A 60948-nucleotide genomic window follows, 5' to 3' on the forward strand; every position below is an offset into this window, starting at 1 on the left:
TTCTGGAGGCTGGGAAGCCCAAGGGCATGGTGCCAGCCTGAGCCCAGCATTTGGTGAGGGCCTTCTGGCTGCCTCATCCCATGGTGGAAATCAGGAGGGTGAGAGACCAAACTCACAGTCCCAAGGCCTTTTATAATCAGCATTAATCCATGCGTGACGGTGGGCACCTCATAACCTAAACACCTCCTATTAGGCCCCAGCTCCCAATACCATTGCACTGGGGATTAAGTGTTGAATACATGCCTTTTGGGGGGCACATTCAATCCACAGAAAAAGGACATCGAGGCTTCTGCTTAGGAGGTTTTGTTCTGCAAGATAAAGCTTGAAAATAGGAGGAAGCTCCAGAAAAATGGCCCTCCCCCACCCCCACTGTGGGATTATGTTCCAAAATCAGAAAGTGAGGCACGAACCACGTGTGGTCATTTACCTGTGACAGCCTGTGATTGGCCTATGAAGGTAGATAGCCTAGCTCAGGGCTAAAGGGCTGGAGCAGATGCTGAGTTCACTGGCTGAGAGCCAGGTAAAGCCATCCGTGTTCATTGAACGCTTATATTGGATGACAAACCTGGACAAAGAGCCCTCCAGGCCTTCCCTGTAACAAGCAGGAGCTGGGCAGAAGGGCAGAGGTGCAGCACAGCCGGGTCCAATGTGGGGGGCAATGTGGGGCAGGGCCAGGAAAGGGGCCTGCAGCTGTCGGTAGGCAAGCGGGTAAACAAACCCATTACAGTGGAGGTGTGCTGCTGACCGCCTTTCCTGCAAGCTCATGGGCCGCCTTCACAGCACTTTCCTGGCTGTTTTTTTCAGTGTCATCTTACAGCTATTCTGTCAAAACACCATGTTAAACACTAGCTGAAAAGTCACTGTGCAGAATTGCCATATAATCTAGTAATTCCACTTTTGGGTACATACCAAAAAATACGCAAAAAATAATTGAGATCAGGGTCTCCAACAGATATTTGTTCACCCATGTTTATAGCAGCATTCTTTACAACAACCAAAAGGTGGAAGGCACCGAAATGACCATCAATAAACAAAATGTGGTCTATGCGCACAATGAAATATTATTCAGTCTTACAAAGGAATGAAATTCTGGCAGGTGCTACAATACGGAAGAATGTGAGGACGTAATATTCTGGGAAAAAAGCCAGCCACGAAAAGACAAACTCTATATGATTCCACTTATATGAGCTAAGGGAACGGGGAATGAGGAGTTACTGTTCATTGGAGACAGAGTTTCAATTTGAGGAAGACAAAGAAGTTCTTGAGATGGACGGTGGTAATGGCTGCACAACAATGTGAATGTGTTTAATGCCACTAAACTGTACACTTCACAATAGTCAAGACGGTAAGTTTTATGTGGACAAAAAGAACATGCTGTGTTTGGCCAGGTGTGGTGGTTCTTTCTCCAGATTGTTGGCTCCACTCCCAGTTTCTGAGTCAGGAGGTCTAGGGGGCCCTGGAATTAGCATTTCTAACAAAACTGCACGCCAAGCTGAAGCTCTGGCCTAGGAACTGTGCTTTAGAAGAGACAGTAGAACGTGGTACTGGCTACAGCATGTACTGTGAGATCCCTCCAAACTGGGAAGGACCCAGGTAAGGATTACATGCCTGTAATCCCAGCACTTTGGGAGGCCAAGACGGGCAGATCACTTGAGGTCAGGAGTTCGAGAGCAGTCTGGCCACTGTGGTGAAACCTCGTCTCTACTAAAAATAAAAAAATTAGCTGGATGTGGTGGCGCACGTCTGTAGTCCCAGCTACTCGGGAGGCTGAGGTGGGAGAATTGCTTCAAACCAGGAGGAGGAGATTGCAGTGAGCCGAGATTGCGCCATTGCACTCCAGCCTGGGCGAAGAGTGAGGCTCTGCCTCAGGGGAAAAAAAAAAAAAAAAAGAACATGTTATGTTTGTATTTAGGATCTAGGCTTAGCTACGTCTAACAACAGTGGCTTTAACAAGACAGAAGTTCATTTCTCCAGCACATGGTCTAGGGGTGGCAGGGCAGGGCTGCAGTGGCAACTCTGCTCCATGCAGTCATTCAGGGATCCACCCTCCTCTCTCTCATCCCTAGGGTGTTTCTCTCGTCCATGTAGCTCAAGACAGTGCACCATCAAGTCCACATCCTAAACAACAGGGTTAAGAAAAAATGGAAAAGGGCTTACCTCCAGCTTAATAATTTTTTTTTTTTTTTTTTTTTAGAGACTGGGTCTCACTTTGTCACCTAGGTTGCAGTGCAGTGGCACCATCATAGCTCACTGCAGCCTAGCCTGGGCTCTAGGAATCCTTCCACCTCAGCTTCCTGAGTAGCTGGGACTATAGCCACATGCCACCATGTCCAGCTGAATTTTTTGGGGGGAGGGTATTTTTTGTAGAGATGGGGTCTCGTTATGTTGCCCAGGCAGGCCTTGAACTCCTGGCCTCAAGGGATTCTCCCACCTCGGCCTCCCATAGCTCTGGGATTACAGGCATGAGCCACCGTGAGCAGCCAGCTCCCACCTCCCTTGAAGCACTGTCATTTGGGGCCTCTGTTCTAGAAGGGGGTGCAGTTGCTGCTTGGTGTGTTGTCCATGCCCTCCACAGGATGGCAGCTGCACTTAATCTCTGGTGGCCGCCATGGAGGTGCTCTTCTCAGGTCAGCCTTCAAGAGAGAAGCCTCTCCAAGAAGTGCAGTCAGCTGACAGCCTCCAGCTACTTGGGGATCCTCTGCCACATTCAACTCATCCTGCCCAACCTGGGACCCCACTACTGGCCATCCTTGCTCCAGAGACCCCTGGGGCCGGCTGAGGCTCCCCCACCCAGCTCTTCAATGGCCCCTGTCCTTCACAAGCATTGTGCTTGGTGCGCTCCAGGCTCTCCCTGACGACTCTGCCCCTCGCCCCTTTCTCCTTTACAGTTCCTTCTCCTAACACAGTTCTTGCATTTCTAACTCCAATCTGTTGTCTACTTCCCAGGCGACCTGAACTGACATTTTTGCCCCAGGTCATACCCCCAGCACGCACACGAGTGCCTACCACATAGTAGGCCCTCAACAGAATTTCCAAGTGAGCACAAAAAACACAGTGGGCAGTCAATACGTGTATGTTGAACTCAGCAAATTGCAAAGCAGCTGGGAAATAGCTGTCGCCGGCTTCCCTGAGCGTGGCGCTCCCGCAGCCGTGTCAGCTGCGGTGCTTTGCCAATGCGAACAGGAGTGGAGAGTTAGACCCAGGCCCACTCCAGCTGCTGGGCCCCTTGCTCAATGCAGCCCCTTCCTGCCACCTGCAGAGTGGGGTCTTCCTGAGCCCACAGAGGGCACAGAAGGAAACATCTGCTCCCAGCCATGCAGGCCTCCCTGGCATGGGCACCCTGAGAGTCCTGGTCCCGGGAACCAGGAATAACAAAGAGGCTGCCAGGGCCAGGCCCCTGGGACTCTGGCTGAGGGCAGAGCATGCCTCTCCGATTTGCTGGGCAGGAGACTAATTGGGCTAAATGGGTTTTGTTGATGGTGACTCTTTGTTCCCCCATGGCGGCTCCATCTGAGGAGTGTTTTGGAGGCTGTTCATTCTCCCTGCTTCCCCTGCTGCTGCCCCAGAGGCAAGGAGAGCAGCCTCCCAGTGGCCTGCTGGTTTGTAAAAGAGTCAGGTGTGGGAGGTTGCATCACGTGCTCCTCTGGACTCATGGTCTGCAAGGACGTATGACAAGTGTGGCTGTAGTTCGATGAGCTGTGTGTGACTTAGTAACGGGCAGTTGATGAGCCAGCGGGAGCAGCAGGTGGCCCGGGCCCCAGGGATGAACATGGGGGAGCTGGGTCTGATGTAGGCAGGAAAGAGACGTCAGCAGCAGCAGCCCCAAGGCATCGGGCACAGGGTACGGGGGTGGGGGCAGAGACAAGCCAGAGATGCCTGGATGATCCATTCTGCTGAAATAACAACCTTGAATCCAGGACTGGGCCTGGCTGTGGCTTGGCCTGGCCAGGGCTGGTGAGCAGCAGGTGTGCTGACTGCAGTTGAGAAGCCATCGGTGTCAGACCAGAGTCCCCGGGCTCTGCACCTGAGGCTGCTGCGAGAGGAGAGCGATAGGGGCTCAGGCATGTCGAGGAGGTAGGTGGGCACGTGGAGGTGGGGCTCCAGGAAGGGACATGAACACAGCAAGTCTTGGAGCTTTCTCCTTCAGGGGCAGGGGCAGGAGGACGGCCACCTGGCTTCACCACGAAGGGCCTGAGAGCATGGCATGGAGGGAGAAGCAGATCTAGAGAGAACGCTGGCTGGTCTGCGTAGGGAGGCGGAGGAACGGGTTGAAGAGGGAAGAATTCCTGACGCAAACTCCAAAATGACGAAGGGAAAGAACGACAAATCCGATTACATAGACATGAGCAACTTCCAAAGACCAAACACAAAAACAATCACAAAGTCCCCACCAACACGGCTGAAAGTAAAACAATCAGCCGAGAAGAAATATTTGTCACCTGTAGACCATGGCAGACACAGGATTTTATTTTAAAGCACGCTACAAATCACTAAGAAAAAAGCCCCGAAGAAATAGCAATCTGGAAAAGGACACAAAGAGGGAACATGCAGAAGAAGTGCCAGCAGCTGCCAAACCCACGGTCCACAAAATCCTGGATCAAACAGGCAGGAGACGGCATGACAAGGTGCTACTCTCTGCCCATAGGTTTGGCACAGATTTAAAAACAAGGACCTGGTATTGCTGAGGATGTGAGGAAAGAGCCCTGTGGATGAGGGCATCAATTGGACAATGCCTGTCAACTTCTAGAATAATCATGTGTGCTTCCCTTTGATCCAAGAATCCCGCTGGGGTGGATTATTCCTGTAGAAATGTTTGCTCAGGTGTGCGAAGATACCTCCGTAAGACTTTTCATCTCAGCATTGTGTGTGATGCTGATGCCACAGCGTGGTGCCAAGATACCTTATGAAGAGGACCCGGAAGGCCTGGCCAAGGTTGGGGGCCGTGGTGCTATGGTCCCTGCCTAGAGGATGCCTGGCTGGTGCAGGGCAAGAGGGAGGTGGTCCTGGAGGCAGCATTGCCTTGATCTAACCATAGGAGCGCACTGGACAGGGGTCCTGTGCATGTGGGATCAGGGTCCCCCAGGCCCCATATGCCGCCTCGTGCTCAGCGGCATTAAGCAGGTGTCTTAACCACTCTGACCTCCATATCCGATATCCTCTGTGAAACGGGGTGTGATGGGACTCCCTCTTGGACTCCTGAGATCCTGGCTTGGGTAGCTCTATGTCAGATGTAGTTCTAGACCCTTTACCTTCACTGGGCTTAGGTAGCCTCCTACCAAAGGAGTATGAGAAGACACAGAGAGGCCGAGCAATTGCCTGAGGTCACACAGCTGCCCAGTGGCCACAGAGGACACAGCTGGTGTCCCATCCATCAGTCACCGACCCTCCCCATGCAGGATTCGCCTCTTCACGTCTAAGCCTGGGACACCTGAGCAGGATCCTTGGGCCGCTTCTCCCAGTTGCAAAGACGGGCAGGCTCCACAGCTGGAGGCCTGGAGAGTCCCTGTCCCAGGAGAGGGTCTCAGCCAACAGTGGCTGTGGGGGTGGTGGACAACTACTCCAGCCCTTGCTCCTCAGTGGGGCAACCTCTGGGGACTGCTCCATGCTGCCTCCCAGGGCTCCCCGCAGCACGGAGCCTGGCGCTTCACTGGTAACTGCCTTGATAACACATACTTTACTGACTTCTTCCCTTCCCTGCCTCTCGTGCCCTCCCCTGGGGCTTCCTGCATCTCCCAAACCAAGCACTTGCTCTGGAATCCTTGTCCTGGGGTCTGACTCTGAGCCCTCGCCCGAGACAGTGGCAAAGCCTGAGTTGGGCCAGAAAGTCGGGCTCCAAAACTTACTTTTTAAAAGTTTTTTGTTTTTGTTTTGATTTGTTTTGTTAAAGAGGCAATGGGATCTTGCTTCACTCTGCCATTCAGGCTGGGGCGCAGGGGGCAGGCAGCCTCGAATTCCTGGACTCAAGCCATCCTCCTGCCTCAGCCTCTCCAAGCACTGGGACTGCAGGTGTGACCCATTGCAGAATCTGTTCAGTGGGGCGGCTGGACTGGTTTCGACCCACTGGACTGGTTTGCAAAACTCCCCACCCCGCACAGTCTCTGGACATTTTCCTAGATTGTGACAAGGGGCCTCTGCCAGGGGAGAGTGAGGGACCCTTAACCCCCTGTACCCCTTTGTCCCTGGGTCAGAGCCTGAAATTTATTGCACCCACCAGCCCCAGGGACAAAGTCCTCTGCACAGGGCAGGCAGCCAGCCCCTGGACCAAGGCCTCAGGAAGGTAAAGAAGCTGGGTCCACCCGTGCTCACCACCTGACTTTGGTCCAGGGCAAGCGGTCCAGGGCTCCTCCTACCTAAACTGGTTCCTCCCAGCGCCATCCAGAACCCGGGATGCAGAGGAGCCTAGTGCTTAGGTCAGCGGCGCCACCTGCTGGTGACCATCAGGAGGTGCTGGCGCCTGGTTCTCTGCTGGATGCCAGGCATCCACTCTGGAGTATCCAGGGCTGTCACGCAGGAGGGCTGTCACCCAGGGAGGCTGTCACCCAGGAGGGCTGTTACTCAGAAGGGCTGTCACCTAGGGGGCTGTTTCAGGAAGGCTGTCATCCAGCTGGGCTTTCACCCAGGGCTGTCATCCAGGGGGTCTGTTACCCAGGACTGTCACCCAGGAGGATTGTCACCCAGGAGGCATGTCACCCAAGAGGGCTGTCTGCCATTTGGGTTGTCACCCAGCAAGGGCTGTTACCCAGGACTGTTAACCAGGAGGGTTGTCACCGAAGGCTGTCACCTCTGGCTGTCACTCAGGAGGGCTGTCACCCAGGAGAAGTGGCTGCCCACCCACAGGTGCCTAGGGGCCTTTAGATAAGGTCTGCTTCAAGCTGCTGGGGTGTCCTGCAGCAGTCATCACACAGTGTTACAAAGGGGGTTTAACACAACAGAAGTTTATCCTGTCAGGCCAGAGTCCAGGATCGAGGGGTCGGCAGGTTCCGCCCCTCCTGGCTCCTTCCCTGGCTTCTGCTGGTGGCCGGAAGCCCTCAGTGTTCCTGGGCTCTGGATGCAACCTCTGCCTCCGTCTTCACATGGCCTTCCTTCCTGTGTCTCTGTCCAAATGTCCCCTGCCTTATAATGATACCAGTCACTGGGTTAGAGCCCTCCCTAATCCAGCAAGATCTCATCTTTCCTTGATCACATCTGTGAAGACCCCATTTCCAAATCAGGTCACGTTCACAGGTGCTGGGTGGACATGACTTTTGGGGAGGTTGCTACTGAACTCAGCACAGAGGTCAGTTCAAACACAGCCCCCTCCCCTCAAAAAAAAAAAAAAAAAAAGGAAAATTTCCCACCAGAATGCAGATTTACAGCTTATGCTGGAAAATCAGAGCTGCCTAATCAATCAGTGTAATCCATTGCATTACAAGAATGAAGGGAGAAACATGATCTTTTTTTTTTTTTTTTTTTTTTTGAGACAGGGTCTCCTTCTGTCACCCAGGCTGAAGTGCAGTGGCGCGATCTCAGCTTGTTGCCACCTCCACCTCCTGAGCTCAAGATCCTCCCACCTCAGCCTCCTGAGTAGCTGGAACTACAAGCATACACCAGACCACCATGCCTGGCTACTTTTGTATTTTTTTGTAGAGACAGGGTCTCCATGTTGCCCAGGCTGGTCTCTAACTCCTGGGCTCAAGTTATCTGCCTATCTTGACCTCCCGAAGTGCTGGGATTACAGGTGTGAGCCACCACACCTAACTGATAAAGCACACTTATTAGTTTATAGTTTATACTTTAAAACAAAGATGATAACAGCCCTTTCCCATAACAAACCTCCTTCTCACCTAGGGACTAGACTGCCTTTGTAAGACTAACAAATGAGCCACAAGATTAGAAATTACGGTTTAGGACTCATGCAGCTGGAGGCTACAAGATTCTGCCCTTCCCCAAATTGCTCCTGGGAATTACGTCCCTATTGTAAAACCTAAGATCGGTGCTTGAGACATTTGCTCTTGATGGATCAACTGGCACCACCCAGATTGATAAACTGACTCATCTGATTTTGTGGCTCTTACCCAGGAACTGACTCAGCTCAAGAAGACAGCTTCGACTCCCTGTGATTTCATGTCTGACCCAAGCAATCAGCACTCCCGACTCACTGGCCTTCCCCGCCACCTACCAAATTATCCTTCCAAACTCTGATCCCCGAATGCTGATGGATCATGCAAATGGAGACTGATTGGAGTATAACTCTGGTCTCTCCTACAGCCAGCTCTGCATGAATTACTCTTTCTCTGTTGCAATTCCCCTGTCTCAATAAATCGGCTCTGTCTAGGCCGTGGACAAGGTGAACCTGTTTGGCAGTTACAAGGGCACCCCTGCTTTCCTGGGGTGTCCACCACAGAGTGCAGAATGCAGGTGTGTGGGCCTTTCTGGCAGCTGCCTGTGGTTTGGCCAAGCCCTGCCTCCCCCATGTCTCCGTGGGCTTCCATCCTGTCTCCACTTGCATTTAGAGGTGGCTGCTGCTCTGGGAACATTAGAATCTGGAAGAGAGATGCAGCCACATTAGTTTTCTTCAGGTATCATTCTAAATGTTTGTATCCAAGTGAATCCCCCTTACTCACTGTGGCATTGCCTTTCTAAGCAATTACCTCTGTGCCTGCTGCTAAAGAACTTCTCACCCAAGAGGGACAGCAGCCCTGGGCACTGCCGTGGGCATTAGGTCCTGTGTTTGATGTGCTCGTGTGATTTTACTTTGTTAGAACCAAATATTTACATGATGGGTTTGGGAATCTCTCTTCTTTTAGCTCCCGATCCAATATGAAATTCAGGAAACCAGTTTGTGACAAACTGCATCTGGCCACTAAGGGAGCCCCTGGGTGACCCCAACACATTCATACCAGTGTATGAAAAATTGCCTGCATTTTGGAGAAGATAAATGGACTTTCCCTCTTCAGATGCTTGAAGGGAGCGCTTTGAGCCTAGTGGTACGTGACCTCCCTCCAGCCCCGGGGCCCTCGGTGGACCTGGGCTGCCTGGCAGGAACTGGAACCTCCCTAAATGTTCCCTCCTGCACCAGCACCACTGCAACATAGAGACCCAAGTGTGACTTATTTTGGCTTGGTATGTATGCTTTTCATTGTATAAAACTGCTGTTCTTTTGACAATTCAGAAGACTGTTTTGTTTACTGTAACTTTGAAAACAAAAATTGTAACAAAAACATTCCCATGACTGTGCTGTGGTTGGAGACTTTATTACCAAGATATTTACACCTTTCTTTTCCCTCTCATTTTCAGGAGCTGTTTCAGGACTCCTCCTCCTCCCCTAATAACTTGAGTCTTTCCCATGTCATAATAAAGCTACATTTTCTTCTGAAAACTGTTAGGTTCTCCCTTCCTAACACAGACAGCCGAGGAGAGGGTGGCAGGAGGGAGAAGAACAACCAGGGCACACCAGCCTGCATAGGGGCGTCCCTGGTCAGAGTCAGTGGCCAGAGCTGCAGCCTGCCCTCATGCCCAAAGTCTTGTCTGGGTGTCAGGAAGGCCCCGCACTCACATTTCACCCCTTTCCGTGACCGGTTCGCTGTTTGTTGACGCTTGTTCCTTCTTTTTTGAGCAGGAAGGTGTCATCTAGGACTCTGTCCTTGGGTGTGCACAAAAGTCACCTGAGGCCCTTGACCTACAGGAATCCTTGCCAGCCTTGGATTGCAAGACCCAGGCTATGGTACAGCAATGTGCATTTTGTAGGAAGTTCCCTGCTTGATTGGAGAGTCACAAATGGAAAGAAATACTATAATCAGTGAAGAGAAGATGTGCACAGCTATTCAAGAGCATGGTTCTCTGACAGATCACAAGGTGAGGGTGGATCGCTATGACATCGTCTCCCAGCCACCCCCACATACTTTCCCTGCCCTCAGCAGGTCAGGAGTCTCCTGGTTGGCCTCATCTTCGATTCTGAAGCCTCTGAGATCTGAATAGTTCTGCCCCCTCCTTTTTCAGATGCCTCTGTGGCAAACCTTTGTTATTTGACTTTCTTTGCATGAAAACACCAAGAACACCAGAGAACACCCTGGGTTTCAGACTTAGTCCTGTCTTCTCATATTAAATAGAGCCATTGTTGTGTTCCCCTGGGGGAAACTTCACTCTGCCTGGGTCCTCAGACCTTCCAACCAGCAAAGCTCCTTTTCTCCAGGACAGGAATAGGAAAACTTTGTGACTGAGACATTCCATGCAATACTGAACATCGCCCACTTTCACACCTTCACTCTCAGAACTACACCTTCTGGGTGTTGGAGAGTCAGCACCCTATACTGGATTCCGGTAGAAAGCATAACATTTATCTTGTAAGACAAACCACCACTTCAGCGTAACTGAGCGATCCTAAGCCCAGTTGCTTCCAGGTGGCGGCTGACGTAGTGAGAACAGTTAGTTCCCTGATCAGGGGCCACGGCTGCATGTCCCTCAGTGTGAATAGGGTACCCTGGTCACAAGCAATGCCCTGTGGGCTGCTGTGATGGCAACAGGCAGGGCCAGCGAGTCTGTGTCCAAGTAGGGGCTCCCTGCAGTGAAGGCCGATCTCAGCCCTCTCCACAGTATGGGCAGCCTGTCCATAGGTGGCCAACCAGTCCTCCTGGGAAACAGTGCCAGCCCAGGGATCGACACCAAGTCTCTCAGCAGATGGGGCACTCAGCAGTGGTGTCGGCCTGGTCAGCCTGGTCAGGGCACGAGCAGGATGCTGAGCCTCTTGTGTCTCATTCCTGTCTGATGGCCACTTTGTCCATGGGTCCATCCAGCAGTCGTGGTGGCTGGGGAAAGGAGCTGACTCCATCCACCTGGCGTGCCGTGTTCCCCACCTCAGGATCAAGAGCATCCTCTGCAGCAATTCTCTTTGGTGGGAACATGGGAATGTGGATGAAACTATCTTCACAGTGTGAGCTGCTGAGGTGATGACTGCAGGGCGCCTCTGCCCTCTGGGAAGCCGGGCTGGAAGGCGCTTGGCAGTGGTGCCTGCTGTGGCTGCGACAGGGGCTAGGCTGCAGGACAAGGCTTCCAGGAGCGGGGTGGTGCGGCAGGCAGGGCTGCGAAGTCTCTGGGTGCCATGTTGGCATAGCGGACTAGGGCACTCGGGGCGCTGGTGGGCCAGTCTCCGGGGTGCAGACTGCCTGCCCTGCAGCAATGAGGCCGGGAAGAGGCAGCAGTGTTCACAGCTGTTGACCCCCTTGAGCCAGCCCCCCACATCCTCATCACTGCACAGGCTCAGCGTCTCTGGCCTGGCTTACCCAGGTTCTCTGATGTGAATCCTTACAACATCAGGGCTTGCAGTGCCCTGGTCCCCTGCGTGGTCACCTGGAGGCCTGCGATGCCTCTCTCCTCCTAGGACTCGGGTTGAAGCCAGGTCCCTCTGGGCCTGGGATTTGGGCCCTGGAGGAGGGACTCTGACCCACAGGTGGGGTCAGGGGCCCCAGGGCATGCTGCTGGCTGGCTGGGGCTACAGGAACCCCATGCTCAGCCTTCCCTCCTGAGACCTTGATGGGACCAAGTCCCCCATTGAATGGGATTTCTCAAGGCCCACAAGCCAAAAATATAAAATAAAAATAAAATAGCAGTAAAAACCAAGGTCCAGCAGCCATCTGGGGCTGTAAGGCAGCTGGGCGGGTACTGCCTGGGCTCCTTCCATTCCAAGTTCTTCTTCTACTGAGGGGAGTCACAGGCAGGTACCACCTTGCTGCTCGGGTGTCTCTTGACCGGCCTCTTCTCTGTTATAAGCCGGGGCAGGGCCTGGTGTTGGGGTCCCAGTGGACTTGCTGGGCAGGGTCCATCTTTTTGTTCCAGGGCTGTCCACAGAAGATGGAGAAGTGACAGAGTCCCAGGAGCTGTGTTCAAAATGGCAGCACAGGAAACACGGACCCCCGACATGCGGGTCTGTGTGGAGCTGTGGCATAGAGTTCCTGGACAAGTGTTAGTGTAATACAAAGCCTGACCTCACCGGGGGACAGACTGCCCTCATCTTGAGCTTCTGGGCCCCTCAAAGAGTGGCTTGCTGCCCTGGGTTCTGGGGAAGCCCCCTTGTGCTGCTGGGCCTCAGCCTCGGCCTTGGGGACAGTCCTGTCCAGCCAGGCTGGGGGAGGACAAGGCTTTTGTACCAGGGGGACTGATGGCACGAGCTCCTGGAGCTGAGCTGGTGGGGTGGGGAGGGCCAGTCTGTCCCCCTGACAGAGGGGCCCAATGCCAGGGGACACCCTCGAGGACCCTCGCTCCATCTTGGCTGAAAAAAAGAAACAACATCTTCACCAAGCCCATCAGGTCCCTTCAGGGCGGGCCCCACAGACCTGGGCCTCTGGAGTCCTCGGGGTCCCTGTGTGGCCCCCTGGCCTGACACTGAGGATGCCCTTGCAGGCTGCTGATCCCAGGGCGAGGGCTGTGTGCAGCCTGGGGTGGGGGAGCTTTCAGAGAACCTCAGGTCACTCCCAGAATGGCCCCCTGGGTTCAGGTTGGCTCAGGGCTTCCTGCCTCAAACCCTCACCTCAGGGCTGTTTGGCAGCCCTGACTCAGAACTCAGGTGGAAGAAACCTTCACTGTCACCCAGCACCTCGCATGGGGGCCTGTCTCCACAGCAGGTGAGAAGTGAATGGCCACAGCTTCCCCTCTGCCCTCCAGTCTGTCCACCCCATGCCAGGGCTGGACCAATCCCACGCCCGGCTGAACTCTTGGTTCTGGCTCTGGGTCAGGGCTTCCCCCATCCCCTCTGCCCAAATCCTCTCTGGGTCAGGGACACTGATTCTCTTGTCCCCCTGGCTTGTTGTCTTGACACCCTTGGAGGGGCACTCAGGAGTGAGGGGCCCTTGCTGCTCTCTGAGGTTGCTTGGAGGTGGGGGTAGGGGCTTCCACAGCTGGGTCTGACTGCCCCAGTGCCCTTCAGGGCCCTTTGAGGGTGTGAGGGGGACAATGTGGAAAGTCGGGGAGGGGTGTTGTGGGGTCCTGCCCATGGCCCCTGCCTGTCCGCACAGCATGTCCAGCACACACACGCATGCTCTCAGAGCCTGCCCTGAGGACTGGCAGACCCATCTGAGTTTCTTAGAGTAGAGGAGGAAGAGGAGGAAGAAGAGGTGCAGAAGGCCAGGTAGGAGGGCTGGTGGGGTCAGGGCACTCCCCACCACTGACTGTCCCAGAGGGTGACTCGGGATGGGACCTGGTGCTGGAGCTTACCTGGGGGTGGCAGGTCCCAGTGTTTCCTCGTGAGTTCCTTCATGGAGGTTTGAAGGTTCCTGAGGACTGCGTTGTCCTCCAGGGCCCAGCTCTGAGAGAGTCTCTCCTGAAACTCCCAGACGGTGCTCCAGGAAAGCTTCACGAGGTACTCTAGGGACAGGGCGGGCATCAGGTCAGGAGGATTCCTTGGGGGAGATCTGTGCCTGCACCCCATTTCCACCAGGCCCACCTCCCACTGGGTGGTGCCTGTTCCTTCTTGGCCACCCGGGGATCCAGCTGTGCACAGGAGGCGACAGCTGGGGAAGGCCAGGCAGGGAAGTGCTCACCACACTCCTGACTTTCATCTGGGTCATGTCAGGGGTGGACTCAGTATGATCACGCCTTGCCCAGCCCACCAGGCCAGACCCCCCTATCAGGATAGAGGAAAGAGTCATGGGGACAGTGTGAGGACACTTCCCTCAGGCCAGCTGGGATCTGTTCTGCGTGTTCCCTCCCCCGGGCACCCTTGGGCACACAGGACGAATTCCTGTGTATTTTGCATGATTCATGCTCCATGGCCGTCAGTACCCGCTCGCCCTCCAAGATAAACACATCCCACAGTTGCGGGGTGAGCCCGAAGGATTTCTGTGGGGACAGCAGGTGTGGGAGGACCTGGCCTTTCCAGGCTGGGGCTGATGACCTGAGCAGGGCCCACTGGGGTTTCAGTCCCCTGGAGTGCTGGGGACCCCCTCTCCATGGGATGAGATCCCCCATAACACTGAGTCAGACAAGGTTCTGTAGCTCCTCATGGGGGACTCATCTCAGCAACGCTGCGGCTTCCAGAAGGAGAGGTTTCCTGAGGACTTGGGGCTTCCCTGGGCCCTCCCAAGTCGGGTCCTGCCCCAGTCTTCCCGAGAGGCTGGGCCGAGCCCTGGCCTCTGCTATGGGATGCCCCTCTTGGGCAGGGCCTGGCTTATGAGCCCTGCAGGGACCTGCCTGTGCCTCCTGTGAGCTGGGGGTGAACCGGGTCCTCCTGGAGGAGCTGGACTCCTGGGCTGAGGGAGCTGGGCACTGCATCCCTGGGCTGGGGTCTCCCTGTGCCTCCTTACCCCACCAATGAAACACCGGAGGAGCCTCATCAACATGGAACCCTCAGTGCACAGCCCTTCCTTGCCCTGAAGGGAGGAGCAGAGGTGCTCAGGGCCCCCTGGGCTACCCTGAAGTCCTCCCACTTCCAGTCCCCTCTACAGACCCTCCTCCAAGGAGCAGAACCCAGGGCAGTGGCCAGGGGTCCCCCAACCCCTGCCCCATACCCAGATGCCCGATGGACACACTTCCCTCAGCCCTGCTCAGCCAGAGCTTGGCCCTGGTCCCAGTGCCTCTGCTTCCCCCAGGGCAAGAAAAGGAAACCCAACTCCGAACCCACGGAGAATCCCCATCCCAGGTCAGGCCATGGCTGGGACTTGGCCTCTTGTCAGCTCCATGAAGGACTTGAGCCGCCCCTGGCTCGTGGGACCCAGGGCCTCTGGGGAGGAGCTGAGGGTGTCGTCCACTCACCAGGCGTCTCATGATCTTTGGAAAGGACTTGGGCAACACCTGCTCCTGGTGTGATAGGAGCCTCCAGAGCCAGGCAGTATTTGGGCTGTAGAATACTGAGAAGCCCCCAACCCATCACCCCATCAGAGCCCACTCCCAAGAGCTGGGCAGTGGCAGAGGACCCTGGGCCCTGAGGCCTCCCTCCCTCCTATCTGGTGACCCCATCATGCGGCCTCAGCTCTGGGGAGGAGGGCCCTAGCTGGAGGTGCTGCCCAGCAGCATCATGGGTCGAGGTGCCAGGAGGGCAGGCCTGCCTTTGATGTTTTGAGGCAGGGCAGAGGCAGGCAGGTGCCAGTGGGGAGAACGGGGTGGGTGCTGGGGGCTGTGTGGCCATCTCCTGGATGTGATGTCAGGCTGGGGGACATGGGATGCATGGGGAACATTGCCCTCTGGGCTTCATTGGCCCATTCGTGGGCAGGGAGAGTGGCTGGGAGCGCAGCCAGCTGGGAGGCAGGAGGACACTCAGGGAGGTGAGCGGTGCCTGCAGAAAGTTGGGGCTGGCTTCGGGGGACAAGGGCCAGCCAGGGGGAGGTATCAATGACCTCTGCTGTTGGGGGTGAAAGGCATCTGACTTGAGGTAAGAGGGTCCCTGTCCAGACCCAGACTGCTGTGGGACCCTGGAGACTCCAAACAAGCTGGGATGCAAGGAAGGCGCCTTGCCTGGAAGTCAGGATCACCAGCCAGGGTGGCCGTCCCCTGGCATGGCTGTGTAAGGCCCTGGGGGCAGCTGTCCACCTACCCTGCAGGGAGTGCCCCTCACCGACCAGCAGCTGGGCCAGCACCCAGAAAGCATTTTCCTCCAGCAGATACAGGAGGAAGATGGCGGTGACGTGGCTCAGGTCCCTGTGGTAGCCCACCTCCTGCAAGAGCCAGAGTCACTGTGGAAGGATGTCATCTGGGAGGGCTGAGGCCACCTGGGAGCATTCATGTCACCAGAGATGACAGAGGTCCTCGGGGACACCTGCCACAGGCCTCCAGGCATTTGGGGTGGGCATGAGGACTGAGCAGGTCACGTATGACTCAGCTGACAAGGATCCTGGGGGGACTCCTGCAGCGAGCGTCTAAGCTCACATGGCCCTAAAGGGCACAGGCAGGGATTGTTCATGCTCCCTCCCATGGGCCAGGCTGAGGAGGCCACTATGCCAGGCCTGGAGCAGCACCTGTGAACTGCACCCACCATAAGGGCAGGCAGCGGGGTGCTGACCACCACACAAAGGGTCCTGCAACAGCTCAGGGGCTGCCTGCCAGGCACAGGAGGGCGGCTGGGTCCAGACCCCATGTGGGAAGCCCATGGAGTCAGCTCAGCATCTCTCCCTGCCTGGAATGGTCTGGAAAGTGGGAGTGGTGCAGGAGCAGCCACCTGGGTGACACCCTCCCTGTCTGTTGCACTCCTATGGCGTTCAGGGAAAGGGAAAATTGGATCTTTGCCTGGTTTCTGGTGAAGAAGAGGCTTCCTCAGGATACAAACTCATTTCATGACAAGAGCCTGGCCCATCAGGCACCTCAGCAACTTGTCAAACCTGTCTCCTGTGAGGACCATCTGCATGCGACCCTGCCAAGCTCCTGGGCTTCGGGGCAACACCAGGAGGGGAAGGTCATTTCTTCATCTGAGACGTGGGGATTGGGTCAAGATGACACCAAGAGTCTGGACCTCAACCATTTTCCATCTCAGTTTGACCCCCTCAGCCAACCCTTGCTTGGGTGTCCACGCCAGCAAGTGAGCTTGAGTCCTGCCTACTACGTGCTGGTGGGTCACGAACACTGAATTTTCAAGAAGTGCCGACACCCCCGAGAGACACCCATGCCTGTGAATATGGGCACAGGGCCCAGGAATATCGCTGCCCGGGAATACTCACAGGATTATATGCAGAATAGGCCACGAGGATGTCACATAATTCCTGCAGCCTAGAAAAGAGGGAAAAGAGGGTTTTTTTTTGTTTTGTGCAGATGCTGTCAGTTTCATTTTGTCTACAAACCCGGACAACACACACAATTCTGGGTTCAGATGTTCTCCCAAATAAGCAGTGAGCTCTTCAGGACACCTGAGTTTTTAGGAGTTTTTTCAGTAAAATCCACATTCCTTGCAATGCAAATATCGTAGGTGTACAGTTGGATCAGTAATCATTTTCACTCTGGTTGATTTTTTTTCTTCCCCTTTTGCTCGGGTTGCAGACACGAAGTCCAGTCTTTGGGATGTGCAGTTCTACGGTTCTGAACCAATGTGCAGAGCCTCCTGTCCACCACTGCAGCCCCTCCCAGAGCAGCTCCTTCATCCTCCAAGTCCCCAGCGTGTCCCCTTTACAGCTAAAGTCTCCCGACTCTGTCAGCCGCTGGCCATCCTGATGCGTTCTCTGTCTCTATGCTTTGCCCTTTCCCAGAATGGCCGATGAATTGGAATCCTGCGGTGGTAGCCTGTGGGGTCTGGCTTAATTCCCTCAGCAATATGCATCTAAGTTCCACCCATGTTCCTGCAGGCATCAGGGATTCGTTCCTTTTCCTCACTGAGTCGTCTTTGTCTGGAGTGGAACCTCCTTCCTCTTAAGTACCCATGTTGAAGATCATCTCGGTAGCCTCCGGGTGTGAGTGACAATCAATCAAGCGGTGAACGCAGCATGCAGCTTTTATTTGGACGTCAGTTTTCAAATCAGTGTGGTCAATATCTGTGACACTTTGGGGATGTGTGGTATAAGGCCACCGAACTTTGTGAGCCACAGCCCATCTGACCTCCAAAGTGGCTGTGCCCTGTCGTGTTCCCATCAGTCATGGGTGAGAGTTTCCGGGGCCCCACATCCTCCCTAGTATTCTGGGCTGTCAGTGTTGCCTGGGAAGGCTCCCAAGTCCCACCATCCTGCCACCTTCCTGGGTAGTTGTGGGTCATGGAGAGCACTTTTCACCATTTTGCATAACCTTTTTTTGCTGCCTTCCATTTCCTTGGAAGCCACCTGGGTTCTGGCCCCACGTGTCCCAGCCCGGCCCAGGGCTTAGAGCCCGGGGGGTGCTCAGTCCATAATGCTGGCTGTTGCCTGGGCCAGGAGAGCCCTTGGCAGCTCTGTCACTCCTCCTGGGTGGCCATGGCCTCTGCCCTGGGGAAGCCCTTATCCCTCTGGATCAACCCATATTTCCCGGGACCCCTGCAGCCCCCATAGGCCTTACTTGACTCTGAATCCTTCTCTGAAGATGGTGTGGTTCTGCAGGGTGCGGCTGGCATCTACCTTGATGCGGTGGGTGATCCTGGAGGACCTCTTGCCTTTCTCCTTCATGACCTGTAGGGTAGGGCCGAGAGGAGGAAGCAGCCTCAGAACAGACAAAAGACTTCCTGCCCCAAACGGCAGTCATCCCACAGTCAGCACTTCTGGAAGAAAGGGAGGAAGGTTTCCTTCTGCAGAAAGCTCCTTTTTTGCCTTGTTTCTGAAGCCAGGGAGGTCACAGGCACCTGTGGTGCCTGTGTCACCATCTGTGCCCAGCATGTGCATCTGACCACAGCCCCCACCCCCAACCCGGGCTCAACGTTCCCTCCAGCTAGAGTCCTGGGCTCCTGACACAGCCTGGCCTATTTGTCCTGCCCTGGCCGAGTGTGGGAGGGCCTTACCTTGTATTTCCCGGGTTCTGAGACTTGACTTTGTCAATGTCTAGCAGAAGTGACCACGCCCAGCCTCACACCGCCAGGGGAATGCCTTTGTACACGTTTTGAGACAGCTACAGACAGAAGAGCCCTCTAGTGAGACAGGACGTGTGGTGACTGGGGGAGGAAAGCCGGCAAACAGTCCTGCTGTCCTATGGTGAGGATTGGGTGCCACCCACCCGCTGAGAGGCAGATGGTGCCATGTCATGGCCATGGGCGTCTGTCTCCTGACTGCAGAGAGCAGTCACAGAGGCCACTCCCTCCCCACGTTACCTTCTTTTTCTTTTGAGATGAAGTCTCACTCTTGTCGCCCAGGCTGGAGTACAGTGGCGTGATCTTGGCTCACTGTAACCTCCACTTCCTGGGTTCAAGCAATTCTCGTGCTTCAGCCTCCTGAGTAGCTGGGATTACAGGCGCCCGCCACCATGCCCAGCTAATTTTTGCATTTTTAGTACAGACAGGGTTTCGCCATGTTGGCCAGGATGGTCTCAAACTCCTGACCTCAGGTGATCCTCCCACCTCGGCCTCCTGAAGTGCTGAGATTACAGGTCTGAGCCACCAGTCCCAGCTGTTATGTTACCTTCCTGCTGTTCTTATATTTTGTCCAGTCTCTGAGTATTTTCAGCCACTTGGCAGTGTGTTTTATTTCCTGACATCTTTGCTGTCAAATGAACCAGGATGGAGTTAGTGGAGCTGCCAGGCCTCCAGCAGCGGCCCATGGATGCTGCGTCCTGGGCTTCGGGGCCCTGAAGGAGCCAGGACAGAACAGACCCTGGGATCTGAGACTCTCTGAACTAACTGGAGCTGGTGATCTGGACTGGTGATCCCAGGACATGCAATCCTCAGGCCACAAACACCCCAAGTTTTGGTCGGGCCCCGGCCTTTAGCTGGGGACTTGGTGCAAACAGGCAATGACCTCTGAGCCAAGATTGTGGTTCTTGGTTTGGGTTTTGGTCAAATGCTCATGGGAACAGAGTCCATCAGGAAAGGCTGCCCATCCCAGGGACAGCCGTGGCCCACTCACCACTGCCTGGGCCCACGGGCCACCCCCTCTGTCTCACCGACCACTCCTGATTCCTGGTCCCTGGACCCGCCTCCCATGCAGCAGGCACTGGCTCTTACGTGCACCTTCAGGGCATTGACATGGGCAACTCTGTCTCACTGTAAGGCAACCCAGGCAGAGCTGAGGACCTGCCCGGGCCAGGAGCCATCCTCGTCCATGAAAGGGCCCCGGCCCTCCCCATCCACCCTAAGTCTCATCCCAGGACAAGGCACAGGGAAGGAAGGCAAGGGCCTCCCTGTAGAGCTGACGCCCACGAGACACAAGGACCCTGGAGAAGAGGGAGCTCGAGGCTGGCCTGGCAGGGGCCACTTGGGGCCCGTGGGGTACCTCAGCCCACACAGTGGGACTGCTCCTCCTGGGCTGGACGCAACACCCTCTGTGGGAGCTGAGAAAGTCCAGTTCTGAGATGGGATGGGTGCCGCCTAGGGTGGGTGGCCGAGCCCTGACTGACAGCAGTGCCTCGGGAGTGACCACATCACCCACCAGAGTCCAGGGAGACTGGCCTGAGAGCTGCCCAGCGCCCTGAGGATGCACCTGGAACCCATCCCACCCGACACTCCCCCCAGGCCTTGCAGGGTCTGACCCAGCATGCACCTGCCTCTGCCTACATCCTGGCCGCTGACCCTGCCTGTTCCCCATCGTCGCCCATCCTGCCTGACCCAGAGACTGTGACCCTATCTCCAGCCACCCTGGCCCTTCCCGGACTCTCTTCCTGTCAGAGCCTAGGCATGAGACCCCCAAGTCTCTAACTGGGCTGCTAAGCACTGCTGGGGAGAACCCTGGGGTGACAAGGGTGACCCTGCAGGCAGTGGAGGGCCCTGCAGGCAGTGGAGCTGGCCCCACCACCCTGCCTACAGCCTCAGTGAGCTCTCAGGGTCATTGACTTTCAGCCCTCAGCCTCCTCCCAGCCACTGCAAAAACCAGGACGTGGGATGCCTGCCTGTCCTCCCCCTACTGTCCTACCTACCCCAACTCAGCCCCCCATCCACCCTGCACAGTGCTGACTGAGCGAGCAGGAAGCAGAGTCTCTGGAGGGCCACGCAGAGCCTTGGGGACTGACCGAGTCGCCCCACTGAGGGGTCCCAAGTGAGCCACTGTTCCCTGCCCACCCCACCTGTTTTCCTCCCCAGACTATCAGCTCCACCCTAGGCCATCTTGGTTCAGGTGCCTTCCAGAAGTGGCAGGTCTCACCGGCTCACTCCGCCCCCCTGCCCCAGACTCCTCCCTCTCTCCTTCCTGTGAGTCCTGAGGGGTCGGCTCCAGGCTGGGCTCCCCTTACCAGGCCCAGGTCCTATCCCAGCACCACTCCCGGGGCCTTCAGCTGCACGCTGTGTTGTTCCCCTGGCCTCACTATGAGATGCCCAGGCCAGGTCCTACCCTTCTTCTCCCCCAGCCTCCCAGGGTCACAGCCCTTGCTGTCCCCATGCCCCTCCCTATAGGATGCCTCAACTGGGCCCCCTGAGCCCTTGGAGACCTGCTACACAACTGCCCACAGACCTGGCCAGGTGTCCCCTTGCCCGGTGGCCACCACCCCCAGATCTCACCAGGGCAGGCCCCAAGGGGACAGGGCCAGACCCTGAGGCTGCCCCCTCCTCTCCTGCTCATGTGGAGACCTCAGTGCTAAGAGCCCCGGGGCTGACCCAGCCCCTCTCTGACCCACTCACTCTCCCCAGCTCCCTAGATGGGCCTTGAGGCTCTGCCCTAACCCTGACCACGGGCTGGACCTGTAGGAGAGGCAGGGAGGAGTTCTGACCCTAGAGAGGAGATTGGCCTGAGCCGGGGAAACCTGCCCTAACTCAGAGAGACCTTTCTAAAAACAAAACCCGTCCCTGAGGTGAGACTGGTGGGTGGGGGGACAGAGGACTCCCTACATAACCCAGAGGCGACCGGTGAATTCCCAGATGTCAACATGCTCATGCTCCATGTCCACTGCTGCCCCAGCTCAGCGTCCCTGTGACCCAGCAAGGGCCAGGGAGACAAGGGCAAGGTGAGGGGCTTGGGGTCCTGAGGGCATGGACAGCCTATCTCCACCCTCTGATCCTGGGGAGCCCAGGACCCTCTGACCAGGCTCTGACCAGTAGAGTAACTGAGGCCCCACCTTCCTCAAGGGAGCGGCCTGACCTATACCTGCTCATACTTAGTAATGATGATGTTGCCTTGCCCCTGGGTGCGCAGGATATCCGGGTCCTCATCCATCTCCATCCTGCAAGACAAAGTCATCCAAAGGCTGTGCTGCACCCGAGAGCTCCAGAGCACACCCGAACGGCTCCCACCAGACCCCCAAATTCTGGCCAGACAGGTAAGCCCCATTCCACCGTTGCTCCCTGAGACAAGAGGCTAAGCCCAGTGGTCCCACCCCTGCCCTAGTCTCTACAGTCCCTGCCCTGGACCAGGAGTGGGCTCCTTCCTGAGGATTTGAACACAGGGAGACCTGGACAGAGAGGCCCATTGTTCCCAAATGCTCTGAGACAGGCACACACCTGCCCTGGCAGGACAAACAGCGTCCACCTGCTGAGAGTAAAGGGCCCACGACGGGCTGTTCCGGGCACCTGGAGGCAGTTGGGGTCAGGAACCAGACGTCTCTTTAGGATCAGCCTCCTGGGATCCTTCTGGGACCATGAAGATGCCCAGTTTTCTGTAGGAAGCAAGACATCTGGTGACTGCTCCGTTCTACTCCAGTTCTCACTCACTCTGGCCAGTGAAGCCGCTTCAGGAAAAATGCCAGCTAAGCAGGAGGGTGTTTAGTTTGGGGAAAAAATGACCTATTGAGTCCAAAGCAGCCTCTTTGCTCGTGGAAACCTCGTCTGAGGTGGAGCACGGCGGACTCCGCAATTCCCAGCTGTCAGTACAGGAGGGGGCTTCGTTTTCCTGGATCACCAAGAAAAAAACAACAGAACTCTGGGGCATTGGTCCTGGAGAACACCCAGAGGGACCATCCTCCTTGAGAATACCTGGGACAAAGGGAGGACAAGGTCTCCAGAGGATCAGACAGAGAAGGTTCCAGTCCCCAAGCCCCTTTGACCAGGAGAGACAATCGTCACCCTCCAGGCAGCCCTCTAGAGCTCCTTCATTTTCCACAACTGCCTGAGGGCAGAGGGCTCCCCACTCCACTCCTAGATGAAGGACCCCATGTGTCCAGTGGGGCTCATGGGGACCATCAGTGACCGCACCTGAAGTCTGAGTTGGTGAGACCTCTTCCTGTGGGGACCCAGCTTCGGACACAGACTTAGACTGAGAATCACCCCCTCCACCCCATGAAGGTCCAGAACCCCAGGGAAATCTAAAGGAGGGAGGCTGGGATCTAAGGGAGGGAGGCTGCAGAGGTCAGGGCTTGAGTCCAGCATGGCACAGGGCAGGGCTGAGAGCACAGCCCAGGGTCACATCTGGGTCTCTGGGCCAGTCATTACCTCTGTGACTCTAGATATCTCACCTGTGGAATGGCTACATTTGGGGACAGCATCCACCCACGGAGTTGCTGTGAGGATGTAGGAAAAGGCCATCTACAAGGTCAGTGCAGAACTTGCACCTGGCGAGTGCTCAGGGATGCCATGACTCATCCCCACTATGAATACAGGCAAAGAGGCTCCAAGGACAAACCCTCTGTCTGAGGTCATCCAGCGGCCAGCTGGCCAGGCCTCTGCTAGCCAGGCCCTGCTGAGCAGGCCCCTTGACTATTTCCCCACTGATCATACTTTCACTAAGCCCCAGCGTCCAAGTCTCTGCTGACCAGGCCCCCAATGACCGGACCCATGACGACCAAATCCCCCACTGACCATGTTCTCGATGACCAGGCACCCACTGACCACGCCTCCCTGGCCAGGATTCTGCTGACCAGGTCCCCACTGCCCAGGTCCCAGAGCAGCAGTGCTCAAAGTCCCCTACTCAACTGCCCAAGGGCAGAGGACTCTTCACCCCACTCCCAGACAAGGGACCCCATGTGTCCAGTGGTTCCCACAATGGCCATCAGTGACCGCACGTGAAGTCTGAGTTGGTGAGACCTCCTCCTGCGGGTTCCCAGCTTAGGGCACAGACTTGGACAGAGGACCACCCCCTCCACCCCACCCATAGGAGCTCTGTCCCAGTGGCTCTTCCAGGGCCAGACTGTGCGCCCTTCAGGGGCTGGAACCCCGGGCAGATTTGGAATCCAGGGCAGGGAGGCCACAGAGGTCAGGGCTTTAGTCAAGCACAGCACAGGGCAGGGCTAAGAGCACGGCCCAGGGTCACATCTGGGTCCCTGGGCCAGTCACTGCCTCTCTGACCCTAGATCTCACCTGTGGAATGAGTACATTGGGGGCAGCACCTACCCCCTGAGTTACTGTGATGACAAACGAGACAAACATCTATACCATCAGTGCAGAACAGGCACCTGGTGAGTGCTCAGGGATGACCCTCCTCGGCACCTGCCCCGAGGCCAGCACCGCCCACCAGGTAGCAACTGTCCCAGGTCAACAGGGAGGGAACACAGCAGGTCACACTCACCTGAGTCTGCTGATCCAGCTGTGCCTCTCACTCAGGAAAGCCTCCTCTGCGCAGAACCAGACACCGCTGTGTGTCTTGTCTCCAAGAGCTCCAGACACAGAAGGCAGCTGGGTAGGCAGTGGGGACTCAGCACCAGTGACATTGTGGGGTCACGGCACCCATCACAACGGGCCCTCGCCTGGGTCAGCAGGGCCCAGAGTCAGCGTCCTTCAGCCCCGAAGCATCAACATGTGTGCATGCAGTGTGTTTGTGAACGTGAGCATGCACACATATGTGGGTGAACACGTGTGCATATGGTGTGTTGCTTCTATGGCTGGGCCAGGTGGCCCCATTCATGTACACACTCAGGTCCTTGTCACTGTCATCCCCGACCCTGGGCCTGTGACCAGCATCAGAGTGTCCACAGGTGCTCCCCAACCTAAGCCCTCCCTAGGTGGGGCAGTCCTGTGGGTGGGGGGCAGAGAATTGAGGGTGGAGGGCAGAGGGCAGGCCCTCTCTTTAGCAGGGGACTCAGCTAGGGTGTAAAGTGCTAGGTCTGTGTGACAGGGCTGGATTCCACACATCTGCTCACCTCTTTCTCCCAGTAGCCCTCTGGGGTGACGTGACTCATCTCCACTACAGATGGCAGCAAGCTAGCTCCAAGGACAAACCACTGCATGAGGTCACCCAGAGGCCAGCTGGCCAGGACCCCACTAACTAGGCCCCCCGCTGACCAAGCCCTCCCAACAAGGCCCCTGCTGACCAATGCCCCCCACAAGACCTTCACTGACCAGATCCTGACTGATCAGGCTCTTGATGACCAAGCCCCCAGTAATCAGATCTCCACTGATCAGGTCCCCACTGACCAAGAAGACCCATTGACCAAGCACCCAATGACCAGGTCCTCACTGACAATCCCTCAATGACCAGGCCCCCTGACCAAGTGTCTGATGGCCATGTCCTTTCTGATCATATTTTTTTGTGACCAAGTCCTAAAGTCCAAGTCTCTGCTGACCAGGCCTCTCCTGCCCAGGTCTCTGAGCCATGGTGCTCAAAGTCTTCTTTCAATGACCCCCCTCCGTCCACAGAGCCACCCCTCCCCACATTGGCACCCATAGGCCAGGTACTGGGGGTCTTCTCAGGTCAGGGGCCCTCCTCTGGGACACAGGGAGGGACACTGGGCCCCAGGCTTTGGGTGCCCAGCTTCATGCTCACCCCACAAGACCCTCTGGGCCCATCTCAAAGGGAGTGGGGAGGTGGCCTGGCACCACCTGGACACACTGTCTGGGCCTATCACTGAGCCACACAGCCAGAGGAATGGGGGGACGTTTGTCAGACCAGGCATCCCGCTCTGTTGGGTCTCCCAGGGCCCTTCCCTCGGAGCCCAGATCTAGAGACACAGCCCAAAGGCTGCAGGGTGACCGGCCCAGAACCCTTGAGACTAGGCTGGGGACCACACAAGAACTGTCCCCAGACAGCCAGAAGACACTTTGCTAGTTTCTTGTTCCTCATTTCTCACCAGCTACCTTTCCCCCACCAGGAATCCTGCTCATGCAGAGTCAATGAGGAGAGGAAGATGGTCACAGAATCCGTGGAAAGAAAGAAAACAAAAGATGGGTGGGGAGAAGAGTTGGGAGTGTAGCGTTATAAGGGTCCTACACTATGCATGTTATTTGAGGGTTGACTGTGATTAATTAAAGGTGTATCTTGTAGACAACCATTACACACACAGTATTTACATACACACACACACACACACACACACACACACACACACACAGAGAGAGAGAGACAGAGAGAGTCTTGCTCCATTACCCAGGCTGAAGTGCAGTGACCCAAACACAGCTCACTACAGCCTTGACTTCCCAGGCTCAAGCGATCCTCCCACCTTAGCCTCCTGAGTAGCTGGGACTACATGTGTGGGCCCCCATGCCTGACTGCTTTTGAAATGGTTTCTAGTAGAGACGGGATCTTGCTGTATTAGCCAGGTTGGTCTGGACCTCCTGGCCCCAAGCAATCCTCCAGTCTCAGCTGGAAGTGTTGGGATTACAGGCATGAGCCATTGCACTTGGCTTACACATGTTTTTAAGAAGCATAAATACGGCCGGGCACGGTGGCTAAAGCCTGTAATCCCAGCACTTTGGGAGGCCGAGATGGGCAGATCACGAGGTCAGGAGATCGAGACCATCCTGGCTAACACGGTGAAACTCCGTCTCTACTAAAAACACAAAAAATGAGCCGGGCATGGTGGCGGGCACCTGTAATCCCAGCTACTCGGGAGGCTGAGGCAGGAGAATGGCGTGAACCCGGGAGGCGGAGCTTGCAGTGAGCTGAGATCCGGCCACTGCACTCTAGCCTGGGCGACAGAGCGAGACTCCGTCTCAAAAAAAAAAAAAAAAAAAAGAAGCATAAATATGAAGGTCAGTGTTGCCATGAAGTCAGGCAGGGGTTGGCAAACTATGGCCCACAATCCAGATGCAGCCCCACTCCTGTTGTGGTGAATAAAGGTTTATTGGAGCCACAGTTCCTCCCCTGTGTTCACTTCTTGTCTGTGACTGCTCTGGGGCTGCAGTGGCGGAGCTGAGTAATTGTTGAGTAGGTGCAACAAAGACCACAGGGTCCACGAAGCCCAAGATGCTTACTACCAGGACTTTGCAGAAAAATCTTCCTGAGCCCTGGGGAGGGAGCCAGGTGGCAGCGGGGAGGCCATCGGGGAGGCTGGTACAGTAATCCAGGCGAAAAATGATGGGAGCTCAGATTAAAGCAATCGTGACAAGTGGCTGGAATCATGACGTACTTTGGGGATAGGACCAACAATACATGGATAGAATGGACAGTATTTAGGTATTTAGAGTTGCAGATGTTCTTTCTACCAAAGGACCCGTTCTAAAAAAAAAAGTACAAAAGATCAATTTAAAAATCTGACCAAAGAAACACCACCACAAGATTATTTGTGTGATTGGAGCTGGGGTTGAGCCTGGGTACCTTGTGCTTTCAGCACCTGTAACACCCTGGCTGTTCCAGAGGCACCCTACAGAGCCCCTTGGGTTCAGACAAGCTGAACTTGAAACCACAGATCAGAAGGAATAGAAATCTGCGTATCTTTCACACAAGCTGTAACATTCTAAGCCGCATCTTTGCAGCACACTGACGTGGGGCTACTTCACGCGCAGCCAGTAAGTGTCTGCGCCAGTTCCGGGATTTGTGTCCACCCTGTTATAAGAAGGCAGCTGCTTGTGTGAGGCATGGCGGTGAGGAAACAATGCCACCCAGATCTCACCATTAGCTGTGTGGACTGGCTGTACCATGGGCCAGACGCATGTCTTGGGCAGACACTTTTTAGATGCCAACTTGCCTGTAGACAAAGATGACGCAGAGGTGGCCTCGGGGAGGGCCTGCGTGATAGGTTGAACTTGTCCCCTGAAATTCCTATGTTGATGTCCTTAGCCCCAGTGCCTGAGAATGTGATCTTATTTAGAGACAGTATCTTATAGAAATAAGTTAAAATGAAAAATGAGGTCAGTAGGGAGTACCCAATCTAACCACTGGTGTCCTTACTATAAGAAAAGGAAATGTGGGCCGGGCGCGGTGGCTCAAGCCTATAATCCCAGCACTTTGGGAGGCCGAGACGGGTGGATCACGAGGTCAGGAGATCGAGACCATCCTGGCTAACACGGTGAAATCCCGTCTCTACTAAAAAATACAAAAAACTAGCTGGGCGAGGTGGCGGGCGCCTGTAGTCCCAGCTACTTGGGAGGCTGAGGCAGGAGAATGGCGTGAACCTGGGAGGCGGAGCTTGCAGTGAGCTGAGATCCGGCCACTGCACTCCAGCCTGGGTGACAGAGCGAGACTCCATCTCAAAAAAAAAAAAAAAAAAGGAAATGTGGACAGAGACACACAGAGGGAAGACGAAGTGAGGAGACACAGGGAAGGCCACCTACATGACAGGAGAGAGGCCTGGAACAGAGCCTTCCTGGACCACCCTGGAAAAGGACCTTCCCTGCCAACACTTTGATCTTGGACCTACAGCCTGCAGGACTATGAGACAGTGAGATTCTGTTGCTGAAGCTGCCCAGTCTGTGATACTTTAAGGGAGCCCTAGCAAACCAATGCAGCCTGTTAGCCCACAGATGATGAAAAGATGGAAAGAGAGACGGAGCCCCAGGCTACCTGTCTACACTTCCCAAAGTGCGCTAAGGGATCCTTTGGTGGGTGCAGGTTTGCAAGATAATTTTGGGAGGTGCAGGGTGCATAATTTCAATGTACATTATCATGGATTTATCTTACCGTGAAAATACTTCTAAGAATAGTTTACTTAAGGTTTACATGCTACTCAAGATATAGCTTTAAATGCTAACAAAAAGTGGATGCAGATGAAAACATTCTCTTGCTGTGGTCCAGGGAATCTCGATGTATTTTTCAGAGACTCACAGCTTTCAGCTAGAGCTGCCCTCCCCTTTGTGTCCACTGCACACCCCCACAACACACATTACATGTACCTAAATACATGCACAGACACACACATGCACATACATATACATGCATGCACACACATACATGCACACCCGTATGCATGCACACACCTGCACATACACACACACTGTGCTTCATGCCCTCACTAAGGAGGCATGGAAGGGAATGTGTGTCTGTAAGGAAATGAAGACAGCTCAAGACCCTAGTTCCCTGGGTGTTTGCACAGGCGCCCTCCCTGCAGACCATCCTTTGGTCTCTTTCTCTCTCTTAATGAGAGAGAAGTAGAACCCGAGTGGGTACCCGGCTGCCTAGCGCTCAACCCAAGGTCACAAGCTTCCTCGGGAGCCTGGTGAGATAGGAGCATCACAGATCCTCCCAAACCAAGGGGGCAGTGTTCAGTGGAGCCTTGTGCCCAGGAAGGTGATAGACAGGACGTCTTGGTTCATCAAAGACACAACCACAATGCAGTGAGGAAGGGCAGCCACCAAAGGTTTTATTCTCCAGGAGGAGGGGCTCTTGGGGGTTGTGAGCAGGAGGCACGAGGACTTTATTGCACATGTGGTTAGGTGATGGCTGCACTGGGAACTGGGACTCAGAGTGTCCCGACCTCCTGCTCTGTCTCTCTCTCTCCCTTTCTGCCTCCTCTGTCTCTCTGCCTCTCTCCCTCTCTGCCTCTCTCCCTCTCTCCCTCTCTGCTTCTCTCCCTCTCTCCCTCTCTCCCTCTCTGCCTCTCTCCCTCTCTCCCTCTCTGCCTCTCTTCCTCTCTCTCCCTCTCTGTCTCTCTCTCTCCCTCTGTCTCTCTCTCTCTCTCTGCCTCCTCTGTCTCTCTCTCCCCATATCTCTCTCCCCATCTCTCTCCCCTCTCCCCACCTCTCTTTCTTTCTCCCCTTCTCTCCATCTCTCTCTCTCCTCCTTTCCCTCCCTGACCCCCATTTATGCACCTGGGCCCCCTTCCTGGGAAGGCACACACACAATGCCAAGACCATTGTTTGGGATGTGGGGGCAAGGCTGCAGGACTGTGGTCCTGGTGTGGCACCCCCACCTTCCAGCACAAGTGGGGTCGGGGGTCCCAGGCATGACTGCACTCTCCTGGGTGGGCGCCCTGCACTCGGGGAAGCAGAAGCTGCAGGTCTCCACTGGCTCAGGGGATGTGCCCACAGGGCTGCCAGCTTCCATCGCGTGATCTGCAGAGGCAAGAGTGGAGTGTGTGGGCCAGGCCTGGCCCTGCACCAGGGTAGGGGTGACGGTGTGGGCAGCTGCACTCTTCTCCGACCCAGGAGCTAAGGGCAATCACCCAGGCCAGTGTCAGTGTCCCCCAGTTGCCAACCAGAACCTGTGCCTGGGCAGGGGTGGGCAGGCAAATCTTGACTCTCACTTCAGTCCAGCACCAAGCCTGCCAAACCCCCCAAAGGGACACCTCCTCCCGGGCTTAGTCCTAAAGGCCCTGCATCCTGAGAATCCTGGGCCCAGGCAAATCTGAAGGCTGGCACCCCACACCCACCTTTCCTGGGTGCCACTCTCTTGGGTATCTGCCTGCCAGGATGTCTTAAATTGATTTTATCAAGCTACAGCGAATAACAGGGATGAGCCCTGGGCCTCTCCACTTAGAAGCAGGGGCAGTGACAGGATGGAGGGATGGCCCGAGGCTTGTCACCCAAGCATCGAGAAGGGCGAGGACCCCAGTTTCATGAACTCACCCTGGGAAGCCATGGCCGGATTTTGACAGGACCTTGAGCGGGGCTGGCAGGAGCAGGGATCCCCCCTCTTCTTGAGGAAGCAGGCCACTGTCACCAGGAAACAGCAGAGGACGGCACACAGGCAGAGCCCCAGCGTGCTGTAGACCAGGGCCAGCTGATCCGCACTCAGTTTCAGCCCTGGGAGAGCTGCAAGACAGCGTGAGACCCCTCTCTGCAGTGCCTTCTCCTCTTCCCACTCTTAGATTTAGGAATCTCATAAAGTGACAGAGCTGCCAGGACTCTTAGGGGTCATCAGTGTCACTCTGACATTTACGGGGGGAGATGGGAACTTGGGGTGAGCTGGTGTCACTCTACCAGTCAGTGGCTGTCCTTCCTGTCCAGTGCCCAGATCTCAAAGAGGCCTAACAGAGGAAAACAAGACCCCAGAACCTGCAAACTTGGTGCCACATATCCAAGGCTTACCTGCTCCTACTTGCCTCCAGAATCAAATGCAAACAGTGCCCTGGAGGCATGAGCAGGTGAGACCCTGCCAGCCCTCAGAGCACAGACAGAATGCCGGGCTACAAATTGTTACTAAGCGGAAATGAACTGCATTGATTCAAGGAGGAAAACAAAACATTTGTGCATATTTCAAACATTTCAACATGAGATTCTGAAACCCAACTGTTCAGAAACCATGCAAGTGTTCAGAGACCATGCCTACAGCATGGTCACCTGACATCGTGTGGACCATCTGGGCTGGGCTGGGCCTCATTCTATCAAGGAGAGTGCCATGGGGGCAAGGCTGTGCCACTCCGGGCCTCCGCCTCAAGAAAACCTGACAGCCTCAGTGTTTGCTCCCTTGGGCCTGAGCCACCACTCAAGAAGTCCAGCTGGAGAGTCCCAGTGGAGAGGGGCAGGCCCTGAGATCAGCTGGAGGAGAAGCAAGACCTGAATATCCCAGCATCAGAGTCCAGCCTCCAATAGCTCCATCCCCAGCACCATCTGCATGACAGACCCCAAGCAAGAGCAGCAGAAGACCCGCCCAGCTGAGCCCCGCCTCCCCACAGAGCCACACAAGGTCACGACATGAAGATAAGAATCTGGGGACGAGTGTCCAGATCCAGTGACAAGTGTCCTTATACAAGAAGAGAAGGGAGGAGACACAGGCACGGGAAAGAAGCCATGTGGAAGAGGCAGAGATGGGAGTGATGAGGCCACAAGCCCAGGAGACCTGGGTCAGCCACCAGAAGCCGGAGAAGGCAGGGAAGAATCCTACCCTGGAGCTTTCAAAGGGAGCAGGGCTCTGCTGCTGCTTGGATCTCAGACTTCTGAGCTCCAGACCAGAAGACAGAGGATCAGTTTGTGTTGTTTTAAGAACCTAACATGTGTACACTGTCATAGCAGCCCCAGGAAGTACAGGCTATCCTAGGACAGAACCTACCCAGCCAGGGTGACAAACCCTTCAGTCCTGGGCAGGGTTCTGAATGCTCAGCAAACCCGAAGTCACTGAGGCCCCACAAGAGCCCTGTGAGGTCAGAGTCATTATGACCAGTTTAGGTGGGGACAGCAAGGCACGAGTAGCCCAGATGCATGTAGGTTAATTCTGATGTCGCAATTTGTTCAATATTTAGATTTCAGCACCACAGTTTTTTTCTTAACCTTATGTGCTTTGATGCATTCCAGAACCTTATTCCCAGAAGGGGTCACGGGCACCCCCAATGTCTGCAGGACACAGAGGCTGAGCAGTTCCATGGCTGACTACCTCCAGTTCTTTTTTTTTTTTTTTTGAGACGGAGTCTTGCTCTGTCACCCAGGCTGCAGTGCAGTGGCGCCATCTCGGTTCACTGCAAGCTCCACCTCCTGAGTTCACGCCATTCTCCTGCCTCAGCCTCCTAATTTGCTGGGACTACAGGCGCCCGCCACCATGCCCAGCTCATTTTTTGTATTTTTAGTAGAGATGGGGTTTCACCGTGTTAGCAGGATAGTCTCGATCTCCTGACCTCGTGATCCACCCACCTCGGCCTCCCAAAGTGCTGGGATTACAGGCGTGAGCCACGGTGCCCGGCCTCTCCCTCCAGTTCTAATCTCATGCCAATGCACTATCCCTCTGTCCCTTCCCAGGTCCTTGTCATCTCTGGTTCCTATTATTGCCAGAAATAGCCTCTCACAGGGCCCCTGCTGCCATCACCACCATCCAGAGGCAACAGGGCGCTCTCCCCACAGCCGTGCTCTGACCCCTTCTCCCGTGGCTGCCCCTGTACCCAGCAAGACATTGTCCTCCCAGTCTGGCACATGAGGCCCACTGTCATCTGGCGTCTGGTCCCTTCTAGTGCCATCTCCAACCACCCCTGAATGCTTGCTCTTCCCAACTCAGTCCTCTGCAGCCCCCACACTGGGGGACAGGGTCCTGCCCTTGGTGCTTTTCCTCCTTCTCTGCTGGACAGATGAACAGCCTCACCCACTGGGGCAGGCTCCCTGGGCCACCTGTTCCCCTCAGGGAGACACAGACACTACATGCACCTGCACTGGAGCCCGGGGAGGGAGCTCCTTGCATCAGCCTGGAGTTGTCGCAACAGAACCCCATGTCAAACTCCTCTCCTGCTCAACATCTCAAGTCATTTTCAGTCCAGCTTAGGAGCCTGCCCTGCTCTCCCCACGAAGCCCCATGTGTGAGCAGCAGGGCCTTCTGTGCCCTCTTGGTGAGCATGTGGAGCGGTCAGTCTCCACCTTCAAAGGAGATCTGGGGTGGGGTCCCTCCTGCTTCTGTGGAGTGGCCACCACACTCCTGCAGTCTGGAAGCCTGAGAGGAAGAGATTTAGCCAGTCTCCAGCACAGAGCCCCTCACAGCCTCCCAACAGCCCAGTTCACTGCTCCTAGCAGCACCTGTATGTACTGTTGCCTCTGCCTGGAACCCTGTCCCCACTATGTGGCTTCAACATAGTTGCTTTTTGAATGAGCAGTTCCAGCGCACAGAGCACGTGCTCCCCCAAAAACGTATTCTCCCAAATCACCCTCATAGCAACTCTATGAAGGTGAACAACTCCAGCCTCACAGAACTAAGGCTCAGAGAGGGTCGGTAGCTTGCTCCAGGTCACACAGCTTGTGAGGGACATAACTAGGGGTCTGGCTCCATATTCCACACCCCCGCCCCAGCCTGCCCTAAAGGCTCCTCCTCCAGGAAACCTTCCTTGTCCCCGTGTCACCTGCAGCTGGGTTACGTGGCCCCCATGCACTGAAAGGAATGTGTCATCTGCATGGCTTGTCCACTGCCTGGCCTTCCGCAAGACAGTAAACTCCATGGGTCTGGGACAGGAACTGCCTCATTCTCCCCGCTGCCCGTGCACAGCAAGCCTGCCACAGTTCCAGGTTCAACTAAGGAGGGGCAGTTCTGAATGGGATGCAAGAGAAACCTGGAGTCAGGGTGAGGCGAGGCCTGGTAGGGCTGGAGATGGGGGACAGCAGATTTCGGGGAGCCCATGAAGAGGGCAGAGAACAGGTCAGCCCTTCCACCGTGTGCAGCTGGACAACTTGGTCGTATGGTGTCCTCTGCTCCCTGCCTTTAAATAGGTCCACCTCTGGGTCCCTCCCCTGGCCATGTGGCTCTGTACTTCCTGTTTGCAATCCACAGCAAGCTCCCCTCCTGCCCCACCAGCCCATGCAGGCATCAGAGGTCAGAACAGAATAGACCTTAGCCCTGGGCCCCTGGAGAAATACAGGGCAGGGCAGTGCACAGCGACAGTCACACAGTCACCAAAAGCCACGCCATGGCACAAGTGTGGCAACTGATGCAGGGTGAGGCGTGGTAATGCCGACCCCACTGGCACCAACACGTTCTCACACAGCCCCCAATGCTCACAGCCTGGGGCTCCATCCCTGGAGCCAAGATGAGGCTCCAAGGTTCTGCGCAGTGGCCTCTGGGAAGGGGGCTTGGCTGATGGTCACACACAATAAGTGGCTAACCTTGTCCCAGGGACGACAGTTCACCCCCAAGGAGCAATAGCCCTGTGGACACCACTTTGGGTCATTTTGCTGTTGCAGAGGGGACAAACTTTGGAACCCCCAGACTGTGCTCAAATCCCAGCTCAGCCATGCACTCACTGTGTGACTGTCAGCGAGTCACTCCAAATTTGAGACTGTCTCTTGATCTGTGAGGTGGGTAGGAATGACTCACAGGGAAATCTATTACATCAGAGATGGGCAATGTTCCAGGTTTACAGGAAGTTTCAAATGCATCACTGGATGCAGGGAAGGTATGCAGGTGGCCAGACACCAGGGGGGCAGGCATGGCCACTTGCATCGGTGGCTGGGCTCTTCATCCCCTCTGTATCCACACCCCCTCCATGTGAATCTGCACCTCCCCTCAGAAGAGGCTGTGCTAGATTAAAAATGGCCTTAAATTCACCATGACTACAAGTTTCCCCCCACCCCCCGCTTGCTCCTTCCACCAAGAGGTGGCGTCTGTTTCCCCTCTCCTGAATCTGCTGGCACTGTGAATGGAAAGAAATGCAGTGGTGGTGATGAAATGCAAGTTCCCAGCCTAGGTGGCAAGAGGCCTGCGTGCTCCTGTCTGCTGCAGTCCTGTATCATCATGAGATGGACGCACCTGGGCAGCCCACTGGTCCCAGGACGGGGATGAGAGGCACATGGAGCAGAGCCAGCCTGGCATAGCTGAGCCCAGCCAAATCCCTGACTCTGGAGGAAGCCCACACCTCCACATTTGGGGATGGCTTGTTAGGCAGCAGCAGCTAACTGGCAGGAGAGCAGGAGATGCCAGGCTAAGCAGGGACAACGGGGTGCTGGGCAACCTCCATCATCAGGCATACAGGCTCTGCCCATGGGACCTTGGCCCTGGGGACTGGCCTCATGGTAATGAGGTTATCACAGGAAAGTCACTGCAAAGGAAAGGAACCAATCAGCCTCGAGAAGAACAGGCTTGCTGTCTCTCCAGGACAGGCTGAGAGCAGGGCAAACTCCATCACTAGTGTTTATGGATCCACACAGCATCCCTCTTCCGTCCTTTCTGATGCCACAGAGCAGGGCAGGTGTACCAAGAGGTGGTTGCTGGGAGGACTAATTAGATCATTTCTGATGCCTGGCACTTAGCAGATGCCCAGCTCAACAGGACCCTTCTTCTCATGTCCAAAGTGGCCATCTCCAGCCATAAGTTTTTTCATTTTCTTTCTTTATTTTTTATTATTTTTATTTTTATTTTTTAATTTATTTATTTTTTGAGACACAGTCTCACTCTGTCCCTCAGGCTAGAGTTCAGTGGCACGATCTTGGCTCACTTCAACCTTCACCTCTTAGGTTCAAACATTTCTCCTGCCTCAGCCTCCCAAGTAGCTGGGACTACAGGTGTGCACCACCACATCCTGCTAATTTTTGTATTTTTGGTAGAGATAGGGTTTCCCCTTGTTGATCAGGCTGGTCTTGAACTCCTGACCACAAGTGATCTGCCTGCCTCTGCCTCCCAAAGTGGTAGGATTATAGGTATGAGTCACCATGCCCAGCCTTTTCTTTGTACAATTTTTTTTTCCCTCTGGCAATGGCTAATGAACCACAAAAACTTTTTTAATAATACCTTTCCCTTCTCATTCTTAGGAAGCCTCTTTTGACTCTAAATGGAATCTGATGGATTCACAGTCAGATTCTGCCAGAAGCACAAAGAAGAGCTGGTACAAATTTTACTGAAACTATTCCAAAAAATCAAGGAGGGATTCTTTTAACTCATTCTGGAAAGCCAGCTTCACTCTGGTTCCAAAACCTGGCAAAGACACAACGAAAAAAAAGAAAACTACAGGCCAATATCCCTGAGGAACATAGATGCAAGATGCAATTAGAGATTTAAATGTAAGACCCTAAACTATAAGAATCTTAGAGAAATCCTGGAAAATACCGACCTGGACATTGGCCCTGGGAAAGAATTTATGACTAAGTCCTCAAAAGCAATTGCAACAAAAACAAAAGTTGACAAGTGGGACCTAATTAAATGCAAGAGCTTCTGTACTGCAAAATATAAACTATCAGTGTAAACAGGCAACCTATAGAATGGGAGAAAATGTTTGCAAACTGTGCACCCAACAAAAGTTTAATATCCATAATCTATGAGGAAGTTAAACAATTCAAAAATCAAACAACAACCACATTAAAAAGTGGGCAAAAGACATGAACAGACGCTTTTCAAAAGAAGACATGCAAGCAGCCAACGAACATGAAAAAATGCTCAACATCACTGATCACCAGAGAAATGCAAATGAAAACCACAATGAGGGACCATCTCACACCAGTAAGAATAGCTATTGTTAGAAAGTCAAAAAACAACAGATGATGGTGAGGCTACAGAGAAAAGGGAACACTTATACACTGTTGGTGGAATGTAAATTAGTTCAGCCACTGTAGAAAGCAGTTTGGAGATTTCTCAGAGAACTTAAAACAGAGTTACCATTCAGCACAGCCATCCCATTACTGGGTATATATCCAAAGGAAAATAAACCATTCTGCCAAAAAGACACATACACACATGTGTTCATCACAGCACTACTCACAATAGCAAAGACATGGAATCAATCTAGGTGCCCATCAATGGTGGATTGGATAAAGAAAATGTGGTACATATACTCAATGAAATACTACACAGCCACAAAGAGAAAAAAATTCATGTTTTTTGCAGCAACATGCATGCAGCGGAGACCATTATCCTAAGTGAATTAATGCAGAAATAGAAAATACCACATGTTCTCACTTAAAAGTGAAATGTTAAGCACTGCATACAGATGGACATAAAGACAGGAACAACAGACACTGGGGCCTACTAGAAGGGGGAGGTAGGGAGGGGGTAAGGGCTGAAAAACTACCTACTGGGTGCTATGCTCACCACCTGGGTGACAAGACCATTTGTACCCGAAACCTCAGCATCAAGTAACATACCCATGTAACAAACCAATACATGTACCCCCAGATCTGAAATAAAAGTTAAATTATCAATAAAATAATAATAGAAATAAATGGAGTCTGCAGCATTGGTGGAGGGCAGGTGGTGGCTCTGCTCAGGTGCTCACACAGGTGGGTCTGCTGCTTACTCATGCTTGTGCTTCGAGAACTGGCACAGCTTCAGCAGCCCCCAGTACAAAGCTCTTCCTCACATGGCAGGTCCTTTCTCCTGCTTTCTTCTTGTCCACAGACTTCTGGCAATGTTGTGTACATTGTTTTTTTAATCCTGGGATGATCTCCCTGGCTTCTGCCCATTTGCCTGTGCATAGTTGACTCTCCTGTTCTAGGCCTGGCATCAGGCCTCCTACCCTTTCTGACCCTGCGTGTCACCATACAGATTCACCTGGGGTGGCTTACCTGGACTTGCTTCTGAGCCTCTGTGCTCTGATCCTTGGTACCTTCCCGAGTTGTCTGAATTGTTTTCAACTTCTCCACTCCGCTGTCTCCTGAGCTCTGGTGGGAGGTTCATTGGGCTCCTGAGCTTGTTCTCACAGAAGTATGCACATTGCTTAGGGTGCTGTCCACAGATGGAGGCACAGCTGATGCAGTCCCTCAGGAGATGGTCATAGAACCTGCCTTGCTCCTTGCGGCAGTTGAGTGACCCTGGGAGACAGAAGTGCGTAATACTGCTGGGTAACAGACTAGCAGGAGTTGTAGGTTTGACTACAAAAGACATCAAAGTTAAAAAAAAAAAAATTACGGTAAAATTCCAGCAAGCAATTCCAGAGTAAGGCAAGTACTTTTACAATATACACATTGAAGACTGTGCATTGTCCTCTAAGTACTATTTTAGCTGCGTTGCATAATTATTTTTCATTATTATTTCTTCTTTGACCAATGGGTTATTTACAAGTGCATTTCTTAGTTTCCAAACATATGAAGATTTTCAGTTATCATTTAAAATTGAGATCTAGATTACATTGTTACATAAGACCTTTACTTGCATTTTTCAAGCCTCATCAAGGAGAAATGTATTTCAAATTATTTCAAATATTTTGATTATCAAATATTTCAAATTATTTCAAATATTCAAACAATGTGAAATATATTTCAAATTATTTCAATTGTATTTCAAAATATTTCAATAAGGAATGAAGGGGAAAGGCCAGAATCCTCTTTGGCAAGTTGGGGCAGGGGGCTGGAAGGAAGGTGGAAAAGTTCACATGAATAGTGTTTCTTCTCTCTTACTACTAAATAAGAATTATAGCAGCTTACACAAGTATCAGTGCCAAGGCACAGAAGCCAAGGAAACTGAAGCCCAATCATACTTGCCTTAAGAGAGCACAGTGGACCCAACTTTGAATGCATAAATAAATCTATTTGGAACAATCAATTATCTTATCTAAAGCCTCAGAATATTTCTTTCTAATTTTTTTTTTTCTTGAGATGGAGTTTCGCTCTGGCTGCCCAATGGAGTGCAGTGGCACGATCTCAGCTCACTGCAACCTCTGCCTCCCAGGTTCAAGAAATTCTCTTGGCCGGGCGCGGTGGCTCAAGCCTGTAATCCCAGCACTTTGGGAGGCCGAGACGGGTGGATCACGAGGTCAGGAGATCGAGACCATCCTGGCTAACCCGGTGAAACCCCATCTCTACTAAAAAAATACAAAAAACTAGCTGGGCGAGGTGGCGGGCGCCTGTAGTCCCAGCTACTTGGGAGGCTGAGGCAGGAGAATGGCGTGAACCTGGGAGGCGGAGCTTGCAGTGAGCTGAGATCCGGCCACTGCCCTCCAGCCTGGGCGACAGAGCGAGACTCCGTCTCAAAAAAAAAAAAAAAAAAAAAAAAAAAAAAAGAAATTCTCTTGCCTCAGCCTCCTGAATAGTAGCTGGGATTACAGGCGACCACCACAATACCCGGCTAATTTTTGTATTTTTAGTAGAGATGAGGTTTCGCCATGTTGGCCAGGCTGGTCGTGAACTCCTGACCTCAGGTGATCTGCCTGCCTCGGCCTCCCAAAGTGCTGGGATTACAGGCGGCATGAACCACCGCGCCTGTCTAGCCTCAGAATATTTCTACATGAAAGTTTTTCTGTGAAAAAGGCAAGTTTCCTCTGTCTTTAGAATAAGGTATTTATGTGAAAATGTGGTTCACACATATATTTGAAGGACACATTTCAGAGGCAGTGCAGGATAGTGGATAAGAACCCAAATTTCAGAACCAAATTTCAATTGGGGTCATCCCCGGCTGTACCACTTGCAGGCAGTGTGGTCTTAGCCTTTCCATGCCTCAGTTTCCTCATTTCCAGCATAGGGAAAATAACAGTACTGACTTCTTCTTAGGGTTGGTGGCAGAGTTGTAGGACCCAACACAGTGCCTGGTGCATACTAAATGCTCACTTAATGGAAGGCTTGAGTAGAATATTCATTTAAGCCTCTTCACAAAGCAAACACACACCCGTTCTTGTGTCTTTGACAGAGTAAAGGAAGGAACTAAAAGATCACGGAATTGGGACCTTGGGGAAAACTCAGATGGCCCACATGGGGCCAGTGACCTCCCCTGTTCTGGCCCTGTCCTATGCCCAGGGCTCCCCTGAACCACACAGAAACTGACACCTCCACTCTGTGTCACATAGGGTTAGTCCAGCATTGGTGTCCTTGGGGCTTTCTGTGACCTCTTCCCCTGTTGCAGATGGTGCCTGAGCACCCCAGACCACTGACCCTCCCTGCCTGACCTCACACCCTGTCCCGCCACCTCACCCCAGGACTCGGTCCTCCCTACTGTGTTTCCCACCTCTGCACCTCTGCACATACTGCCCTCTTTTCCAGACATCCATCTGATTTCCCCATTCTGTGGCTTAACAATCCGCCTCTGATGGTGCTTCCTGTAGGGACACTTCTCCACTCTCCATCTCTTCAGCTGAAGGTGGTCTCTCCCAACTGCGGCTTTCTACCTTGACACATAGTCATTTCTCCCATTAGATGACACTGTCTTTGAAGGGCCACGCCAGATTCCTGTTTCCATGGGGCTGGAGCACTCCATCTATGTTTGTGGGATGAACCAATGAATATTCTAATTCATTAATGGGTAGTGGTTCAGGTCATGATTTAGGAGTAGGAGTCCTGGGTTCAAACCAGGATGTCGCTGTGACATCTCCACTTTTAAACTGGGTGATCTTGGATAAGTCACTCATCCTCTGTGAGTTCCCCTCAACAAGTATTCATGAAGGACTTACTATGTGTCAGGCACTGTGTTAGGCTCAAGTCAGACATGGTTCCTCCCCCCAGGGAGCTCCCAGCCTAGTGGTTGAGTTAGACATAAAACACATACACACGAAAGAACAAAACAGCAAATTGTGGTAAGTTCTATCAAGGAAAAGGACAGGTTATGAAAAAGAACAGCAAGCAATGAATAGTTTTCAAGACAATCAGGGAAAACTGAATATGGCCTGAGTATTAGATGATGTCAATAAAGTACTGCTGGTAGTGATAGGATATTTGGGTTATGTTTTACAGGTCTTCGTGGTCCAGTATCTGCAGGTAAAATTATATGAGATCTTGGCTGTGCTTTAAAATACACAAGGCAGGCTGGGCGCAGTGCCTCACATCTGTAATCCCAGCACTTTGGGAGGCTGAGGTGGGTGGATCACCTAAGGTCACATGGAGAAACTCCATCTCCACTAAAAATACAAAATTAGCTGGGCACGGTGGCACATGCCTGTAATCCCAGCTACTCGGGAGGCTGAGGAGGGAGAATCACTTGAACCCGGGAGGCGGAGGTTGCAGTGAGCCGAGATCGCACCATTGCACTCCAGCCTGAGCAAAAAGAGCGAAACTTCATCTCAAAAAAAATAAAAAATAAAAATTAAATTAAATTAAATTAAATTCACTAGCCAAAAAAATTGGTTGGGAAAGTACAAGGCAGAATTTAAACAATTTGTGAAGCTGGTAATGGGTGCAGAGGGCGTCGTTGTGCTATCCTGTCTATGTACATGTGTGATAAGTTCTGTAATAAAAAGTTTCAAAAGAATGTAACAACAGACAGTGACAAGGGAGGGCCTAGTTCTACTGGGTGATCAGAGGAGACCCCTGATGTTTGGGCTGAGACCTGAACGTTGAGTAGGAGGGAGTTGAGGGAAGATGATAGAGGGAATGCATTCCAGGCAGTGGGAACAGCATGTGCAAAGGACCTGAGACAGGAAAGAATGTACTATGTTTGAGACACTAGAGAAAGTTGTGTGACCAAAGCAGGAAGGTGGAGGGGTAAGAGGTGCCACACTGTACATCTCCTCCTGCCACCCTTTCCTCAGCCACCTGACTGTGGGGCCAGAGGGTGCTCTAGGGAAGAAGGAGGAGGGTGATTGCACTGTCCCCTGGGCTCAGGCCCCAGAACTCACTGCAGAAGGTTGCACAGGTGCGCTGGCTCTGATGGTTGCAAATGGCTTTGCAGGACATGCAGGTGCCCAGCAGGGGATCCCAGTACTGCTCTTCGGGGCAGGATCTCATAGCCACCCCTGTCCACAGGCCCTGTGGAGCTGAGAGACCAGGAGAGTGAGGGCAGCTGGCAGGCGGCCACAGCCCAGCCTCTTGTCCCTGATGGGAACCCAGACAGCCTCTCCTGCCCACATTCCCACAGACAACCTTTCTGTCTCAGGAGCAGAGAGGGCAGACAAAGCTGGCTTCCAACCCCCACTGCACTTGCTGGAGGCCTGGGGCAGCCACCTCCCCTCTCCAGCCTCAGTTTCCCCATCTGCACATGGTTGTTTTCAGGCCCTCTGCTCTCTGACATCAGCAGTACCCTGCTGGGCCCTAATCCCTGCCCTCCTTAATGTGCCATGCCTCTCCCTGCCACAGGGTCTTTGCACATGCTATTCCCTCATATGACGTGCCCTTCTCCCCAGCCCCTGCCCCTCAGCTGCTTTTTCCTTCTCAGACTGAGACCTCTGTCTAAACCTGATCTCTAAGGGAAGGCTTTCTGACTCGCCCCCAGACTAGGACGCGGTCCTTCTTCTACACACTCGCACTGCCCTTTACTTGTTGCTATGGCCACTTTCCTTATTTGATGCTGGCTCCTACACTAACTGTGAGCACCATCTGGCAGGGGCTGTGCCTAATTTTTCTTGTTAATTGCTGAGTCCTCAGAACCTAGACAGTACTTCGGACACAGTACGTGCTCATGAAATGAATGATTTATTTAAAAGCAGACCAAGTCAGTGCCTAGCACACAGCAAGAGCCAAGAAATGTCAATTTCCTTTCCATTTTCTTTTTTAACTAAAGTATAAAACAACCACAATGATGTGTGTGTGTGTAAGGTGTGCAAAAAGCTGAAGAATACAGCTTGGTGACATTTGATGTATGTATGCACCTGTGTCATTACAGCCCACATTGAGATGTAGAATATTTCCTGCACCCCTGAAGACTCCCTGGGGTCCCCTCCCACCCAGTGCCCACTCCTAGAGGCAGCTACTGTTCCGTTGTTACCCCCATAGGCTAATATTGCCCCTTCTGGAACTTCCATGTCTGGTTTTGTCCCTCCACGTGGTGCCTGAGACTCATCCATGCGGGTGCTCTCTGTGTGTCTGGTTTTGTGTTACTGTGAGTCTTCCACTGTGTGCAAGCATCACCTTCTCTATCCTTTTCTGATTTCATGACAATTGCTTCCCCCAATAACTTCTCCTTAAAAATATTTAAAAGCGGCCGGGCACGGTGGCTCACGCCTATAATCCCAGCACTGTGGGAGGCCGAGGCGGGCGGATCACGAGGTCAGGAGATCGAGACCATCCTGGCTAACATGGTGAAACCCCGTCTCTACTAAAAATAATAATAATAATAATACAAAAAATTAGCCGGGTGTGGTAGCGGGCACCTATAGTCCCAGTTACTCGGGAGGCTGAGGCAGGAGTATGGCGTGAACCCGGGAGGCGGAGTTTGCAGTGAGCCGAGATTGGGCCACTGCGCTCCAGCCTGGGTGACAGAGCGAGACTCTGTCTCAAAAACAGAAAAAAAAAATGTTTAAAAGCATTTTGCAAGACATGTATTTGTTCTTTTTTTTTTTTTTTTTTTAAACTTTCTTGAGAACAAGCAGGCTACCCATAAAACTCTATTAGTTACAAAGTCCCGACATCTCAAAAGCAATCCTGGGATGTGAGGAGTGACAGTAGACTGGCAAGCTCTGGGAATCTGTGCCTCCTGCTAAACGACTACGGAGCTGCCAGCCACTATCTGAAGTCACTATTTGGGAATTCTGGAGTTGTCCAGGGGAGAGTTTGATGGTAAATTTTAGGAATGTCAGCCTATCACATGGTAGTGGCTACTATTCCACAGCAGTGCCGCTTGCTGGAGCCAGGATAAGCAAGAAGGACCCTTGTCCTCCAAATATTAGGGTTGTGGGTTCTGATTGCTGATGACCGCCTGTGACCACTGAGGGGCCAGCACAAAGGACATTGTTTCAACCCCCAAAGACTGAAGTGGCTTCCAGAGGATTTATTTATTTATTTATTTATTTATTTATTTATTTTATTTTTTTTTTTTTTTTTTTTTTGAGGCGGAGTCTCGCTCTGTGGCCCAGGCTGGAGTGCAGTGGCCAGATCTCAGCTCACTGCAAGCTCCGCCTCCCGGGTTTACGCCATTCTCCTACCTCAGCCTCCCGAGTAGCTGGGACTACAGGCGCCCGCCACCTCGCCCGGCTAGTTTTTTGTATTTTTTAGTAGAGACGGGGTTTCACTGTGTTAGCCAGGATGGTCTCGATCTCCTGACCTCGTGATCCGCCCGTCTCGGCCTCCCAAAGTGCTGGGATTACAGGCTTGAGCCACCGCGCCCGGCCACTGCTTCCAGAGGATTTAAAGAGAAAGTATCCTTCTCTGGTCTGGGAGCCAAGCATTTAAGGAAATCTTTGTCAGGTCACTGGTTGACTGCAGAGATAAAAGAACAGAAACTTCAGTGACTACACACAACAAGGAATACATACCGTGCAAAAATACAAATTAAAGTTGGGAAAAACAAAGCTTAAAACGAAAAGTTTGGAAAAGTCGCAAACAGATAGCTTCAGCCCTTAACACGCAAGGTTCAGAATCCTTGAGGAGTTTGGTAAAGTTAGATTTCCAGTCACCACAACACAACACTCAAAATGTCCAGGTCTCAAAAAAAAATTACAAAGCATACAAAGCAGCAGCAGTTTTGCCACATTTACAGGAAATACAGACTCTGACAGAAACCATTTCCAGGGAAGTCTATACATTGGGATTACTAGTCAAACGTGTGAAATCAAGATTTGTGCTAAGTATGTTCAATGAGCTTAAGGAAACCATAGACAAAGAACTAACGGAAGTCAGGAAAATGTTGTATGAACACAATGAGCGCGTGGTAAAGAGACAGAAGTGGTAAAAAATGAACCAAAACTTGGAAGCAACCAAAATGTCCTTCAGTAGGTAAATGTATGAATCAAGTGTGGTATATTCAAACAATGGACTGTTATTCAATACTGAAAAATGAGCTATCAGGGCATTAACAGACATGGAGTAACCTTAAATGCATATTACTAAGTGAGAGAAACAAAGCTAAAAAGTCTACTGTATGATTTCAACTCCATGACATTCTAGAAAAGTCAAAACTATGGAGACAATAAAAAGATCAGTGATTCCCAGGGGTTGGAGGACGGGAGGGATGAGTAGGTGGAGCACGGAGGATTTTTAAGGCAGTGAAGCTACTCTGTAAGCTACTCCAATGGTGGACACATGTCCATGTACATTTGTTCAAAGCCATGTACCACACTGAGAGTGAACCCCAATGTAAACTTCAGACTTTAAATGATAATGATGTGTCAGTGTAAGTTCACTGATTGTAACAAATGCACCATCTGGTTTAGGATGTTGATAGTTGAGGAGGCTGTGCCGGGGGATGCGGACAGGAATGTGGGAACTCTCTGTGCTTTTGCTAAATTTTTCTGTGAGCCTAAAAATGCTCTAAAAGTAGTTTTAAAAACAAAACAAACAAAAAAAATACAGAAGTTCTGGAATGGAAAAGTCCAAAAAGTGAAATATGAACCTTAACAGACGGGGTTTATCAGCAAATTTAAGCAAGCAGAAAAAGGGATCGGTGAACTTAAAGATAAAACAATTGAAGTAATTGTCTGTGTAGCAAGAATGAAAAAAGATTGAGGAAAATTGAACAGAGCCAAATGTACTAACATATGCTCATAGAAGTTACAGAAGGAGAAGAGACAAAATGGCAGAAAAAGTATTTGAAGGAATAATGGCCCCAGACATCCCAAATCTGAAAAAAAATGTGAATATACTCATTCAGGAATCTCAATAAATTTGATGCAGGAAAACCTCAAAGAAACCCACACCAAGACATGTTACAATAAAATTGAGGAAACCCAAGGCCAGACAGAATTACGAAGGCAGCAAGAGAGAAGCAGCTTCTTGTGTACAAAGGATCCTCAATACGGTAACAGCTGATTTCTCCTAAGAAACCAGCCAGAAGGTAGTGTAATGATATATTTAAAGTCCTGAAAGAAAACAATAAGCTGCCAACCAGGAATTGTATATACTTTTAAATCACCTTTCAATAACGAAGGAGAAATTAAGACATTTCCAGATAAACAAAATCTGAGGACTGCACTACAAGAAATGCTAAAGGGAGTCTTTCATGCTGAAATAAAAGTACTCTCGATGGTACCTTGAAGCCATAAGAAAAAGTGAAGTAAATATAAAGGTAAATAAATAAATATAAAAGCTAGAATTATTTTACATTTGCATGATTTGTAATTCCTACTTTGTTCCTATATGATTTAATAGGTAATGAGTAAAACAGTGATTACAAACCTATGTTAGTGACAATAGAGTGTACAAAGATGCAATATGTGACAATAACAATATAAAGGGAAAGGCAGGGAAATATAGGAACAAAACTCTTACGACCCACTGAAACTAAGTTGATATTATTCAAACTAGGGTGTCATAAGTTTAAGATATTAATTGTAATCCCCAATAACTAAAATATGTATAGAAAAAGAAAGAAGAGGGGACTCAAAGTGGCCCACTACAAAAAAAATCAACAAAATACAAAAATGAAGTAATTGAAGAAACAAAAACATATAAGACATACATAAAACAAATATATAAATGACTGAAGTAAATCTTTATCAGTAATCATGTTAAATGTAAATGAACTAAACTCTGCTAGTAAAAAAAAAAAACTGGGCCGGGCGCAGTGGCTGATGCCTGTAATCCCAGCACTTTGGGAGGTTGAGGCGGGTGGATCACAAGGTCAGGAGATCAAGACCATCCTGGTTAACACGGTGAAACCTCGTCTCTACTAAAAATACAAAAACAAAATTAGCCAGGCGTGGTGGCGGGCGCCTGTAGTCCCAGCTACTCAGGAGGCTGAGGCCGGAGAATGACGTGAACCCGGGAGGCGGAGCTTGCAGTGAGCCGAGATTGCGCCACTGCACTCCAGCCTGGGCGACAGAGCGAGACTCCGTCTCAAAAAAAAAAAAAAAATTGGCAGATTGGATTTAAAAACCCACAGGCTTTATGTATATATATATATATATATTTTTTTTTTTTTTTTTTTTTTTTTGAGACGGAGTCTTGCTCTGTCGCCCAGGCTGGAGTGCAGTGGCCAGATCTCGGCTCACTGCAAGCTCCGCCTCCCGGGTTCACGCCATTCTCCTGCCTCAGCCTCCCGAGTAGCTGGGACTACAGGCACCCGCCACCTCGCCCGGCTAGTTTTTTGTAATATTTAGTAGAGACGGGGTTTCGCCGTGTTAGCCAGGATGGTCTCGATCTCCTGACCTCGTGATCCACCCGTCTCCGCCTCCCAAAGTGCTGGGATTACAGGCTTGAGCCACCGCGCCCGGCCGCTTTATGTATATTCTGTGTGTAAGAGACTTATTTTAGATTTAAAAAAAATACAAAGCCAGAATTACTTTACATTTTGCATGGTTTGTAACTCCAATTTTTTTCCTATATGATTTAATAGACAATGAGTAAAATAGTAGTAAAATAGAAGTTGAAAGTAAAAGAATGGGAAAAGGTATTTTATGAAAATAGTAACCAGAAGAGAGCTGGGACAGCTATACTACTGTCGGACAAAACAGACTGTAAATCACAAAAAGTTTACGAAAGACAAAGGACAATATATATTAATAAAGGGGACACAGCATAAAGATGTAACAATTATAAATATATACACACCTAATGACAGGATTCCAAAATATATGAAACAAAAATTGACAGAATTGAACGGAGAAATAGATAGTCTTACACTAATATTGGGATATTTCAGTACCTCACTTTCAGTAATAAAACAGAACAACTAGACAGATTAAATAAGAAAATAGAGGACATCAAGAACACTATAAACCAATTAGACAACACAGACATATAGACAACGCTCAATGCAACAACAGCAGAATACATATTCTTTTCAAGTGCACATGGAACATTCTCCAGGATAGACCTTATGTTCAGCCACAAAACAATGCTAAAATTTAAAAACTTTTAATTTTTTAAAACTAAAATTATTCAAAGTTTCTTTTCTGATCATAATGGTATAAAACTACAGATCAATAGCAGAAGGAAAACTGGAAAATTCACAAATACGTGTAAATTAAACAACACACTCTTCAACAACAAATTGGTCAAAGAAGAAATGACAAGGGAAATTATAAAATATCTTGAGGCAAATGAAAATGAAAATACAACATACCAAAAGTTGTGAAATATAACAAAAGCAATGCAAAGAGGGAAAATAATGCAAATACATACACTGAAAAAGAAGAATCATAACCTGATCATAACTAAATCATAACCTAATTATATGCCTTGAGGAAATAAAAATAGAAGAACAAACCAAATCTAAAAACAGCAGAAGGAAAGAAATAATGAAGACTAGGGCAGAGATCAATAACAGAGAATGAAAAAACAGTAGAGAAAATCAACAAAACAAAAGCTGGCTCTTTGCAAAGATCAACAAAATTGACAAACCTTTAGGTAGATTGACTATGAAAAAGAGAGATGACTCATATTATTAAAATCAGAAATGACATTAAGAACTTTATTACTTGTTTTACAGAAATAAAAAGGATTATAAAAGAATACTATGCACAATGGTACACCAACAAATTTGATAACATAGATAAAAATGGACATATTCTTAGAAACACACAATCTACCAAAACTGACAAACAAAGAAATAGAAAATTTGGATACACTTATAGCAAGATTGAATCAGTAATCAGAAACCTATCAGTGACAAGCTCAGGACAAGATTGCTTTTGAATTCTACCAAAACATTTAAAAAGGAATGAATACCAATTCTTCTGAAACTCTTCCCAAAAATCAAAGAGGAAAGAACACTTCCTAACTCATTCACAAAGTCAGGATTACACTAATACAAAATCACAATAAAGATGTCACAAGGAGAGAAAATTACACACCAATATGCCTTATGTATGCAAATTGAACTCAATGGCACATTAAAAGTTTATTCACCATAACCAAGTGGGATTTATTTCTGGAGTGCAATGGTAGTTCAACATACATTTTATCAACTAGTAAAATGCACCACACTAAAGAAATGAATAGTAAAACTAAATGATCATCTCAATTGATGCAGAAAAAGTGCTTGACTAAATCCAAATTTTTTTAATGATAAAAACACTCAAGAAACTAGGAATACAAAGTAACTTTCCTATCATGATAAAGGCCATATTTGAGAATCCCACATTCTCAATGGTGAAAGAGAAAGTTTTCCCCTAAGATCAGAGCAAGGCCAGGATACACATATTTGCCACTTCTCTTCAACATAGCACCAGGAGCACTAGCCAGAGCACTTAGACAAGAAAAAGAAATAAAAGTATCCACAGTGGAAAGGAGAGCATAAGATTATCTCTTATCACAGATAACCCAATGTTATATGTAGAAAACCCTAACAATTCCATTCAGTGGGGAAAAGGACAGTCTTCCACAAATGATACTGGAAAAATTTGATAATCACATACAAGAGAATGAAGTTGAATGCTTCCCTAACACCACATACAAAAAATAACTCAAAACGGACTAAGGGCTAAAACTATAAAACTTTCGGAAGAAAACATAGCAGGAAATCTCCGTGCACTAAATTTGACAATGATATCTTGGATACAGCACCAAAGGCATAGGCAATGAAAGGAAAAAACTAGATAAATTGGACTTCATCAAAATTTAAAACTTTTGTGCACCAAAGGACACTATTGAGAGAGTGAAAAGACAACTCACAGGATGGGAGAAAATATCTTCAAATCATATATCTGATATGGGAGTAATATCCAGAATATATAAAGAACTCCTAAAACTCAACAACAAAAAAACAAGTCAAAACTGAGCAAAAGGCTTGAATCAGCATTTCTCCAAATAAAACATTCAAGTGGTCAATAAGCACAAGAAAAGATGCTTAACATCATTAGTCATTAGGGAAATGCAAATCAAAACCACAATAAGATATCATTTCACACCCATTAGGATGGCTATTATTTAAAAATGGAAAATAAGCAGCGTTGGAGATGTGAAGAAAGTAGATGTGAAGGCACTGCTCATGGGAATGTATAACAGAGCAACAGCTGTGGAAAAGTCTGGCAGTTCCTTAAAAAGACAAACATAAAACTACCACATGACCCAGTAATTCCACTCCTAAGTAAATATCCAAAAGAACTGAAACAGGGATGCAAACAGGTACTTGTACCCCAACATTCAGAACAGCATATTTGCAACAGCCAAAGGTGGAAACAGTCCAATCATTTATCAGCATATGAATGGATGAAGAAAATATGTTACAGGTACACAGTGGGATACTATGATGATATTAAAATGAATGGAATACTTATACATGCTACAACATGGATAAACTTTGAAGATATTATGCTAAGTGAAATAAGACAGTCATATAGAGACAAATATTGTACAATTCCCCTTACCTGAGGGAAGTAGAAGAGGCAAATTCATAGAGTTAGAGAGTAAAATAGAGGTTAGCACAGGCAGGTTAATTGATTAATGTGTTCATAATTTCTGTCTGGGGCCATAAAAAGGGTTTGGATATAGATAGTGGTGCTTGTGCATGTACGTAGTGCCACTTAATTGAATACGTCATCATGATTAAAATGGTCAAAGTTTCATTATATATATTTTACCAGCAAAAAAATGGAAGTAGAAAGCAGAAAGTAAGCAGAAAATGGAGCAATGCCTTAAAGTTTATGATAGAAAGTTATTTTCAGTCTAGAACATTGTTATCTATCAAGTGTGAGGTAGAATAAAGACTTTCTCAGACATGCAAGATCTTGGAAGCTACTGGAGAACTTGCTCCACTGAATTTGGGGAACGGACAAAAAAAAACCAGGGGTGGTGAAAAACAGGACCCCTGTCAGCGGAGAGGGGAAGGTGGGCATTCTCGGCATGATGGTGAAGGACTTCCCCAGTGACAGCTGCTTGGAGGTCTAGAGGGTACTCTATTCCAGCTAAAATGGAAGAAGGGTAAATGTCACCAGTGAAAACACAGAAGTGATAGGTAAGTGAGGATGTCTGACCAACTGACAGGGTGGATTTATCCCAGAGCTGGAGATGAACTACATGCATAGAAAACAGAGGAGTTACCAACTCCAGGGAAACAGAAGACATCACTAAGAAAAGAAAAGTAAGCCAGGTGTGGTGGCTCATGCCTGTTATCCAAGCACTTTGGGAGACTGAGGCAGGTGGATCATTTGAGGTCAGGAGTTCGAGACCAGCCTGGCCAATATGGTGAAACCCCGTCTTCACTGAAAATACAAAAATTAGCTGGGTGTGGTGGTGCATGCCTGAAATCTCAGCTACTTGACAAGCTGAAGCAGGAGAATCACTTGAAACCAGGAGACAGAGGTTGCAGTGAGCTAAGATTATGCCACTGCACTCCAGCCTGGGCCACAGAGTGAGACTCGGTCTCCCCCCACAAAAAAAAGAAAGAAAGAAAGAAAAGAAAGGTAATCATAGGACATTAATAGCAGCTCAGCTGTGGGCAATATTTACATTGTCATAAATAAATGAACCATCCGAGTCAATGAATAAGGTGGAGACTTGGAATTATTCCTTCTGTAAAAGAGTTTACTCACTGTGAGAGCCATTAGACCATTGTCAGCGAACAAAGGCAAAAACAGGCTTTCTAGGAGAGAGGAAGGAGAGTGGGGAGAACAGAACTGCAGAGGAGTTGACTTTCTGGGGCAGAGCCGGCAGCCAGCAGGTCTATCTTGACTCCAACTGAACACGTACCCCTACTTCACTGGGGGCCTGGGGAGGGGAGGCTGCGTGCATGCAGATAGTGACGTCCAAGTTAAGTTCTCACCTTAGAAAGTGGGAAATCAATCCAGAGCATCTAAAACGGACAAGTCAAGGACCAGCAGGGGGAGTAGACCAGATTCTGAGCCACTTTGGGGATGAGCCTGGGGAAAGTCACGGGGCAGCCCTGCTTGGGAACCCTGGGCTGTGAGTCATGGGGCTGGTACTCCTCGCTGTGTGACCTCGGGCACAACTTCCCCTCTTGGAGACCCAGCGTCCTCCCCTGTAAAATGAGGATGCTGTTGCTACTCACAGAATCACTGCGAGCAGCGTATGCATGGCAGGTGCCTAGTACAGTATTGAGCACGTTAGTAAAGACGACCCCCTGAGCTACTGCCCTTGTTAATATTGCCGCTTCCTGTGATAAGGAGTACTGTGCTGGACAAGGCCCACACCTGGATCGAGAAAACAAAACTTTAAGGGGCCAATTCCTGTTTGCGTGGGCCAACTCCATCTTTTCCTCCTTGGTGGGGAGGGTTCTGTGCAGGAGTGAAGGAGCAGGGTTGAGGGGAGGGGTCGGCTCCTCGTTCTTGCCCTTTACAATTTCACCAAGAAAACCTGTAGATGTGGCTGGAAAAGAAGGAACAGTAAAAGCTTGGCAGATAGGAGGAATTTCTTATCTAGTTTTTTTTGTTTTTGCTTTTTTTTTTTTTGGTCTTTTTTTTTTTGAGACAGAGTCTCGCTCTGTCGCCCAGGCTGGCATGCAGTGGCGCCATCTCTGCTCACTGCAAGTTCTGCCTCCCGGATTCATGCCATTCTCCTTTCTCAGCCTCCCGAGTAGCTGGGACTACAGACGCCCGCCACCACGCCTGGCTAATTTTTTTGTATTTTTAGTAGAGACGGGGTTTCACCGTGTTGGCCAGGATGGTCTCTATCTCCTGACCTCGTGATCCACCTGCCTCGGCCTCCCAAAGTGCTGCGATTACAGGCGTGAGCCACAGCGCCCGGCCTTTCTCATGCAGTCTTTCAAGCAAACACTGATTGCAAACTAGGGCTGGGGGCTATGAGTTGAGCTCACCAGTGGGGTGGGGACAGGAGAGGATTCCAGCGTGCAGAGACAGGGTGTGTGCCCCGATGAGGCTGCAGCCTGAGACCTGAGGGACGTGCGTGGGAATGGATGGTGACCTTACAACCTGGCTTCTGCTAACCAGGAAGGAGGAGGAAGAAGAAATGGAGCAGGAAAAGAAGAATGAGGAAGAGGAGGCAGAAGAGGAGAAGAAGGGAAAAAGAAGAGAGATGAAGAAGACAGGGAAGAGAAGGGGAGGAGAAGGAAGGAGGAGGAGGAAAAGATGGCTTTTGGTTTCTGTGAGTTGTATTTTGAAATAGACCACCGTGGCTGCTCCCATCTCCACTCAGAATGAACCTTCAGAGATGTTCAGGGTTGGGAGTCCACCATCCCCATGCTTTTTGTTTGTTTGTTTTTTTCTTTTTTGAGATGGAGTTTCACTCTTGTTCCCCAGGCTAGAGTGCAGTGGTGAGATCTCAGCTCACTGCAACCTCTGCCTCCCAAGTTCAAGCGATTCTCCTGCCTCAGCCTCCCGAGTAGCTGGGATTACAGGTGTGTGCCACCACACCCAGCTAATTTTTGTATTTTTAGTAGATGGGGTTTCGCCATGTTGGTCAGACTGATCTCGAACCCCTGACCTCAGGTGATCTGCCTGCCTCGGCCTCCCAAAGTGCTGGGATGACAGGCATGAGCCACCACGCCCAGGCTCCCATGCTGGTTCTAAAGGAAGAAGAACTTAGTTAGGTCCTGGGAGAACTGGTCAAGTCACCTTCTCAGTTTTCTGTTTGTGAAATGGGGACAGCCACTTCCACCCATTATAATTTTCACCTCCTGTCAGCTCATGTTAAAAACAGATTCGCCATGGTTCGGTGACCCAGAGTGTGCCGGCGTGAAGTGCCCACGGTGGGGAAAGCACGGTTGAGTCATCTTGGGAAGGACTCAGGCTGTGCACAACCTCAGTTTTCCTGACCTGTCAAATGCGGATTCTAGGCTTTCTTTTGTAGATCTTCTCAAGGGTGTGTACATGACAAGCATGTAACTGGCCCAAGATATGGCTGCTACTATAAATATAAATAGTATGAAATATAATGGGTTAATAGTTATCATTTTATAATAATGTAAAATAATTTTAATATTAGTGATAATTAAATTTTCTTCTATAGAGACAGGGTTTTGCTCTGTCTCTACAAAATTACAGTGGTGCAATCATAGCTCACTGCAGCCTTGAATTCCTGGGTTAAAGTGATTCCCTCCCCTCAGTTTCCCAAGTAGCTAAGACAACAGGTGTGAGCCCCTGTGCCCAGCCAATGATAATCATTAATAATGACAGTAGCATCAAATTAGTGCTCTGGGCCGGGAGAACTACTCCCAGAACCTGAACTCCCAGCACCCACTGCTGGGTGACATTTCTTGTTGGTAATGTGACATTTCAGGGTGTAGCCATTCTGCCTTCCCCTACTGTCTCATTCGTCTCTGAATCCAGTGCCTTCCATGACAGCAGGCACACAGCAGGTGCTGGATAAATGCTAATCAGTAGCTGGATTCCTTGTATATAGTTGTCCTCAGTAAAGACCTGTGGAAGAAAAAGCAAGCCGCATTCTTGCACTGTGCTGATAGACAGCTGGGCAGGGATCGTATTGAGCTTCAGCAGCAGCTCCCTCCCTGCCTGCATCTCCTCCATCCAGGGAGGACGCAAGGAGAGGTGCCTTGATGAGGAAAGGGGAAAGTCCTAGCTGTTGCTTTCAACCCTCAGAAGAAAAGATTCTTGGCACAAAGTGACTGGGCCAGAAACAAGCACGGGAAATAATTTCCCTCATATCAAAAAGCAACCCAATAAAATATTTAAATGTGAAAAGAATAAAAATACGTAAATTTAATAGAGAAGAAACCATTTCATAACTGTTTTCCATCATCAAATTGTGAAAGGCCTTTCTAACTGTGACCCAAAATCCATAAAAGAAAAGATGTACAACATAGAATCCACAAAACAACAGGCAAACAAAAAAACTTTTTCGGCTGGACACAGCAGCTCATGCCTGTAATCCCAGCACTTTGGAGCCCGAGGTGGGTGGATCACCTGAGGTCAGGAGCTCCAGGTCAATTTAACCAATATGGTGAAATCTTGTCTTTACTAGAAATACAAAAATTAGCTGGGCATGGTGGTGTGCACCTGTAATCCCAGCTACTCAGGAGGCTGAGGCAGCAGAATTGCTTGAACCCAGGAGGGGGAAGTTGCAGTGAGCTGAGATCACACCACTGCACTCCAGCCTGAGCGACAGAGTGAGACTCCATCTCAAAAACAAAACAAAGCAAGCAAACAAACAAACAAACAAAAACAACAAAACTTCTTTATGACAACAAACACCCAAGTCCAAAGACATATGAAAAACAGGCACAAAACCTTTGCAACTCAGATCTAAAGATCTAAAGAATAAACAGAAAAATAAAGATCAGCTACCCATGAGAAAAACAGGCAAAGGACATGAATAGACAGTTCACAGACAGGGAAATACAACATAAGGATGTCTCATTCAAAAGAGACAGGCAAATTCAAACTACACTGATACCATCTTCACCCTGAGATTGGTAAAACTCCAAAAGCTTAATAGAACCTTCTATTGGCAGAGCCTGTGGGGAGAATGGCATTCTTATTCATTACAGAAGGAGAGTAAATAGAAATAACCCCCGGGCCGGGCGCGGTGGCTCACGCTTGTAATCCCAGCAGTTTGGGAGGCCGAGGCAGGCGGATCACAAGGTCAGGGGATCGAGACCATCCTGGCTAACACGGTGAAACCCCGTCTCTACTAAAAATACAAAAAAATTAGCCGGGCGCGGTGGCGGGCGCCTGTAGTCCCAGCTACTCGGGAGGCTGAGGCAGGAGAATGGCATGATCCCGGGAAGCAGAGCTTGCAGTGAGCCGAGATAGTACCACTGCACTCCAGCCAGGGGGACAGAGCAAGACTCCGTCTCAAAAAAAAAAAAAAACAAAAAAACAAAAAAAAGAAATAACCCCCATGGAGGGTAATTTGACAACGTTTGTCAAAATTACTGATGGATTTACTCACTGACCCAGTGATTAAACTTTGAAATTTATCCTGAAGTGTGAAATTATAAATTTACGGCAGCAACATTTTTTTTTTTAGTATATGTGCTGCCAAGGTGAACACAACATTTGCTTTTTGTGTGTGTTTTTTCCTCTTTTTTTTTTTTTTTTTCTTTTGAGACAGAGTCTCATTCCGTCTCCTAGGCTGGAGTGCAGTGGTGTGATCTCAGCTCACTGAAACTTCTGCCTCCTGGGTTCAAGCAATTCTCCTGTCTCAGCCTCCCGAGTAGCTGGGATTACAGGCACCTACCAGCATACCTGGCTAATTTTTGTATTTTTAGTAGAGATAGGGTTTCACCATGTTGGCCAGGCTGGTCTGGAACTCCTGGCCTCAGGTGATCTGCCTGCCTCAGACTTTCAGAGTGCTGGAATTACAGGTGGGAGCCACCACGTCTGGCCAATTGCAGCAACATTTGTAATAGCAGAAGATTAAAAGTAACCCAATATCCATCAGCAGGGAATTGACTGAGTAAATTACAGTACATTTATACACTAGATTGTTATATAGCTATCAACAAAACTAATGAGGAAGCTCTCTGTATGTTGCTATGGAAAGAACAGCAAGACATATTAACTAAAAAAACAAAAACAAAACAAGGTATATAATGGCATGGCTCATAGGCCCTGTTTTTGTTTTGGAGGTTATTTTTGAATAAAGGGGAAAGTTCTAATCATATTTGTAAATGGTCATGTATGCATAAAAATATTCTGTTAAAAATAAGAAACCAGGCCGGGCACAGTGGCTCACACCTGTAATCCCAGCACTTTGGGAGGCCGAAGCTGGCGGATCACAAGGTCAGGAGATCGAGACCATCCTGGCTAACACAGCGACACCCGTCTCTACTAAAAATACAAAAAAAAAAAAAAATTAGCCAGGTGTGGTGGTGGGTGCTGTCGTCCCAGCTATTCGAGAGGCTGAGGCAGGAGAATGGCGCAAACCTGGAAGGCGGAGCTTGCAGTGAGCAGAGATGGTGCCTCTGCACTTCAGCCTGGGCAACTCTGTCTCAAAAAAAAAAAATTAAAAAAAAAATAAATAAGAAACCGAAAACACTATTTTAAAGAAAATATTTAAGAAAAAAATTAATAAAAGAAATGAGAGACATACATGAAAACTAAAAAACATTGCTGAAGGAAATTAAAGATTTAAATAAATGGAAAGCCATCCCATGCTCATGGATTGAAAGAAAACAAAGCATAGTTGGAAGACTCATGGTTCCCTACTTCAAAACTTATTGCAATACAATGCTAATTAAGATAGGGTGGGCTGGGCGCGGTGGCTCAAGCCTGTATCCCAGCACTTTGGGAGGCCGAGGCGGGTGGATCATGAGGTCAGGAGATCAAGACCATCCTGGCTAACATGGTGAAATCCCGTCTCTACCAAAAATACAAAAAACTAGCCGGGTGTGGTAGTGGGCGCCTGTAGTCCCAGCTACTCGGAGGCTGAGGCGGGAGAATGGCGTGAACCCAGGAGGTGGAGCTTGCAGTGAGCCAAGATCGCACCACTGCACTCCAGCCTGGGCCACACAGCGAGACTCCGTCTCAAAAAAAAAAAAAAAAAAAGATAGGGTGGTACTGGCATCAAGACAGGTATAAATCAATAGAATGAAATTGAGAGTTCAAAAATAAAGCCTAACAGTTATGATCAATGGATTTTCAACAAGGATACCCAGACAATTCAATGGGAGAAAGAATAGTGTTTTCAAAAATATTGCTGGGTCAACTGGGTATTCACGTACAAAAGAATGAATTTGGACTGTTATCTCACACCACACACAAACATTAAATCCAAGTAGATCATAGACTTACATGTAAGAGCTAAAACCACAGAACTCATAGAAGAAAACATAGAATTAAATCTTCATGATTTGGGGCTAGGCAATGACACCAAATTTGCATGTGATAGAAGAGAAGATTGATCAAAATTGAACTTAATCAAAATGAAAACTTTTGTGCTCCAAAGAAAATCATGAAGAAAGTAAAAAGACAATCCACAAACTTGGTGAAAATAGTTACAAATCTTATACCTGATAAGGAGCTTGTATCCAAAATATATAAAGAATGCTTATAACAGAATAATGAAAAGACAAATAACCCAATTTTTATATGGACTATTTCCATAGACATTTTCCCCCAAAAAACATATAAATGGCCAAAAAGCACATGCAAAAGATGCTCAATATCATTTGTCACTAGGGAAATGCAAATCCAAACCACAGTGAGATACTACCTCACACCCCCTGGGATGGCTAGAATGAGAAAGACGGTCAATGACAAGTGTCAGTGAAGACGTGGAGAAATCAGAACCCTCATGCCTGAAGTGAATTATAAAATAGTGCAGCCACTTTGGAAAGCATTTAGCAGTTCCTTTAAATGTTAAACACAGAATGTATCATATGACCCAGCAATTCCACTTGTAGGTATCCGTCTACTTAAGAGAAAAGAAGACATGCTCACTTAAAACTTAAACCCAAAAGTTCATAGAAGCCTTGTTAATAATCACAGTGACAAAAAGTAGAAACATCCCAAATGTCCATCCACTGATGACTGGATAAGCCACATGATATATCCATAAAATGGAATGTGATTTAGCCACAAAACTGAAGGAAGTACTGATACCTGCTACAACTTGGATGGCCCTTGAAAACATTATGCCAAGTGGAAACAGCTAGTCACAATACACCACATATGATTCCATTTATGGAAAATGTCCAAAATAGGCAAATCTATAGAGACAGAGAGTAGATTAGCCTGGGGCTAGGGAGGAATGAAGACTGACAAAGTTTCTTTTTGGGGTCATCGAAATGTTCTAAAATTAGCTTACAGTGATGGTTGCACAACTCTGTAAATATACTAAAAACACAGACTTGTACACTTTACACAGGTGAATTTCACGGCATGTAAGTTATATGTAAATAAAGCTACTTATTCTAGGGGAGGTGGGAACTTGGCAGATGGAGGACAAGGAGAAAAAAAGACTTTCTATTATATATCTTTCAATACTTTCTGGGTTTCAAACCATCTGACGATACTATCTATTCAAAAGCAAATCTAAAATCAAAGGATCAAACAAAATTAAAGACAGACCCCTGATTCTCCCCATATTTGGGTGGAGGAGCAAAGAGGGAGAAAGCCGCCACCCTCCGCATATCACCGTGAAGGGTTGGTTGAGTGGAAGGCGGGCAGGAGGTTCTATGTGACAAGGGCAGCCTTGGAGACGTTCCAAGACCCATTCATTGCCTGGAAGCCACCAAAGCCACTGGACCTGAAGGAGAGACGGAGCCTGACTGACCAGATGGCAGATGCCAAGCTGACCAGTGGGCCTGTCCCTGCCCCCTCCTCTACCACCATATGGACCTACATAAAATCCCAGAACCATCATCAAGTGCCAAAGGAGGGTGGGAAAACCCCATGACTGACACCAGCCAGGCAGAATAGAAGCTTGAGAGAGAAGCTCCATTGACGGAAAGGGAAGGAAGGGAACTCCTATCCGACACTAGCTCTGTGGGCTGGGCTCCCACTCTGGGCCGCCACAAATTTGGATGCAAGATGGAAACTCTCTCCTGCATCCGGAGACCAGACAGCAGCCAAGGAGGGTGATTCTCAGAGCCCTCTGCTTGTCCCTCCTTACGTGCTTGGCTGGTTAACAGGTGCTATACCAAGAAAGATCTCTGTGATCAAATTAGTTTGAAAAACACTGGGTTAGAGAAAGTCAAGGCGTTTTTTCTAACTGCAGGTCTTCTCAGAGCCTTTCCTCGTGACTCCCCAAGAGGGGGTCTGGTAGTTTCATCAAAGCACTTTTGTGTTTTTGAGGGATGTCTGGTAGGAAAGACAGTCTTCTTCATTTTACACTGAGGGGAAGCGGCTCAGCCAAGGTCCCAGAGTGACTCAGGGCTGATTCGGCAGCCCCAGACAGCTTCTGCCACTGCCAGGTCACAGTTCTAGCTGGGTCCTGACTCGTGGTGCCAGAAGCCTGGGCAATTTCATCCTGTGTCAAGACAGCCTCTGGTCACTGCCTTGTCCAAGTCTCTCAGAAACTTTATGTATTTGAGCCCCTGACTTGGTAGATTCTGGGGACATGGTGGCTGGACACAAAAGAGGATGGGAGAACAGATTTGCTCCCTGCCTGGGGTGTAGGACAGAGCAGCAGGGAGAGGCTGTGAATCTAGGCTGTGCCCCGGTCCATCTGGCCATGGGTTCTGTCTGCACAGTGATGGACCTGGGGCCCTTTCATAAAACCTTAGAAACTCACTATGATAAAAATGCTATAAGGGCCGGGCACCGTGGCTCACGCCTGTAATCCCAGCACTTTGGGAGGCTGAGGCAGGTAGATTACGTGAGGTCAGGAGTTTGAGATCAGCCTGGCCAACATGGCGAAAGCCTATCTCTACTAAAAATACAAAAAATTAACCGGGCGTGGTGGTGAGCACCTATAATCTCAGTCACTTGGGAGGCTGAGGCAGGAGAATAGCTTGAACCCTGGAGGCGGAGGTTGCAGCAAGCCAAAATCATGCCATTGCACTCCAGCCTGGGTGACAGAGCAAGACTCTGTCTCAAAAAACAAAAAAAACTATAGGATAAATAGTCCAATTTTGTCAACAAATAAATAACCGAGGAAAAAATGGGCAGAAACTGTTATAGATTAAAACATAGCCAAAAGTCTAATGTGGGCCAGGCTGATTTGAACAAATCAACTGAGAAAGACATAGATGAGACAGTCGGGGCAGTTTGAACCCTGGCGGGCTATGTGATGATGTTCAGGAATTGTTGTTTCAGCTGGGGTGATGGTATGATGCTTAGTTTTTTGTTTTGTTTTTAGAGTTTGTGTTCTTAAGGAATAGATCCTGTGGTCTCTACAAATCAAACAATCTGGTGTTTGAGATTAGCATTAAAATGGTCCAGCGGGCATGTAAGGGGGAAATTGGGGGGTGTCCGGAGGGCCGTGGTGACAAAGGGAATTCCTGCTGGTGTGGCCAACCCTGCAGCCTTGATGGCTTCTCTCCCGGAAGGCAAGCCCCACACCCCAGAGGCATCCAGATCCAGGGCTCTCCATGTGCCGGGGCTTGGGGAGGCTGGGACTGCCCCAGTGTGTGGATCTGCTGTGGGTCTTGCACCCACCAGACCCTGCCAACCCCCACGGCACTGAGGCCCAACCCTCCTCACACCTCACACCTGCCCTCCTGCCCTCCTGCCCTCCTGCCCGGCTACTCACACCGCTCCTCCTGGTCCACACGGCTCCGGCCACCTCGCCTGCTCCGGCCCAGGCCACTCATTACTCAGGATGCTTATTATTAGTCTTAGATTTGATTAGTGCCTGGGCTGCACTTCCTGGGTTTTCCCCTCAACCTGTTGGATGTAAATCAGCCACACCCACTCCCGCCCCCATGCCTGCGCACTGGGTCTAAGGAGCCCAGGTGGGTGGCCGCAGCCCAGGCTCCTGGCGTCCCATGGGGTACACACAGAGCAGTGGAAGGCCTGCCGGGCCCTGCGACTATGGGATGACCCAGGCTTGTCTAG

At 50.4% G+C, this 60948-nt stretch overlaps 1 protein-coding gene and 1 pseudogene across 1 annotated transcript; both read right to left on the reverse strand.

The window, feature by feature from the left end:
• Positions 1-9127: 9127 nt before the first annotated feature.
• LOC103242461 (ubiquitin carboxyl-terminal hydrolase 6-like) lies at positions 9128-21773 on the reverse strand (annotated as a pseudogene).
• Positions 21774-28834: 7061 nt separating this feature from the next.
• TNFRSF13B (TNF receptor superfamily member 13B) lies at positions 28835-60714 on the reverse strand. Its single transcript, XM_008010499.3, has 5 exons — positions 60644-60714; positions 41377-41514; positions 37403-37648; positions 30074-30259; positions 28835-29560 (listed from the first exon to the last, which is right to left on the reverse strand). The coding sequence occupies exons 1-5, from the start codon at positions 60702-60704 to the stop codon at positions 29310-29312; spliced, it is 882 nt and encodes a 293-aa protein (XP_008008690.1). The 5' UTR covers positions 60705-60714; the 3' UTR covers positions 28835-29309.
• Between the last annotated feature and the right edge of the window lie 234 nt (positions 60715-60948).

Source organism: Chlorocebus sabaeus, chromosome 16 (assembly GCF_047675955.1).
Source record: "Chlorocebus sabaeus isolate Y175 chromosome 16, mChlSab1.0.hap1, whole genome shotgun sequence".
In the NCBI taxonomy this organism is placed as follows: Eukaryota; Metazoa; Chordata; class Mammalia; order Primates; family Cercopithecidae; genus Chlorocebus; species Chlorocebus sabaeus.

Excerpts from the sequence above, each read along its gene's own strand:
- TNFRSF13B (XM_008010499.3), bottom strand. The coding sequence starts at position 60,704 with ATGAGTGGCCTGGGCCGGAGCAGGCGAGGTGGCCGGAGCCGTGTGGAC. Across the intron at positions 37,649-41,376 it reads CACCTGTGCAACCTTCTGCA|GGTCACTCAACTGCCGCAAG; the intron begins GTGAGTTCTGGG and ends TCTGTCTCCCAG. Across the intron at positions 29,561-30,073 it reads TCCGGCCATGGCTTCCCAGG|ATCACGCGATGGAAGCTGGC; the intron begins GTGAGTTCATGA and ends TTGCCTCTGCAG.